General features: G+C 37.8%; 1 protein-coding gene across 2 annotated transcripts; it reads right to left on the bottom strand.

Annotated features, from left to right (window-relative positions):
- Window positions 1-4,996: 4,996 nt before the first annotated feature.
- Window positions 4,997-53,696, bottom strand: nadka (NAD kinase a). Of its 2 annotated transcripts, XM_077235491.1 has the most exons (13): window positions 53,460-53,695; window positions 49,060-49,238; window positions 47,164-47,247; window positions 44,196-44,325; window positions 43,665-43,770; window positions 42,763-42,848; window positions 38,621-38,723; window positions 37,803-37,942; window positions 14,161-14,260; window positions 12,025-12,096; window positions 9,183-9,340; window positions 8,480-8,562; window positions 4,997-6,714 (listed from the first exon to the last, which is right to left on the bottom strand). In XM_077235491.1, the coding sequence occupies exons 2-13, from the start codon at window positions 49,236-49,238 to the stop codon at window positions 6,567-6,569; spliced, it is 1,389 nt and encodes a 462-aa protein (XP_077091606.1). In that variant the 5' UTR covers window positions 53,460-53,695; the 3' UTR covers window positions 4,997-6,566. The 2 variants fall into 2 exon arrangements, with proteins under 2 accessions (XP_077091606.1, XP_077091607.1); XM_077235492.1 differs by lacking the exon at window positions 12,025-12,096 and having other exon boundaries at window positions 53,460-53,696.
- Window positions 53,697-65,557: the final 11,861 nt, after the last annotated feature.

The following is a 65,557-nucleotide window of genomic DNA, read 5'->3' as shown; positions in this document are numbered from 1 at the left end:
AGACAATAATGTCATCAAGAATAAAAAAACAGATCTTGCCTCTGAGATCTCCAAATACTGTCTCCATTAAACGTTGAAACGTGGCAGGAGCATTTCTAAGCCCAAAAGGCATTACCTTAAAATGAAATAGCCCATAAGAGCACACAAAGGCAGTTTTGTCTTGGCTTTCTGGGTCCATTTCAACTTGTCAATAGCCACTGTTTAAATCAAGAGTATTGAAAAAGGCATTGCCTGCTAAAGATTCTAGAATTTCCTGAATTGTGGGTAAAGGATAGGCATCACTGTAAGTAACAGCATTTAACTTTCTGTAATCAACACAGAATCGAAAGCCTCCTGACTTCTTTGGAACCAGGACTACTGGTGAAGCCCAAGCTGAAGAGGAGGGTTCGATCACTTCCGTAGCCAACATCTCGTCAATTATTTCCTTCATGATCTTCTGCTTAGTTGGCGAAACCCTGTAAGGTTTCTGCTTCACAGGCATATCATGGGTAAGAAAAATTTGTATGGTTCAGCAACTTGGTACGCCCCAGTTTTGTTGTACACACATCCACATTTTGTTGCAGCTGTTCCATGAATGTCAGTTTTTCATTTTCCTTCAACTGAGTGATTTTGACTGCCTGCAATATTACTTCCTCAGAAGGATTTGGAGACAATAGTTTTGGGCCTATAGTTGTAATTAAGGCAACTTGCCGTTCTGGTCCCCAATCATGCTGTTTTGGAAGGTCATCCTCAAAGGTAAATCTGTCTTTTTCATAGGGTTTGAACCAATAGGTATTGGTTGACACATCAATCTGTAACCCACTCAGGAACAGAAAATCAAGTCCCAGAACAGCAGAAAAGGCTAATATTTTATCAGACAACACTACGGTAGGCAACATCCAGTGACGACTGTGTAGCTGGAACTCCATCTCAGTCCACCCAAGTGGTTGCTTTGCTTCACCATCTGCCAAGTACAATGGTCCTTCTTTCCAAACGTTCAATTCTTCCTCAGGAATTTTTACATTTTTCCAAAGTTTTTCAGAAAGAATAGTAAAAGAAGATCCTGTATCCACAATAGCAGTTCCTTTCCACTGGCGTTAAGTTAAGGGAACAACTAGCTGGTGAGGACTTGAATTACCCGTGGCCAATACAGGGGTTCTATAAAATTTCTGTTTATCAGTTTTACGGTCTTTGGTTTTAAAATCTCTTTTCGGTGTTAAGGTACTTACAGTAGGTCGATTTTGAGGAACATGTGCATCCCTAGCAACAGCATTTGGACCTTTCAAAAATTCCTTATTCCTATGAGCATTAGGGTGCTGACAGGTAGCTGGTGAATGGTACCCTTTGCATTTCCAACAGAACAATTGTCGAGTTCTATCTTGTTCTGGTTTAGCTGAGATTTGCTGGTTCTGGATGTCTGGTTTGGAAGCTACCTTGCTGGTGAAACATTTACTCCGGGTAACAGTTTGTCTGTGTGTCCCCTTGAGCTCCTGTCAGGTAGCCCTGGCTGCATAGTCGACTGTAAAGGATACGATTTCTTTGTAACATCATGTACAATAGTCACAGGGGAAGGTTGAGAGGAAAATGATACTTGAAAGGTATTCACATGGGCATGCATGCTGGACTTCAATGAAGCCAAGTCCTGAGACACAGCATTCACTTGCTGAGTTTGAGCGTTAAATTCAGTCCGAAGATCTTCAATAGCTGTCCTAAGGGGCAGTATAATGGCGTCAATGTCCTTTAAAACCTGCTTGTGGAAACGTTCCAATCACCAATTGATGTTAGCAGAATTCTGAGTTTGATGATATTCCAATTGCTTAGTTATTTCTTTTTGCAAATCATTCTGCCCGTCAACATACAACAGTCTCAAATCTTGATTGATTGTTGTCAAGGTATTTATAAGCTCTCCTTTGATGTTTTGTTGTTCCTCTTTAATTTTTGTGAAGGTTTAAGCAAGGAGTTTCTGGAGTTTAGCTTGATTGGATACAATATTGGAGTCATCAAAATCCCGGACATAGACTTCTCTGTGTTGAGGAAGGTCCACAAAGCTTGGTAGTAAGGGAGGGGAAAGTGCAATATCATGACACAATTCCATATCAATTAAAGAACGGGTTGTAAGATTACTTGAAGTGGGTGGTGGGTCTCGAAGAGGACTAGATATCTGTGGTATATTCAATAAGGGAAAATTTCCTTCCCCTAAATCTGAAATTTCTGGAATTAACCCAGTGTCCAGTGCTGGAAATATATGGTCATCTTTCAATTGAGGAATAATATCCCTTCTGTCTGCCTACAAAACCAGAAACCAAAATATTATTCAATTTTAAAGAAAACTAGCCAAGAAATTCAAATACTCAATGGGGCTCATTTAACATGACAAAATCTTTCAACACAAACAAATCAGTTCATTCAAAAGTTAAATTCATTCAAATTCAGTTAATTCCTTTTCAACTCATTTAGAGTGCAAACCCCCAGTGTCACAAGTCCACAGTAACAGGTCTTGACTGAGTTTTCAATCCAGCATAGGTGCTGGTAAATGCACTTAGACCTTTAAGTCCATTCAGACCAGCACTGAGCAACCAGTCCACTGTGCAGTTCAAAAAGAGCTTTCTCAGCACTTTAAATAATACTTACAAAGTATCATGGTCAAAAGTCCCAACTGCAAACCCAACATGAAAATATAAGGAAAAAAAACAATACTTGTTTGGTTTTTGCCCAGTCAGTCAGTTGATGACCTGTCCCAGTCAGTCAGAGAAATGATCTGTCCTCCATTGCCGTTTGGACCATAGGTAGTTTCCATGAACATCCACCAACTTCCAAAAGATCCATAAATCCCAAGGCAAATCAATGAAATGTTCCTTTTACCTCACATGATGTTTAGGAGATATGCAGGGATTAACTTCCCACATCTTTCCACTGCACAAGGCATTGCTCAACTGCCATCTTCAAACTCTCTTAAGCCAGGTGCTCCACACAACATGTGACTCAGAACATCATGTGACTCAGAACATCATGTGACTCAGAACATCATGTGACTCAGAACATATCCGTCACAATAGTAGCACTGGCCGAGTACCAGGCGCTTATCAAAACGCAGCCATTTGAACTTCTAAAATTTTCGAAGTTCATGTTTTAGTTTATCTTCTGTTAGCAACGTTTGAAACAAGGCTTCATTCAATATTGCACTCACAACAAGACCGATTCCCATACCCACAGGCAGTGATACAGACGCAGTAAGGTATTCCAGTAATACGAGTGATTAAAATCGTCAATTAAACAACCAAAGTGGTCCAAAAACAATTCATACAAGTCACACTGGGCGCAGCCATCTTGGATTCCGTATCGGAATTCTTGCTCGGTGTCTTCACGGTTGTCCGACTTCCGAGCAGGGAAATCCGGAAAGCAGGCGTGTTGGTGCGTGTTGCTAGGCAACGTCTGTCTTCCTAGTCGGAACTCCAACACGGATAAATAATAGAACGCACCATAAGCCCTCACGATCTTCTACACTTTCATGGCGTATGATGCTGTGTCTGTCGGGAAGAAGTCTGCTGCGGATCCCGGCAAAAGTGCACATCGAGGGGGCTAAAGCCTGTTTTATGCTTCTGCGTCGAATCGACGGCGTACCCTCGCAGACCCCTCTGCGTCGCTGCGAAACCCTCCGCCATAGCTCGACGTGCACCTCCAAATAATTGTAACTACGCGTCGAGGCGACGCAGACAACAAGGGCTGTGATTGGTCAGATGCACCGCGATGCAACTCAGCCTGACGCAGAACCATAAAACGGCCACGACGCCGTAGCAGTGACGGCGTAGCTACGCCGTGGAGTTGACGCAGAAGCATAATGAGGCCTTAAGGGGATGCTCGTGAGCACACGTTTGATACCTAAAATGACAAATGGGACACCATACAGTCTCGTGGATTTCACGATCACTCAGTCATTAAGCCCATTAACATATGCTTCATATGCTATCGGAATTATCGAAAATACGAGTTTCCTAGTTAAAAAATTGTACATGGATGCGTCAGAATGACCTCTGAAGTCAAAATATGAATGCGATGAGCTCGTAATCATGACTTCAGAAGTGGGAAGTAGGACATTTCCGATCATTAAGTCCACAAGACTGTAAGTGTCACGGGTCTGGACTCAAATGCAGAACGAGTGATAACAGGTTTATTGACAAACAGTAGACAGATGTGGTGGGATAGGTGAATAGTCCAGACAATAGGCAGGATTGAGACACAATGACAGCCGTTGTAACTAGCCGAGCAGCAGCAGTTACAAGCACAAGATGACTGTAGGCTGGGGAGTAGTAATGGCAGAGCAGAATGAGAACTGAGAATAGTAGCAATAGCCAGACAGGATCTTCAAGCGCAACAGCAAGGCACTGAGGGATCTCAGGATCAACACCAGGCTTGCTCCAAAGCAAAGAGTGTAGGCAGCCAGGGACGCTCTGCTAGCAGGACAGGAACTAGAGACTCAGGAGACAAGACAGACAGGAGGACCGATGGCAGAACTAAAGCACTAAGAAACTTCTACACATAAAACACTAATGCCTTTGGTAATAAGAAACAAACTATGTAGCACATCTAACGAACTGCCAACACAAGAGGGAAAGAGCAGACATATAAAGGGAGCTAAGAACAAGAGGAACAGGTGAAAACACTCAGACAAGGAACAGGTGAACACACTCAGGTAAACGAGGACTCAAACAAGGGAGCAGAGAACACGAGAAACAGGTTACAACACTGAGACAAACGTGGACTCAACTAGACAAGAGGGCGTGGTACAGGGAAACAAGGAGGCAGGAACAGAGGAGCACATGACCAACACAAACAAAGACAGAGCCATATGTTCAAGCACAACATAGAGACATGAAACACAAAAGTCACACAACACAAAGCTGCCATGGCAGAACCCTGACAGTAAGTGCATGTGAAGTGTGCTATTTGGGACGAGGCCAAAGTAGGCAAACAAAGATAATGCATGACACAATTTTCTTTAATTGACCACTAAGAGAAAGCCAGTGATAAAGTGGAGTTTTATTGTCTTAGCTATGAATAGGTGAATTATGAAAAATAATTATTCATAAAATAGAATGAGTTTAATGGTGTCACAATAAAAGAGCAACAACAAAAAATATAAGTCTGTCTATTAACTACAATGCATTATTATTTCTCTAACTTTGTAAAAGAAGCAGTTATGTCCTAAGTTCATTAAAAATATATTATTGTCACGTACAAATTTGTTATGGCAAATACACATTTGGCAGCTATAAAACCAACCTTTGAAAACATAAAGAGACTAGAAGGAAAATAATTGTTTTTTGTTGTTTTTGCTATGAAAATGTTATTTTTAATAATAAAAAGTTCTGACAGTAAATAAAACCTGGCTTCTGACAGGATGTGGTATAACACAGAAGCAGAGGTAAGATATGATGTAAACAGAGTAAAAGGTCAATGATTAATTCGGAAGCTGTTACAAAATGTTTCATCTCATAAAAAGCTTACAATTCAATTTAATAGCCTATTGAAGAAAAATTGCAAACATCAACCTGAATGATTCTCAGGTCCCTTCATAAGTACTATGGTTATTGATTTGCTTCTGTCCATCTTTAAATACCTTCATAACAGAACTGGAAAAAACTGACTTTATGTAAAAAACACATCATTTTTTTGTAGTGTTTACTTTCCCTGTTGTAGTTTTTAAGAAACTCATTGTTGAATTCATAGTTAATCCGGCTGCTTATCGGCCTGTAAGACTACAACGGGACAAAATCCAGTGGAAAAAAGAAAAATAGCCAATGAATATTCAAGCTCAGATATGTAATATATCAATAACCAAGATGTATGATAAATTCTAAATATGTCATAAATACATTTCCCCCAAATTACAGACTTTGATGCAATGCTCTATAAGGCACAATATAATCTATTGAAATTCAGTTATTGCTTTAAAGGACCTTGTCAGCCAAAAACTGACAATACATGATACTTCAACCCAAAGTTATAATGGAATGAACAGATGTCAATTAGAAAGTAAATGTGCCAATAAAGTGTGGCCACGCATGATGGGGTCATATTTCACCCAAAAATTAAACAAGAAAACGAAATAAATGATGTCTTGATGATGATTTTTCAAATTTTGTGAAAATGATTTTTCACACTTTCCCCAACAATTCTCATTACCATAATGCAAAATAATTGAATTATCAAAAAAATGTAAAAAAAATAAAATTTAAAAATGAACCTCTGAAGTATTTATACATCATGGCTGTAGTAGTTGTACTGTCTTCCATTAATGCAAATTTAAATAAAACATTCATTGTTTTGCAGTAATTTTCTACTGTCATTCAATAATAATGGCTATTACAGTACTGACAATAATCAGAATAATCAGAATTACAGACTCAAAAAGTTTTGGGGCAAAATTGTCACAATGCAAAAAGTCTTAATGGTCCCAAAAATAGTGGTTTTTAAGCAAAATATAATTTGTAATAATGAGCCGAAATGGGAGCGGTTTGTTTTAATGAGATAGACTGTTAAAAGTCTGTTAAAAGTACGTGTGTTGAGTACTAATGTTGGGAATGTGTTCAGAACTCCTCCTCCTCAGAACTCAGATGACTCTGTTTCTTGCGGACGTTCCAGTGTAAGCATTGAGCCAGACTCTCGAACCAGTCGTTCACCGGATCACGGAAACAGATGGAAGGAACAGGGAAGCATGAAGACGTGATGGTGATACTAGATAGTAGAGGAAAATCATGCATCAGGTTTACAAGAAAGCACATGTCAGTCTGCTTTAACATGCATGCTTACATCATATCCTAACCAGACGTGATGCAAAAACATTGGCGTGACACATAAAAGGCATCTTTTCCATGCTAATCAGCATTGCTTGGTAGATTACACACAAATTGTAGTCGGTTACAGATTCCAAATTACATGACAGAAATTGTAGTTAGTATCGTAATCCATTTAAAGTCCCCCTTTAGTCAATTTTATTCCTTAAAACTCATCTTTGATCACCAAAATTATGTATTTAAATGGGTTTTTTTTGAACATTTTTTCTTCATGCCTTAAAATATCTTGAATGTAACTCGACTCCCTTGCCTCATTTAGTATACGCGGTTTCTATGAATATGGAAATGAGCCCCGCCTCCACCCACTCACTCACTCACTCACTCACTCAGCTCAGAGATCCACTCGTTGATTTCAAACCGTGTTTTTGAGACTGTCTTTGGTTCACTGCAGTTTTAAGGAGAAAATACTCAGCAATGCTGTCGACTTATGAATTTACACATGGTGTGTCTTAAAGCATATTAAAAACACCACATAGACACATAAACAACATTAAAAGCTGGATTTTCAGCTTAAGTCATTTTGCTTCTCAAGTAAATGTCTCTTGATTTAATTATTTGTCAACAACATGAAGTGCATTAAATATTACATTAGTTCAGACTGGGGTTTGTGATGGAAATGCAGGGCGTTCTTGAGTTTAATGAAAAATTATGAAGTAATAGAATCATAACAATTTAAAATAAAAAAGATTTAATAAAAAAGTTTTATTTGTATAAAACTCACATCATGTGACCATTAACTGATATCAGAGAACTGTGAAATTAATTTCATTATTTATTATTATTATTATTAACTTAATTTTATTATTGACCTTACTTATTAAAGTCCCCTTGTGGTGAAAATCCAGCTTTTAATGTTGTTTATATGTCTATGTGGTGTTTTTAATATGCTTTAAGACAAACCATGTGTAAATTCATAAGTCGACAGCATTGCTGAGTATTTTCTCCTTAAAACTGCAGTGAACCAAAGACAGTCTCAAAAACACGCTTTGAAATCGCTGGTGTTTCTGACGTCACAAACTACCTTGTAACCAATCAGATCAACGTGTGATCGTCAACGAGTGGATCTCTGAGCTGAGTGAGTGAGTGAGTGGAGGCGGGCTCATTTGCATATTCATAGAACCGCGTATACTATATGAGGCAAGGGTGTCGAGTTACATTCAAGATATATTAAGGCATGAAGCCTTTTTTCCAAGGAAAAACATTTATAAATGTAATTTTGGTGATCAAAGATGAGTTTTAAGGGATATAATGATTAACTACAGGGGGACTTGAACTCATAATCTCAGGGTGTACTTGAAGTGAATATATAAGGTCAAAGAGGTTCAGCTGAAAAAAAGTTGGTGAATTGCATACAGTGCATGTAAATATGAAATTACGTGAATTTGTAAATTTTAATGTGTTTGATGGACAAAAGCCTTCCAGAGAAAATAAAACATGGTTAAATAACTCACTGAGTGATAATTTAAATAATAATTATTGTGTTCGTCGGGAAGCGGATTAAATATGCAGTGTTGCAATGTTGCGAAACGCTTCTTAAAGTGAACTGATTTGTGTAGATCCTATTGTTCTGTAGACAATCTTTTGTGAGATGTGCCTGTTGACACCCCGTGTTGAAAGCATGAAATGTCGATGCTGAAGTGACGTACCTGTCCCCATATGCAATCTCCTGGCGTTTCCTTCCATCGAGAGACACCCAGGCCGTGTTTCTGGCATCACGGGTCAGCATAATCTGAAATCACATCAGGGTTCAGTGAAAGTCCTCAAAGCCCACGAGCAGAGGCTGTACGCCTTTACAATTACTTCAAATAAGCATAACAATGGGGCAATAATTGGTTCAAATAAAGAAATGAAAGCAAGTAGACATATGGTTTTATTGAACAATGCTTAAAATAAGTGAAAAAAATTAATCACAGATTTTTTCCGTGATTTAAATCACTTTGTAAAAATATATTATATAATGTAATAATTTCATAGTTAATCTCCAAATTAATATAGAGACATCATAAAGAAAGTATATTTAAAATGCTTGTTTAATGGCATCTTTTTATGAATGAAGGCCAGTATCACTGAGCTACACGATGTCTTGATGAAAATGATTTCCCCCCCAATTTTAAACAATAATGATAGCCATTCAACATTACATTCTCATTGAAGACGATCGATTTTTTTTAAATTTACATTTACTAGGCTTCAAAAAATATAACAACTTTTTTTAAGTGAACTTAAAACAATCCTCACATAAACCCATAATAAATGTCATATTTATGTGCCCTTCCAATCCTCACATAAACCCATAGTAATGTCATATTTCAGTGGTTTCCCGCCTCACAGGCAGTAAAGCTCGATCACCTTGAGCTGCACGCCGGCGGGCACTACGATGGGTCTGAAGGACAGCGAGTGAGGGCAGATGGGTGTGATCATGATGGCAGGGACGTTTGGGTGGATCATTGAAGCTCCTGCTGCGACTGCGTATGCGGTGCTCCCAGTGGGAGTCGACACGATCACACCTGAGACAGGGCAGAGAGAGGGCATGATGCTTTTATTTTCTTTAAAGACTGTGATGTTCAGAGATTATCCTTTCTAAACATTTAGACAAAACGCTTTCCTTGCATGTCCTCATTAGCATTTTGTCTTTTTCAGTAAAAATATCGAAACAGATGATGATGGTTTGGTATCTACCTTTTGTTTTCAAGTCCCCAAGCGCATTTACGTGCACGTTCTTAACCTGATTATGCTTAGGTGTGGTCATGTAAACGAGTCATAAACGGCTTAAAGTCTCCCTGTAGTCAATAATCTTATCCCTTAAAACTCTAGCCTGGTAATACCAAACTCTGCTACTTCGCTTTGCTTCAGAGACAGAGTCTGGAATGGCATCATTGAAAAGTGTTTTCTTTATCGCGGGGGGGCGCTTGACTGAAGTATAAAATCATTGGTTACCCGTAAGCCAATCACATTACGTTTGGTTATGATGTGTGTTATTCGCCAGCTCGGCCACATCGAACTTCCACTGTAAACACAAGTATGATGCGAAAACGAAACCATCGAGCGAAATACCGGAGTGCACATGGCTGACCGAGTTTTGCTGCTTCCTTAACCTGATCCTCCATGAGTGCAACCAAGGGGGGCACAATCACAACTATCGCCTTGCCAGCCTTTGGCCTCCCCAGTTTCTCGCTGACGATCAGTAATATTTGATAAATTAAAGTTTTACCAAAACCTGTCGGGAGTAGGGCCACGACATCATCTCCATTCAAAATGTTTACCTAACACTCTTCTCGTTCGGACTTCAGTTTGGAAATGCCAGGAATATTCTCCACAACAGAGCGAACTGCGTCCTGTGTCTCCATATCCGCGGCCGTTTTCGATTTCCCCAATCTTACACTCGGCGCTTAGCGTCTACGTCACGGCTCTCAGCCCGCCCTCTGCTCGTTGATTGGCCGGCTGTTTTCAGGCCGGAGGAAAACTGAGAGACATGTCGATGTTTCAGACCAAGTACAGAAGCGAAATGAAATTGAGCGGAAATACGAAGTCTGACGTAGTCAGGCTATTAAAACTCTGGTTTATAATGTAAATATTTCATCAACAATTGCTTGCAAAATAATCGACAGAGATTTAGATTTTGCATATGTCATTACCTGTGATAAAATCAAGTAACTTATTAAATAAATGAGTAGCTAAATAAACAAGCACGCTAAATCAATGAATCAATCAATGAAGCCATTCAACATTACAGTGCAATTGAAAGCTATTGATTTTTTAACATTTATTGGGCTTCAAAAATATATATTTTTTTAAAGTAAACTTAAAACAATCCTGAGATGAACCCATAATAAATGTCATATTTATGTGCCCTTCATGTCTAACAGGTAGGACATAGAGAAATTGAATAAGGTTATCAAACATTCTGCACTGCATACATAATAAATTAAATATAGATTAATCCTTATTAAAGCTACAAAAGTTATTAAGTCAAGAGCAGTGAGTAATTTTCTTTGTTCTTTGATTAACTTTACAGACAGACAGAATTAGTGGCTAATGTCACTTTAAGATCTGCTGATCTCACACGCGCCTCATTCTCTCACAACTCTTACGTTCATTTAAGACTTTATTTAACTCATTTAAGGCCGCTCTTATGAGGATACTCAACAAAACTGACAGTTTAGCGTAATTGTGTTATTGTTCGTTCAAATGTGACGGAGAACTCGATTCTGACCAAGACAGAAGTGACTTAAACTGCAGTTCATCGACTGGCCACTAGAGACCGAGTCAATCCCATAAACCCTCATGTTAAAATGCCCGACTTTACAGCAGAAAAAAATGTTTACAGTCTGGTGCAAAAAGTGGTTTTGGTCTGTATAGCTAATTTTGCCGTTTATGACAACTGTGAGGGGGGTGAATTTTATAACTCATCCGTTTAAATTATATTAAGCCTTAAAGTTCTGCATAATTATGGGCGTGGCCACTTGAGCGACAGGATGTCACTACTAGTGTTTGTCTGCTGTCTGGTAGCGTCACGTCACCTCAGCTAATCCGCCTCGCTGCACATTTTCGTATATCCGGGAGTGACGCTGCCAAGATGGCGACGACCGGCTCCGCCCACTTTGGGCTTCAAAAATGCTCTTCAGAAACATACGGGTGACGTCATGTACACTACGTCCATATTTTTTTACAGTCTATGATACTGGCGCGCGGCTTTCAGTGGGTCATATGCGTGTCATATAAAGAGGACATTCACAGGCAGCGCAACCTCTTTTGATTTGTTGCGCTTGAATACTTTAAAAGCATTTGCATGAATAGGAGAGTGGTCATATAATTTTATGCTAGCCAAAGGATGACAGAAAAAACGGATGCTGCATTAAATATTTTCAACGTGTTAAACCGGAAAAAATTAATCGCATGCGTTAACGCGAGTCAACATTGACAGCCCTACTTAAAATACATAATGCAATATACAATGTAAATGTAATCAACTTATGTATATAAAGCATTATAACAAATGCCTGCAGAGGGCGCCAGCGGAACGATTGTTGTTACGACTGATGGGAAGTTCGGATCATTTTACAGACTCGGATCTTTGAATCTCGTTCACCAAAATGAATGAATCTTTTTTCAAAGTCATTTTGTTAATTTCAGCACATTAATCACATTTCGAATAAGAAAACACTATAATATAGCCAAGGTGTTAATTCACCTGCACCTCCCGGTCCGAGTCGTTCGCCCTTTTGTTTTGTCCCGTCACATCCCCAGTCTGAAGCTATACAGTCTGCACCGGAAACAGAAATGATTAGTTCACCTCTCGAGTCTTCAGCTCCGAGTCGTTCGTTCTTTTGTCATGTGACCTCTTCCCGCTCAGTATCTTGCAACAAATACAACACTTTCTCCATCATACGGATAAAGTTTTAAGCATTAACCATCTCTTTATTACCATATTCAATGTTATGGAAAAGAACCATTACCATCAAGACAGAAATTCACAAATTTATAAATAAGAAATAAAAAAGCTACAGAAACGCATCACATAACTGTATTAATAAGTTAAGAAATAACTAAGAGCTTGTTTGTATGGAAGGTTGGGAGTTATAGTATCCAACACAACAATAGAACGAACGACTCAAAGACTCGAGAAGTGAACTAATCATTTCTGTTTCCGGTGCAGAACCTATAGGATGTTGCGCATCCGCGGTAAACACAAAATGAACGAGTCAACTCCGTGTTCTCGAGTCATATTAAAGATTCATTCAAAATCTTTAATATTTGGCCACTTCTGATACTTATGAAAGAAATACAACATGTGGACATCAAAACATGCAAAGTCAGAGCAAAGGTTTAAACTTTTATTTTGAAATTCGTTCGAAGTTCGAGATGAACAACAATTTAGAAACATACTGATGTATTCTCCTGTGTTGGCGTAGGTTTATAAATGATTCACCTTACAAATCTGATGAAATGGCGCATGTTGAGTTCCCAGATGAACATTATAAGCAACCCAAACTCACAGCATATGCAGAGATGGAGTTTGAAAACCGAACGGCTGAGGCGCATTTATTTAATTAATTATCATATACAGTAGTGATAATTTCTACTGGACGAAACAAAACATCTGTCAAAATAAAACCTGCCGTGTTAATGCAGACCTGCAGCATCATGGACGATATCAAGAAAACAAATCTGTTTTGGCTGCATACTTTTAGCTGCTTTAAAGATATGTTTTTAAAGTGCTTTTTTTTCATGTGTCCTTTTTACATATTACTAACGCGCTTTTTAAATAACAAAAAAAATACTCCGCCATGACTTCAGGGCAGGTTTCAGTTGGTCATTGGCTCAGTCTATTTCAGTTACTAAAAATAGCAAACACACACCTCGTTTTCAGACCAGCCGCCCATGGGTGCACAAATACATTTGCTATTTAAACAACGTTGTGCGGGACGTAAAAATGATAACTGTGTTGGGCTGAAACTAGCAAGAAAAACACGTGCGTCTTGCCTGGCGCTGGATTACTCCAGTGTGTGATAGGGCCCTTTGTTTTCCACCAGAGGACAGAAATCCTCCCTCTAAACTAAAGCATGGCATATTTTCCACATCTGCATGAATAAAAAAAAGGGAGAACATTTCTAGATCTGATTTAAAGTTAAATACTGCTTAAAAATAATCATTTTTAAAATAATAGGCTTCATGTGTTCATATTTTTTTTAGCTTAACGTTAATTACCTGACATTTTTCAAATATCTGAAAAGGTGGCATAGTGATGATGTGAGTAATAGTCTTTTTGACGCACATGAATTGAAGTCTGTGAAGTTTAACAGTGACTCGCTTTTTGTAAGGAAGAGACTTTATGCAAAAAGAATCTCTGACATTTACAGAAAACGTATTACTGTGTATCAAGCGCTGAGGAAAAGCTGAGATTCAGATATGCTAATGGATGTTTGGTTTCCACGTGTTCGACCAATCACAACAGACTGAGCCATCTGACCAATCAGAGCAGAGCAACTCTCAGAGAGGCGGAGTTTAGAGAGACTGAATCCTTGATCGAACCGTTTCAGACACTGTGAGAAAAGAGCTGATGCTGCAATGAATATTATCATGAGTGGTTTTTTTTTTTACCTTGGATGGATGTAAATCTATTGTAGGAGACTCCAAAACAAAACTAGGGACCTTAAAATACCATAATAGGGGAACTTTAAAAGTAAATTAATCCATTAAGGATGTAGGTATTTTTTTCAGAGGAAACACAGAAAGATAAAAAAAAAACCTGATTGTTTTTTCCAGATATAATAGATAGACTGTAACGACATGAGTAATTCACTGGATTACACTGGTGCACACTAACCGTCTCCCTGAACGGTGGTGATCAGGTGACCATCCAGAAACAAGTCCAAATTAGAGAGGTAGGACGATGGACCTCTGTCTACAACAACTTCATTCAGCACCTGATGGAGGAAGACAGATTTATTATTCACAGAAAACACACAAGAGCTTTACACATGAAAATATCTGAATGATATGAATAACTGCCCAAAAAGTAAACATTCTGATGTAAAGAATATAATTGTTCAAGTTGATTATATTAACATGATATCAGATTAAGGACCTATTATGCAAAAATCACTTTTACATGGTGTTTGAACATAAATGTGTCAGCTGTGTGTACACAACCAACCTATAATGGTAAAAATCCACCCACTCCTTTTATTATATTCTCCAACAATCATAAAACAGTGACTCAAAATGAGTCGTTCGCGTTTTCTATACATCGTAGTGACACAATGTAACAGAGCCCGCCCACGATCCTGTATCAATGAACACAGAACACGTTTTTCCATCTCACTTGTCCATTGCTTTTCTATGTAAACGTGCTTTAAAGGCTCCGCCCTCTTCCGGAAAGGGGGTGGGAGAAGCACCACACACACACACACACACACACACACACACACACACACACACACACACACACACACACACACACACACACACACACACACACACACACACACACACACACACACACACACACACACACACACACACACACACACACACAAAAACAAAACTTTTTCAAACAAAAAGTAGCATTTTTGGACATGGTATAATAGATGATCTTTGGAGCTAAAACTACACTTACACATTCTGGGGAAGCCTGAGACTTATATTCCATCTTGGCCATAATAGGTCCCCTTTAAAATCAATTAGTCATTTGGCTGCCTGAAAGACAAGTAACTACTGAGAAAGCCTTTTATTATTAAGTGTCATATACACCAGGCATTTCTTAGTGACATGGACATGGACATATACTGTAGCTGTTAATCTTAGGCCTTCTGACAGAGATATTCAACAAGTAAATATGCTAAATAACCTTTCAGTGCACGATACTATCAGTCCACACACACACACATCATTTCTGCATAAGAAAAGGAGAACTGCACAGAGCATACTACTGCATTGAATTTGTAACAAAAGTACTGCTTTTATTTGAATAAATGGTTTGACAGCATGCAGTGCTTTACTGTGCAATGTAAGCGTGCAAAATGTCTTGTTTGCAGTGCAGGCAGCGTGGCTGATTATTAAAGAAAGCAATCTTAATGTTTGTAATGTTACAAGACACCATCGAGGAGCACCACACCATGTTGTGTTACATGTAGGACAATAACAGCTTTTTGCACATATCATTTCTTCTTAGTTTTTTGTTATCAGTTATGTGCATTAGGGTATAATGTTAGATCTTATGTTCTTAAATTAATGTTTATTGCACTATTTTAGTGAAATGTTGCTGTTTTGTATTTGTGTGCATGCAAAGGGGTCATGACATGAGAAATCTTGTATATCTTTTGATAAATAAGAGGTCTTTGTACCATTAAAACATCCTGCAAGTTTCATAGCTTAAAAATCCCTCCTCATTATAAACAAAGCTTTTAAAGCTCCAAAAACGGCTCATTTTTATATTGCGGGATTTGTGATGTCACACGGGCAAACACATTTACATATGACTGCCTCGAGAGCAAGACATCGACAAATCCTTTTACATCATCGCGCCATAGAAGCCATTATAATGACTGACGCTGTCTACACCGATACAGTATACAGATGTGTGCTCAGATTATAATCACTGATGCTGTCTACACTGATACAGTATACAGATGTGTGCTCAGATTATAATCACTGATGCTGTCTACACTGATACAGTATACAGATGTGTGCTCAGATTATAATCACTGATGCTGTCTACACTGATACAGTATACAGATGTGTGTTCAGATTATAATGACTGATGCTGTCTACACCGATACAGTATACAGATGTGTGCTCAGATTATAATCACTGATGCTGTCTACACTGATACAGTATACAGATGTGTGTTTAGATTATAATCACTGATGCTGTCTACACTGATACAGTATACAGATGTGTGTTTAGATTATAATCACTGACGCTGTCTACACTGATACAGTATACAGATGTGTGTTTAGATTATAATCACTGATGCTGTCTACACCGATACAGTATACAGATGTGTGTTTAGATTATAATGACTGACGCTGTCTACACTGATACAGTATACAGATGTGTGCTCAGATTATAATCACTGATGCTGTCTACACTGATACAGTATACAGATGTGTGCTCAGATTATAATCACTGATGCTGTCTACACCGATACAGTATACAGATGTGTGCTCAGATTATAATCACTGATGCTGTCTACACCGATACAGTATACAGATGTGTGCTCAGATTATAATCACTGATGCTGTCTACACTGATACAGTATACAGATGTGTGTTCAGATTATAATGACTGACGCTGTCTACACTGATACAGTATACAGATGTGTGTTTAGATTATAATCACTGATGCTGTCTACACCGATACAGTATACAGATGTGTGTTTAGATTATAATCACTGATGCTGTCTACACTGATACAGTATACAGATGTGTGTTTAGATTATAATCACTGATGCTGTCTACACTGATACAGTATACAGATGTGTGTTTAGATTATAATCACTGATGCTGTCTACACTGATACAGTATACAGATGTGTGTTTAGATTATAATCACTGATGCTGTCTACACCGATACAGTATACAGATGTGTGTTTAGATTATAATGACTGATGCTGTCTACACTGATACAGTATACAGATGTGTGTTTAGATTATAATGACTGACGCTGTCTACACTGATACAGTATACAGATGTGTGTTTAGATTATAATCACTGATGCTGTCTACACTGATACAGTATACAGATGTGTGTTTAGCTTATAATGACTGATGCTGTCTACACCGATACAGTATACAGATGTGTGTTTAGATTATAATGACTGACGCTGTCTACACTGATACAGTATACAGATGTGTGTTTAGATTATAATCACTGATGCTGTCTACACCGATACAGTATACAGATGTGTGTTTAGATTATAATCACTGACGCTGTCTACACCGATACAGTATACAGATGTGTGTTTAGATTATAATGACTGACGCTGTCTACACTGATACAGTATACAGATGTGTGTTTAGATTATAATGACTGATGCTGTCTACACCGATACAGTATACAGATGTGTGTTTAGATTATAATCACTGATGCTGTCTACACCGATACAGTATACAGATGTGTGTTTAGATTATAATCACTGATGCTGTCTACACCGATACAGTATACAGATGTTTGTTTAGATTATAATCACTGACGCTGTCTACACTGATACAGTATACAGATGTGTGTTTAGATTATAATGACTGACGCTGTCTACACTGATACAGTATACAGATGTGTGTTTAGATTATAATCACTGATGCTGTCTACACTGATACAGTATACAGATGTGTGTTTAGATTATAATCACTGACGCTGTCTACACTGATACAGTATACAGATGTGTGTTTAGATTATAATCACTGATGCTGTCTACACCGATACAGTATACAGATGTGTGTTTAGATTATAATCACTGACGCTGTCTACACCGATACAGTATACAGATGTGTGTTTAGATTATAATGACTGACGCTGTCTACACTGATACAGTATACAGATGTGTGTTTAGATTATAATGACTGACGCTGTCTACACTGATACAGTATACAGATGTGTGTTTAGATTATAATGACTGACACTGATACACTAATACAGTATACAGATGTGTGCTCAGATTATAATGACTGATGCTGTCTACACCGATACAGTATACAGATGTGTGTTTAGATTATAATCACTGATGGTGTCTACACTGATACAGTATACAGATGTGTGCTCAGATTAAAATGACTGATGCTGTCTACACCGATACAGTATACAGATGTGTGTTTAGATTATAATCACTGATGCTGTCTACACCGATACAGTATACAGATGTGTGTTTAGATTATAATCACTGACGCTGTCTACACTGATACAGTATACAGATGTGTGTTCAGATTATAATCACTGATGCTGTCTACACTGATACAGTATACAGATGTGTGTTTAGATTATAATCACTGACGCTGTCTACACTGATACAGTATACAGATGTGTGCTCAGATTATAATGACTGACGCTGTCTACACTGATACAGTATACAGATGTGTGTTCAGATTATAATGATTGATGCTGATACACTGATACAGTATACAGATGTGTGTTTAGATTATAATCACTGACGCTGTCTACACTGATACAGTATACAGATGTGTGTTTAGATTATAATGACTGACGCTGTCTACACTGATACAGTATACAGATGTGTGTTTAGATTATAATGACTGACGCTGTCTACACTGATACAGTATACAGATGTGTGTTTAGATTATAATGACTGACGCTGTCTACACTGATACAGTATACAGATGTGTGTTTAGATTATAATCACTGACGCTGTCTACACTGATACAGTATACAGATGTGTGTTTAGATTATAATCACTGACGCTGTCTACACTGATACAGTATACAGATGTGTGTTTAGATTATAATCACTGACGCTGTCTACACTGATACAGTATACAGATGTGTGTTTAGATTATAATCACTGACGCTGTCTACACTGATACAGTATACAGATGTGTGTTTAGATTATAATGACTGACGCTGTCTACACTGATACAGTATACAGATGTGTGTTTAGATTATAATGACTGACGCTGTCTACACTGATACAGTATACAGATGTGTGTTTAGATTATAATCACTGACGCTGTCTACACTGATACAGTATACAGATGTGTGTTTAGATTATAATCACTGACGCTGTCTACACTGATACAGTATACAGATGTGTGTTTAGATTATAATGACTGACGCTGTCTACACTGATACAGTATACAGATGTGTGTTTAGATTATAATCACTGACGCTGTCTACACTGATACAGTATACAGATGTGTGTTTAGATTATAATCACTGACGCTGTCTACACTGATACAGTATACAGATGTGTGTTTAGATTATAATCACTGACGCTGTCTACACTGATACAGTATACAGATGTGTGTTTAGATTATAATGACTGACGCTGTCTACACTGATACAGTATACAGATGTGTGTTTAGATTATAATGACTGACGCTGTCTACACTGATACAGTATACAGATGTGTGTTTAGATTATAATCACTGACGCTGTCTACACTGATACAGTATACAGATGTGTGTTTAGATTATAATCACTGACGCTGTCTACACTGATACAGTATACAGATGTGTGTTTAGATTATAATGACTGACGCTGTCTACACTGATACAGTATACAGATGTGTGTTTAGATTATAATCACTGACGCTGTCTACACTGATACAGTATACAGATGTGTGTTTAGATTATAATGACTGACGCTGTCTACACTGATACAGTATACAGATGTGTGTTCAGATTATAATGACTGACGCTGTCTACACTGATACAGTATACAGATGTGTGTTCAGATTATAATGACTGATGCTGTCTACACCGATACAGTATACAGATGTGTGTTTAGATTATAATGACTGATGCTGTCTACACTGATACAGTATACAGATGTGTGTTTAGATTATAATGACTGATGCTGTCTACACCGATACAGTATACAGATGTGTGTTTAGATTATAATCACTGACGCTGTCTACACTGATACAGTATACAGATGTGTGTTTAGATTATAATCACTGACGCTGTCTACACTGATACAGTATACAGATGTGTGTTCAGATTATAATCACTGACGCTGTCTACACTGATACAGTATACAGATGTGTGTTTAGATTATAATCACTGATGCTGTCTACACTGATACAGTATACAGATGTGTGTTTAGATTATAATGACTGATGCTGTCTACACCGATACAGTATACAGATGTGTGTTTAGATTATAATCACTGATGCTGTCTACACTGATACAGTATACAGATGTGTGTTTAGATTATAATCACTGATGCGGTCTACACTGATACAGTATACAGATGTGTGTTTAGATTATAATGACTGATGCTGTCTACACTGATACAGTATACAGATGTGTGTTTAGATTATAATCACTGACGCTGTCTACACTGATACAGTATACAGATGTGTGTTTAGATTATAATGACTGATGCTGTCTACACTGATACAGTATACAGATGTGTGTTTAGATTATAATCACTGATGCTGTCTACACTGATACAGTATACAGATGTGTGTTTAGATTATAATGACTGACGCTGTCTACACTGATACAGTATACAGATGTGTGTTTAGATTATAATGACTGATGCTGTCTACACTGATACAGTATACAGATGTGTGTTTAGATTATAATGACTGATGCTGTCTACACTGATACAGTATACAGATGTGTGTTTAGATTATAATGACTGATGCTGTCTACACTGATACAGTATACAGATGTGTGTTTAGATTATAATGACTGACGCTGTCTACACTGATACAGTATACAGATGTGTGTTTAGATTATAATCACTGATGCTGTCTACACTGATACAGTATACAGATGTGTGTTTAGATTATAATCACTGATGCTGTCTACACTGATACAGTATACAGATGTGTGTTTAGATTATAATCACTGATGCTGTCTACACTGATACAGTATACAGATGTGTGTTTAGATTATAATGACTGACGCTGTCTACACTGATACAGTATACAGATGTGTGTTTAGATTATAATGACTGATGCTGTCTACACTGATACAGTATACAGATGTGTTTAGATTATAATGACTGATGCTGTCTACACTGATACAGTATACAGATGTGTGTTTAGATTATAATGACTGATGCTGTCTACACTGATACAGTATACAGATGTGTGTTTAGATTATAATGACTGACGCTGTCTACACTGATACAGTATACAGATGTGTGTTTAGATTATAATCACTGATGCTGTCTACACTGATACAGTATACAGATGTGTGTTTAGATTATAATGACTGACGCTGTCTACACTGATACAGTATACAGATGTGTGTTTAGATTATAATGACTGATGCTGTCTACACTGATACAGTATACAGATGTGTGTTTAGATTATAATCACTGACGCTGTCTACACTGATACAGTATACAGATGTGTGTTTAGATTATAATGACTAATGCTGTCTACACCGATACAGTATACAGATGTGTGTTTAGATTATAATCACTGATGCTGTCTACACCGATACAGTATACAGATGTGTGTTTAGATTATAATGACTGATGCTGTCTACACTGATACAGTATACAGATGTGTGCTCAGATTATAATGACTGACGCTGTCTACACTGATACAGTATACATATGTGTGCTCAGATTATAATCACTGATGCTGTCTACACTGATACAGTATACAGATGTGTGTTTAGATTATAATCACTGATGCTGTCTACACTGATACAGTATACAGATGTGTGTTTAGATTATAATGACTGATGCTGTCTACACTGATACAGTATACAGATGTGTGTTTAGATTATAATGACTGACGCTGTCTACACTGATACAGTATACAGATGAGTGTTTAGCTTATAATGACTGATGCTGTCTACACTGATACAGTATACAGATGTGTGTTTAGATTATAATCACTGATGCTGTCTACACTGATACAGTATACAGATGTGTGTTTAGATTATAATCACTGACGCTGTCTACACTGATACAGTATACAGATGTGTGCTCAGATTAAAATGACTGATGCTGTCTACACCGATACAGTATACAGATGTGTGTTTAGATTATAATCACTGATGCTGTCTACACCGATACAGTATACAGATGTGTGTTTAGATTATAATCACTGACGCTGTCTACACTGATACAGTATACAGATGTGTGTTCAGATTATAATCACTGATGCTGTCTACACTGATACAGTATACAGATGTGTGTTCAGATTATAATGATTGATGCTGATACACTGATACAGTATACAGATGTGTGTTTAGATTATAATCACTGACGCTGTCTACACTGATACAGTATACAGATGTGTGTTTAGATTATAATGACTGACGCTGTCTACACTGATACAGTATACAGATGTGTGTTTAGATTATAATGACTGACGCTGTCTACACTGATACAGTATACAGATGTGTGTTTAGATTATAATGACTGACGCTGTCTACACTGATACAGTATACAGATGTGTGTTTAGATTATAATCACTGACGCTGTCTACACTGATACAGTATACAGATGTGTGTTTAGATTATAATCACTGACGCTGTCTACACTGATACAGTATACAGATGTGTGTTTAGATTATAATGACTGACGCTGTCTACACTGATACAGTATACAGATGTGTGTTTAGATTATAATCACTGACGCTGTCTACACTGATACAGTATACAGATGTGTGTTTAGATTATAATCACTGACGCTGTCTACACTGATACAGTATACAGATGTGTGTTTAGATTATAATCACTGACGCTGTCTACACTGATACAGTATACAGATGTGTGTTTAGATTATAATGACTGACGCTGTCTACACTGATACAGTATACAGATGTGTGTTTAGATTATAATGACTGACGCTGTCTACACTGATACAGTATACAGATGTGTGTTTAGATTATAATCACTGACGCTGTCTACACTGATACAGTATACAGATGTGTGTTTAGATTATAATCACTGACGCTGTCTACACTGATACAGTATACAGATGTGTGTTTAGATTATAATGACTGACGCTGTCTACACTGATACAGTATACAGATGTGTGTTTAGATTATAATCACTGACGCTGTCTACACTGATACAGTATACAGATGTGTGTTTAGATTATAATGACTGACGCTGTCTACACTGATACAGTATACAGATGTGTGTTCAGATTATAATGACTGACGCTGTCTACACTGATACAGTATACAGATGTGTGTTCAGATTATAATGACTGATGCTGTCTACACCGATACAGTATACAGATGTGTGTTTAGATTATAATGACTGATGCTGTCTACACTGATACAGTATACAGATGTGTGTTTAGATTATAATGACTGATGCTGTCTACACCGATACAGTATACAGATGTGTGTTTAGATTATAATCACTGACGCTGTCTACACTGATACAGTATACAGATGTGTGTTTAGATTATAATCACTGACGCTGTCTACACTGATACAGTATACAGATGTGTGTTTAGATTATAATCACTGATGCTGTCTACACTGATACAGTATACAGATGTGTGTTTAGATTATAATGACTGATGCTGTCTACACCGATACAGTATACAGATGTGTGTTTAGATTATAATCACTGACGCTGTCTACACTGATACAGTATACAGATGTGTGTTTAGATTATAATCACTGACGCTGTCTACACTGATACAGTATACAGATGTGTGTTTAGATTATAATGACTGACGCTGTCTACACTGATACAGTATACAGATGTGTGTTCAGATTATAATGACTGACGCTGTCTACACTGATACAGTATACAGATGTGTGTTCAGATTATAATGACTGATGCTGTCTACACCGATACAGTATACAGATGTGTGTTTAGATTATAATGACTGATGCTGTCTACACTGATACAGTATACAGATGTGTGTTTAGATTATAATGACTGATGCTGTCTACACCGATACAGTATACAGATGTGTGTTTAGATTATAATCACTGACGCTGTCTACACTGATACAGTATACAGATGTGTGTTTAGATTATAATCACTGACGCTGTCTACACTGATACAGTATACAGATGTGTGTTTAGATTATAATCACTGATGCTGTCTACACTGATACAGTATACAGATGTGTGTTTAGATTATAATGACTGATGCTGTCTACACCGATACAGTATACAGATGTGTGTTTAGATTATAATCACTGATGCTGTCTACACTGATACAGTATACAGATGTGTGTTTAGATTATAATCACTGATGCGGTCTACACTGATACAGTATACAGATGTGTGTTTAGATTATAATGACTGATGCTGTCTACACTGATACAGTATACAGATGTGTGTTTAGATTATAATCACTGACGCTGTCTACACTGATACAGTATACAGATGTGTGTTTAGATTATAATGACTGATGCTGTCTACACTGATACAGTACACAGATGTGTGTTTAGATTATAATCACTGATGCTGTCTACACCGATACAGTATACAGATGTGTGTTTAGATTATAATCACTGATGCTGTCTACACTGATACAGTATACAGATGTGTGTTTAGATTATAATGACTGACGCTGTCTACACTGATACAGTATACAGATGTGTGTTTAGATTATAATGACTGATGCTGTCTACACTGATACAGTATACAGATGTGTGTTTAGATTATAATGACTGATGCTGTCTACACTGATACAGTATACAGATGTGTGTTTAGATTATAATGACTGATGCTGTCTACACTGATACAGTATACAGATGTGTGTTTAGATTATAATGACTGACGCTGTCTACACTGATACAGTATACAGATGTGTGTTTAGATTATAATCACTGATGCTGTCTACACTGATACAGTATACAGATGTGTGTTTAGATTATAATGACTGATGCTGTCTACACTGATACAGTATACAGATGTGTGTTTAGATTATAATCACTGACGCTGTCTACACTGATACAGTATACAGATGTGTGTTTAGATTATAATGACTAATGCTGTCTACACCGATACAGTATACAGATGTGTGTTTAGATTATAATCACTGATGCTGTCTACACCGATACAGTATACAGATGTGTGTTTAGATTATAATGACTGATGCTGTCTACACTGATACAGTATACAGATGTGTGCTCAGATTATAATGACTGACGCTGTCTACACTGATACAGTATACATATGTGTGCTCAGATTATAATCACTGATGCTGTCTACACTGATACAGTATACAGATGTGTGTTTAGATTATAATCACTGATGCTGTCTACACTGATACAGTATACAGATGTGTGTTTAGATTATAATGACTGATGCTGTCTACACTGATACAGTATACAGATGTGTGTTTAGATTATAATGACTGACGCTGTCTACACTGATACAGTATACAGATGAGTGTTTAGCTTATAATGACTGATGCTGTCTACACTGATACAGTATACAGATGTGTGTTTAGATTATAATCACTGATGCTGTCTACACTGATACAGTATACAGATGTGTGTTTAGATTATAATCACTGATGCTGTCTACACTGATACAGTATACAGATGTGTGTTTAGATTATAATCACTGACGCTGTCTACACTGATACAGTATACAGATGTGTGCTCAGATTAAAATGACTGATGCTGTCTACACCGATACAGTATACAGATGTGTGTTTAGATTATAATCACTGATGCTGTCTACACCGATACAGTATACAGATGTGTGTTTAGATTATAATCACTGACGCTGTCTACACTGATACAGTATACAGATGTGTGTTCAGATTATAATCACTGATGCTGTCTACACTGATACAGTATACAGATGTGTGTTCAGATTATAATGATTGATGCTGATACACTGATACAGTATACAGATGTGTGTTTAGATTATAATCACTGACGCTGTCTACACTGATACAGTATACAGATGTGTGTTTAGATTATAATGACTGACGCTGTCTACACTGATACAGTATACAGATGTGTGTTTAGATTATAATGACTGACGCTGTCTACACTGATACAGTATACAGATGTGTGTTTAGATTATAATGACTGACGCTGTCTACACTGATACAGTATACAGATGTGTGTTTAGATTATAATCACTGACGCTGTCTACACTGATACAGTATACAGATGTGTGTTTAGATTATAATCACTGACGCTGTCTACACTGATACAGTATACAGATGTGTGTTTAGATTATAATGACTGACGCTGTCTACACTGATACAGTATACAGATGTGTGTTTAGATTATAATCACTGACGCTGTCTACACTGATACAGTATACAGATGTGTGTTTAGATTATAATCACTGACGCTGTCTACACTGATACAGTATACAGATGTGTGTTTAGATTATAATCACTGACGCTGTCTACACTGATACAGTATACAGATGTGTGTTTAGATTATAATGACTGACGCTGTCTACACTGATACAGTATACAGATGTGTGTTTAGATTATAATGACTGACGCTGTCTACACTGATACAGTATACAGATGTGTGTTTAGATTATAATCACTGACGCTGTCTACACTGATACAGTATACAGATGTGTGTTTAGATTATAATCACTGACGCTGTCTACACTGATACAGTATACAGATGTGTGTTTAGATTATAATGACTGACGCTGTCTACACTGATACAGTATACAGATGTGTGTTTAGATTATAATCACTGACGCTGTCTACACTGATACAGTATACAGATGTGTGTTTAGATTATAATGACTGACGCTGTCTACACTGATACAGTATACAGATGTGTGTTCAGATTATAATGACTGACGCTGTCTACACTGATACAGTATACAGATGTGTGTTCAGATTATAATGACTGATGCTGTCTACACCGATACAGTATACAGATGTGTGTTTAGATTATAATGACTGATGCTGTCTACACTGATACAGTATACAGATGTGTGTTTAGATTATAATGACTGATGCTGTCTACACCGATACAGTATACAGATGTGTGTTTAGATTATAATCACTGACGCTGTCTACACTGATACAGTATACAGATGTGTGTTTAGATTATAATCACTGACGCTGTCTACACTGATACAGTATACAGATGTGTGTTTAGATTATAATCACTGATGCTGTCTACACTGATACAGTATACAGATGTGTGTTTAGATTATAATGACTGATGCTGTCTACACCGATACAGTATACAGATGTGTGTTTAGATTATAATCACTGACGCTGTCTACACTGATACAGTATACAGATGTGTGTTTAGATTATAATCACTGACGCTGTCTACACTGATACAGTATACAGATGTGTGTTTAGATTATAATGACTGACGCTGTCTACACTGATACAGTATACAGATGTGTGTTCAGATTATAATGACTGACGCTGTCTACACTGATACAGTATACAGATGTGTGTTCAGATTATAATGACTGATGCTGTCTACACCGATACAGTATACAGATGTGTGTTTAGATTATAATGACTGATGCTGTCTACACTGATACAGTATACAGATGTGTGTTTAGATTATAATGACTGATGCTGTCTACACCGATACAGTATACAGATGTGTGTTTAGATTATAATCACTGACGCTGTCTACACTGATACAGTATACAGATGTGTGTTTAGATTATAATCACTGACGCTGTCTACACTGATACAGTATACAGATGTGTGTTTAGATTATAATCACTGATGCTGTCTACACTGATACAGTATACAGATGTGTGTTTAGATTATAATGACTGATGCTGTCTACACCGATACAGTATACAGATGTGTGTTTAGATTATAATCACTGATGCTGTCTACACTGATACAGTATACAGATGTGTGTTTAGATTATAATCACTGATGCGGTCTACACTGATACAGTATACAGATGTGTGTTTAGATTATAATGACTGATGCTGTCTACACTGATACAGTATACAGATGTGTGTTTAGATTATAATCACTGACGCTGTCTACACTGATACAGTATACAGATGTGTGTTTAGATTATAATGACTGATGCTGTCTACACTGATACAGTACACAGATGTGTGTTTAGATTATAATCACTGATGCTGTCTACACCGATACAGTATACAGATGTGTGTTTAGATTATAATCACTGATGCTGTCTACACTGATACAGTATACAGATGTGTGTTTAGATTATAATGACTGACGCTGTCTACACTGATACAGTATACAGATGTGTGTTTAGATTATAATGACTGATGCTGTCTACACTGATACAGTATACAGATGTGTGTTTAGATTATAATGACTGATGCTGTCTACACTGATACAGTATACAGATGTGTGTTTAGATTATAATGACTGATGCTGTCTACACTGATACAGTATACAGATGTGTGTTTAGATTATAATGACTGACGCTGTCTACACTGATACAGTATACAGATGTGTGTTTAGATTATAATCACTGATGCTGTCTACACTGATACAGTATACAGATGTGTGTTTAGATTATAATGACTGATGCTGTCTACACTGATACAGTATACAGATGTGTGTTTAGATTATAATCACTGACGCTGTCTACACTGATACAGTATACAGATGTGTGTTTAGATTATAATCACTGATGCTGTCTACACTGATACAGTATACAGATGTGTGTTTAGATTATAATGACTGATGCTGTCTACACTGATACAGTATACAGATGTGTGCTCAGATTATAATCACTGATGCTGTCTACACTGATACAGTATACAGATGTGTGTTTAGATTATAATCACTGATGCTGTCTACACTGATACAGTATACAGATGTGTGTTTAGATTATAATGACTGATGCTGTCTACACTGATACAGTATACAGATGTGTGCTCAGATTATAATGATTGACGCTGTCTACACTGATACAGTATACAGATGTGTGTTTAGATTATAATGACTGACGCTGTCTACACTGATACAGTATACAGATGTGTGTTTAGATTATAATCACTGATGCTGTCTACACCGATACAGTATACAGATGTGTGTTTAGATTATAATCACTGATGCTGTCTACACTGATACAGTATACAGATGTGTGTTTAGATTATAATGACTGATGCTGTCTACACTGATACAGTATACAGATGTGTGTTCAGATTATAATGATTGATGCTGATACACTGATACAGTATACAGATGTGTGTTTAGATTATAATCACTGATGCTGTCTACACTGATACAGTATACAGATGTGTGTTTAGATTATAATGACTGATGCTGTCTACACTGATACAGTATACAGATGTGTGTTCAGATTATAATGACTGATGCTGTCTACACTGATACAGTATACAGATGTGTGTTTAGATTATAATGACTGATGCGGTCTACACTGATACAGTATACAGATGTGTGTTTAGATTATAATGACTGACGCTGTCTACACTGATACAGTATACAGATGTGTGTTTAGATTATAATGACTGACGCTGTCTACACTGATACAGTATACAGATGTGTGTTTAGATTATAATGACTGACGCTGTCTACACTGATACAGTATACAGATGTGTGTTTAGATTATAATGACTGACGCTGTCTACACTGATACAGTATACAGATGTGTGTTCAGATTATAATGACTGATGCTGTCTACACTGATACAGTATACAGATGTGTGTTTAGATTATAATCACTGACGCTGTCTACACCGATACAGTATACAGATGTGTGTTTAGATTATAATCACTGACGCTGTCTACACTGATACAGTATACAGATGTGTGTTTAGATTATAATCACTGATGCTGTCTACACTGATACAGTATACAGATGTGTGTTTAGATTATAATGACTGATGCTGTCTACACCGATACAGTATACAGATGTGTGTTTAGATTATAATCACTGATGCTGTCTACACTGATACAGTATACAGATGTGTGTTTAGATTATAATGACTGACGCTGTCTACACTGATACAGTATACAGATGTGTGTTTAGATTATAATGACTGATGCTGTCTACACTGATACAGTATACAGATGTGTGTTTAGATTATAATCACTGACGCTGTCTACACCGATACAGTATACAGATGTGTGTTTAGATTATAATGACTGACGCTGTCTACACTGATACAGTATACAGATGTGTGTTTAGATTATAATCACTGACGCTGTCTACACTGATACAGTATACAGATGTGTGTTTAGATTATAATCACTGATGCTGTCTACACTGATACAGTATACAGATGTGTGTTTAGATTATAATGACTGATGCTGTCTACACCGATACAGTATACAGAAGTGTGTTTAGATTATAATCACTGATGCTGTCTACACTGATACAGTATACAGATGTGTGTTTAGATTATAATCACTGATGCTGTCTACACTGATACAGTATACAGATGTGTGTTTAGATTATAATGACTGATGCTGTCTACACCGATACAGTATACAGATGTGTGTTTAGATTATAATCACTGATGCTGTCTACACTGATACAGTATACAGATGTGTGTTTAGATTATAATGACTGACGCTGTCTACACTGATACAGTATACAGATGTGTGTTTAGATTATAATCACTGACGCTGTCTACACTGATACAGTATACAGATGTGTGTTTAGATTATAATCACTGATGCTGTCTACACTGATACAGTATACAGATGTGTGTTTAGATTATAATCACTGACGCTGTCTACACCGATACAGTATACAGATGTGTGTTTAGATTATAATCACTGATGCTGTCTACACTGATACAGTATACAGATGTGTGTTTAGATTATAATCACTGATGCTGTCTACACCGATACAGTATACAGATGTGTGTTTAGATTATAATGACTGACGCTGTCTACACTGATACAGTATACAGATGTGTGTTTAGATTATAATCACTGACGCTGTCTACACTGATACAGTATACAGATGTGTGTTTAGATTATAATCACTGATGCTGTCTACACTGATACAGTATACAGATGTGTGTTTAGATTATAATGACTGATGCTGTCTACACTGATACAGTATACAGAAGTGTGTTTAGATTATAATCACTGACGCTGTCTACACTGATACAGTATACAGATGTGTGTTTAGATTATAATGACTGACGCTGTCTACACTGATACAGTATACAGATGTGTGTTTAGATTATAATCACTGATGCTGTCTACACTGATACAGTATACAGATGTGTGTTTAGATTATAATGACTGATGCTGTCTACACCGATACAGTATACAGATGTGTGTTTAGATTATAATCACTGATGCTGTCTACACTGATACAGTATACAGATGTGTGTTTAGATTATAATGACTGACGCTGTCTACACTGATACAGTATACAGATGTGTGTTTAGATTATAATCACTGACGCTGTCTACACTGATACAGTATACAGATGTGTGTTTAGATTATAATGACTGATGCTGTCTACACTGATACAGTATACAGATGTGTGTTTAGATTATAATCACTGACGCTGTTTACACTGATACAGTATACAGATGTGTGTTTAGATTATAATCACTGATGCTGTCTACACTGATACAGTATACAGATGTGTGTTTAGATTATAATCACTGATGCTGTCTACACCGATACAGTATACAGATGTGTGTTTAGATTATAATGACTGACGCTGTCTACACTGATACAGTATACAGATGTGTGTTCAGATTATAATGATTGATGCTGATACACTGATACAGTATACAGATGTGTGTTTAGATTATAATCACTGATGTTGTCTACACTGATACAGTATACAGATGTGTGTTTAGATTATAATGACTGACGCTGTCTACACTGATACAGTATACAGATGTGTGTTTAGATTATAATGACTGACGCTGTCTACACTGACACAGTATACAGATGTGTGTTCAGATTATAATCACTGATGCTGTCTACACTGATACAGTATATAGATGTGTGTTTAGATTATAATCACTGATGCTGTCTACACTGATACAGTATATAGATGTGTGCTCAGATTATAATCACTGATGTTGTCTACACTGATACAGTATACAGATGTGTGTTTAGATTATAATGACTGACGCTGTCTACACTGATACAGTATACAGATGTGTGTTCAGATTATAATCACTGATGCTGTCTACACTGATACAGTATACAGATGTGTGTTTAGATTATAATCACTGATGCTGTCTACACTGATACAGTATATAGATGTGTGTTTAGATTATAATCACTGATGCTGTCTACACTGATACAGTATATAGATGTGTGTTTAGATTATAATCACTGATGCTGTCTACACTGATACAGTATACAGATGTGTGTTTAGATTATAATCACTGATGCTGTCTACACTGATACAGTATACAGATGTGTGTTTAGATTATAATGACTGACGCTGTCTACACTGATACAGTATACAGATGTGTGTTTAGATTATAATCACTGACGCTGTCTACACTGATACAGTATACAGATGTGTGTTTAGATTATAATCACTGATGCTGTCTACACTGATACAGTATACAGATGTGTGTTTAGATTATAATCACTGACGCTGTCTACACTGATACAGTATACAGATGTGTGTTTAGATTATAATCACTGATGCTGTCTACACTGATACAGTATACAGATGTGTGTTTAGATTATAATCACTGATGCTGTCTACACCGATACAGTATACAGATGTGTGTTTAGATTATAATCACTGATGCTGTCTACACTGATACAGTATACAGATGTGTGTTTAGATTATAATGACTGACGCTGTCTACACTGATACAGTATACAGATGTGTGTTCAGATTATAATGATTGATGCTGATACACTGATACAGTATACAGATGTGTGTTTAGATTATAATCACTGATGTTGTCTACACTGATACAGTATACAGATGTGTGTTTAGATTATAATGACTGACGCTGTCTACACTGATACAGTATACAGATGTGTGTTCAGATTATAATCACTGATGCTGTCTACACTGATACAGTATATAGATGTGTGTTTAGATTATAATCACTGATGCTGTCTACACTGATACAGTATATAGATGTGTGTTTAGATTATAATCACTGATGCTGTCTACACTGATACAGTATACAGATGTGTGTTTAGATTATAATGACTGATGCTGTCTACACCGATACAGTATACAGATGTGTGTTTAGATTATAATCACTGATGCTGTCTACACTGATACAGTATACAGATGTGTGTTTAGATTATAATGACTGATGCTGTCTACACTGATACAGTATACAGATGTGTGTTCAGATTATAATGACTGACGTTATCTACACTGATACAGTATACAGATGTGTGTTCAGATTATAATGACTGACGTTGTCTACACTGATACAGTATACAGATGTGTGTTTAGATTATAATCACTGATAATGTCTACACCGATACAGTATACAGATGTGTGTTTAGATTATAATGACTGACGCTGTCTACACTGATACAGTATACAGATGTGTGTTTAGATTATAATCACTGATGCTGTCTACACTGATACAGTATACAGATGTGTGTTTAGATTATAATGACTGATGCTGTCTACACTGATACAGTATACAGATGTGTGTTTAGATTATAATCACTGATGCTGTCTACACTGATACAGTATACAGATGTGTGTTTAGATTATAATGACTGACGCTGTCTACACTGATACAGTATACAGATGTGTGTTTAGATTATAATCACTGATGCTGTCTACACTGATACAGTATACAGATGTGTGTTTAGATTATAATGACTGATGCTGTCTACACTGATACAGTATACAGATGTGTGTTTAGATTATAATCACTGATGCTGTCTACACCGATACAGTATACAGATGTGTGTTTAGATTATAATGACTGATGCTGTCTACACCGATACAGTATACAGATGTGTGTTTAGATTATAATGACTGACGCTGTCTACACTGATACAGTATACAGCTGTGTGTTTAGATTATAATGACTGACGCTGTCTACACTGATACAGTATACAGATGTGTGTTTAGATTATAATGACTGACGCTGTCTACACTGATACAGTATACAGATGTGTGTTTAGATTATAATCACTGACGCTGTCTACACTGATACAGTATACAGATGTGTGTTTAGATTATAATGACTGACGCTGTCTACACTGATACAGTATACAGATGTGTGTTTAGATTATAATCACTGATGCTGTCTACACTGATACAGTATACAGATGTGTGCTCAGATTATAATGACTGACGCTGTCTACACCGATACAGTATACAGATGTGTGTTTAGATTATAATGACTGATGCTGTCTACACTGATACAGTATACAGATGTGTGTTTAGATTATAATGACTGATGCTGTCTACACTGATACAGTATACAGATGTGTGTTTAGATTATAATGACTGATGCTGTCTACACTGATACAGTATACAGATGTGTGTTTAGATTATAATCACTGATGCTGTCTACACCGATACAGTATACAGATGTGTGTTTAGATTATAATGACTGATGCTGTCTACACCGATACAGTATACAGATGTGTGTTTAGATTATAATGACTGACGCTGTCTACACTGATACAGTATACAGATGTGTGTTTAGATTATAATGACTGACGCTGTCTACACTGATACAGTATACAGATGTGTGTTTAGATTATAATCACTGATGCTGTCTACACCGATACAGTATACAGATGTGTGTTTAGATTATAATGACTGATGCTGTCTACACTGATACAGTATACAGATGTGTGTTTAGATTATAATCACTGATGCTTTCTACACTGATACAGTATACAGATGTGTGTTTAGATTATAATGACTGATGCTGTCTACACCGATACAGTATACAGATGTGTGTTTAGATTATAATGACTGACGCTGTCTACACTGATACAGTATACAGCTGTGTGTTTAGATTATAATGACTGACGCTGTCTACACTGATACAGTATACAGATGTGTGTTTAGATTATAATCACTGACGCTGTCTACACTGATACAGTATACAGATGTGTGTTTAGATTATAATCACTGACGCTGTCTACACTGATACAGTATACAGATGTGTGTTCAGATTATAATGACTGACGCTGTCTACACTGATACAGTATACAGATGTGTGTTTAGATTATAATGACTGACGCTGTCTACACTGATACAGTATACAGATGTGTGTTTAGATTATAATCACTGACGCTGTCTACACTGATACAGTATACAGATGTGTGTTTAGATTATAATCACTGACGCTGTCTACACTGATACAGTATACAGATGTGTGTTCAGATTATAATGACTGACGCTGTCTACACTGATACAGTATACAGATGTGTGTTTAGATTATAATCACTGACGCTGTCTACACTGATACAGTATACAGATGTGTGTTTAGATTATAATCACTGACGCTGTCTACACTGATACAGTATACAGATGTGTGTTTAGATTATAATGACTGACGCTGTCTACACCGATACAGTATACAGATGTGTGTTTAGATTATAATGACTGACGCTGTCTACACTGATACAGTATACAGATGTGTGTTTAGATTATAATCACTGATGCTGTCTACACTGATACAGTATACAGATGTGTGCTCAGATTATAATGACTGACGCTGTCTACACCGATACAGTATACAGATGTGTGTTTAGATTATAATGACTGACGCTGTCTACACTGATACAGTATACAGATGTGTGCTCAGATTATAATGACTGACGCTGTCTACACCGATACAGTATACAGATGTGTGTTTAGATTATAATGACTGACGCTGTCTACACTGATACAGTATACAGATGTGTGTTTAGATTATAATCACTGACGCTGTCTACACTGATACAGTATACAGATGTGTGTTCAGATTATAATCACTGATGCTGTCTACACCGATACAGTATACAGATGTGTGTTCAGATTATAATGACTGACGCTGTCTACACTGATACAGTATACAGATGTGTGTTCAGATTATAATCACTGATGCTGTCTACACCGATACAGTATACAGATGTGTGTTCAGATTATAATGACTGACGCTGTCTACACTGATACAGTATACAGATGTGCGTTTAGATTATAATCACTGACGCTGTCTACACTGATACAGTATACAGATGTGTGTTTAGATTATAATCACTGATGCTGTCTACACTGATACAGTATACAGATGTGTGCTCAGATTATAATGACTGACGCTGTCTACACTGATACAGTATACAGATGTGTGCTCAGATTATAATGACTGACGCTGTCTACACTGATACAGTATACAGATGTTAGTTCTGCTTCCGACGAACTCCACGTGCTTGAGTCTGTCAACAACAGGACAAATGGAAGAGTGAAAGAACGTTCACTTTGAGCGTACAGTTTAAAGGTCCCCTATTATGCCCCTTTTCACAAGATGTAAAATAAGTCTCTGATGTCCCCAGAGTGTGTATGTGAAGTTTTAGCTCAAAATACCCAACAGATAATTTTTTACAGCATGTTTAAATTGTCATTTTTTAGTGCTCAGAAAAACGCGCTGTTTTAGTGTGTGCCCTTTAAATGTAAATGAGCACGGCACAGGGGGCGGAGCTTCAAGAGCTCGTGCTCAGTTTCAAGACAATTTCATCTCTCAGAATGCTGATAATAATATCAGAAACTCTCAGTAACGGTGTTCATTTCGACCCGGAGTCGGACAATATTGCCTACAGAGTCAAGAGTGCCGTATAGAGATGCAACAGGTATAGTTTAGTAGTTTATTACGGTTATAACGTATTTATCATCTGCTTGTATGTATCCACTATTAATAGCCTACAAGTCTGCTGTTTCGCACCAGGTCCGAATGATGATCAAACATATACTGATGAGTTTAATAAAGTTTATTGTACATAACACAAAAGATGAAGCGTCAGTTTTACTTCAGAAACTCACTGTAAGAGCTGAGTAAACAGTAAGATATAAGACGTGCGCAAGTACATAAACAAATTTCAGGTAGAGTTGAGGGAGCATTTTCTTTAAAAACAAAATAATTCCACCTCGTCTTCAGCGGCTGCCTCAGATTTCGGGAGTAAATAGAGAGAGCTATGTGGATTAATACATCCAGCCACACAACACCTACAACGCTGGGAGACATTCTCGTCAGTGCAGCAGCTGTGAACTCGATCAGGGCGGGTCTATGTTAGAACGGCAGTGTCTGTCAACACTCGTGGGCGGGGCCTGTACTTAGTGACGTCACTAAAACAGCATTCTGAAAACAGGTCGTTGGGAGACACTGCTGAGGATTTATGGGGATTAATAAAAAAGGAGTGAGTGGATTTTTATCACTATTGGGTGGTTGTGTACACACACTGCCAACACACATTTATGTCCAAACAGCATGCAAAAGTGAATTTTGCATAATATTGGACCTTTAAAAAGCTTGTTTACGTATCTGTACAGAATTCAGAAGGATCTCAGCGACAGAAACAAGTGGATGTTTATTTTAATGGCATCTCGGATGACATCGAGGATTAGATGTTTGTTCGGATCATATTAATTTGTCAGCGAGGCACAGTGTAATGGAGAGTTCGCAAAGAATCTTTTGTTGAAAGAAGAAGCAGTGACTGTATTGGATCAGACAGCAGCTGCACCATAAACAGCAAATAAATTATTTTATAATGCTTTGTCTGTAATGATTGTTTTATATGGATAATGTTTTAGCAATAGTGATAGGGCGTTGATACTGTTTCCTATGCAATGACATTAGCCAATAAAAACGGATCATTTCAGCCAGAGGGTCAGAATGAGGGTTGAAAATAATAGTTTTCCTCATATTTATGTTTTTGGTGCAAAAAAAACAAACCCCAAAGCTTTATTAACATTATAATATTATAACAGGAAATTTGGCACTCACTTGATACTGCATAGTTTTGTGTTTGGGTTCAGTGTCTCCGTTAGTGATGATTAAACTCGATTCCTCCACAGGTCCCTCCTTCCTGCACTCTTTCACTACCTTCACTTCCAGACGACTGCGTAAAATAATCGCAGCATTTCCTACAAACACAGCAAGAAAACACTGCATAAATCTTCTAAACATACAACCATTCCATTTCTACACTGCATGAAAACAATGCTGTCAGCTCTCTAGGTAGGCAGCAAACTAGATTTTGAAACATAGCTATGGTTTTCATGAAAAGAGGGACGGTGTGAACCCAAACAAGTCATAATAAAGAATTTGATCAGTTACACTTTATTTCAATAGTCCACTTTAGACATTCTACAAACTAACAGTAGCTTTGCAACTACATGTCAACTGACACTCATTAGAGTATTAGTAGACAGTTAGGGTTCGGGTTAGTAGTTGCAAAGTTACTTATAGTCAGTAGAATGTCTAAAGTGGACCATCGAAATAAAGTGTAACCATTTGATTTTACAGGCTGAACTTCTTAAATCACTCTAAAATCTATTGGATTGAACTGATGTCTAATGTTGGTCCCAGGTAAAGCAGTTTTTATAAAGCAATTTACCTCACTACAGTGACACAAGAGCAATAGCATTCCTATAAATCGATACTTGAAGCACATTACAGCTGCAGAAGTGTAAAGATTATTGAAAGAAACCAGATGGAAAAGTCCAATATTTCAGACCCTTTTGACAACCTGGAACCTGAGAAAAGTGTCACAACTATAAACTGTGAAAAACCAGTTGTCCTCTTACTGTCTAATGACTTACCTTCTATAACCTGGTTGACCTGAGATTGGTATGTTTCGAAGTTAAATGGTGTAAGAAATCCCAGAGAACCCAAATGGAAGGCCATGACAGGAGGCACACTCTCCTACAAACACATACACATTTATATTTAGGCTTTTAAAGGGTGTTCACAGTGACAGCAATCTGCAGAAACAAAGCTACAAGAAGTCACTCAATTTAAAATTGAGTTTCCAATCTCTGGCAACATAAACAACACAAGGTGAGCATGTACAATGCACTGAAAAAAAAGATTACTTTTATGCAAATGAGCAATGACCAGGGGTGCAAAATACATTAAAAAAAATAATAATTACCAAGGTTATTATTACAGATGCCATGATTAACAAAGAGTGACAATTCAATTTACTTAAACTCCTGATGTGTTTGAGATTTATATTTACAATGAGTGAGTGTTTGCAGAAAAACACTCACTCACTCACTCACTCACTCAATCACTCAACCACTCACTCAACCACTCACTCACCCAACCAACCCCTCACCCAACCAACCCCTCACCCAACCAACCACTCACCCAACCAACCACTCACCCAACCAACCACTCACCCAACCAACCCAACCAACCACTCACTCACCCAACCAACTACTCACCCAACCAACCACTCACTCACCCAACCAACCAACCACTCACCCAACCAACCAACCACTCACACACTCACCCAACCACTCACTCACTCACCCAACCAACCACTCACCCAAGCAACCACTCACCCAAGCAACCACTCACCCAAGCAACCACTCACTCACTCAACCAACCAACCACTCACCCAACCAACCACTCACCCAACCAACCACTAACCCAAACAACCACTCACCCAACCAACCACTCACCCAACCAACCACTCACTCACCCAACCCAACCAACCACTCACTCACTCACCCAACCAACCAACCACTCACCCAACCAACCACTCACTCACCCAACCAACCAACCACTCACCCAACCAACCAACCACTCACCCAACCAACCAACCACTCACACACTCACCCAACCACTCACTCACTCACCCAAGCAACCACTCACCCAAGCAACCACTCACCCAAGCAACCACTCACCCAACCAACCACTCACTCACTCACTCACCCAACCAACCACTCACCCAACCAACCACTCACCCAACCAACCACTCACCCAACCAACCAACCACTCACCCAACCAACCAACCACTCACCCAACCAACCAACCACTCACCCAACCAACCAACCACTCACCCAACCAACCACTCACCCAACCAACCACTCACTCAACCAACCAACCACTCACCCAACCAACCACTCACTCACTCACTCACTCAACCACTCACTCACTCAACCAACCACTCACTCAACCAACCACTCACTCAACCAACCACTCACTCAACCAACCACTCACTCACTCAACCACTCACTCACTCACTCACTCACTCAACCAACCACTCACTCAACCAACCAACTACTCACTCAACCAACCACTCACTCAACCAACCACTCACTCACTCACTCACTCACTCAACCAACCACTCACTCAACCAACCAACCACTCACTCAACCAACCACTCACTCAACCAACCACTCACTCAACCAACCACTCACTCAACCAACCACTCACTCAACCAACCACTCACTCACTCACTCACTCACTCAACCAACCACTCACTCAACCAACCAACCACTCACTCAACCAACCACTCACTCAACCAACCACTCACTCAACCAACCACTCACTCAACCAACCACTCACTCAACCAACCACTCACTCAACCAACCACTCACTCAACCAACCACTCACTCAACCAACCACTCACCCAACCACTCACTCACCCACTCAACTACTCACTCACTTACCCAACCAACCCAACCAACCAACCAACCACTCACTCACCCACCCACCCAACCAACCAACCAACCACTCACTCACTCACTCAACCACTCACTCAACCACTCACTCAACCACTCACTCAACCACTCACTCAACCACTCACTCAACCACTTAACCAACCACTCACTCACTCAACCACTCACTCAACCACTCACTCAACCACTCACTCAACCACTCACTCAACCACTCACTCAACCACTCACTCAACCACTCACTCAACCACTCACTCAACCACTCACTCAACCACTTAACCAACCACTCACTCACTCAACCACTCACTCAACCACTCACTCAACCACTCACTCAACCACTCACTCAACCACTCACTCAACCACTCAACCACTCCCTCAACCAACCAACCAGTCACTCACCCAACAAACCACTCACTCACCCAACAAACCACTCACTCACCCAACCAACCACTCACTCACCCAACCAACCAACCACTCACACTCACCCAACCAACCACTCATCACTCACCCAACCAACCACTCACTCACTCACCCAACCACTCACTCACCCAACCAATCCAACCAACCACTCACTCACTCACCCAACCAACCACTCACTCACTCACCCAACCACTCACTCACTCACCCAACCCACCACTCACTCACCCAACCGAACAACCCAACCAACCACTCACTCACTCACTCACCCACCCAACCAACCACTCACCCAACCACTCACTCACTCACCCAACCAACCACTCACTCACCCACCCAACCAACCACTCACTCACTCACCCAACCAACCACTCACCCACTCACCCAACCAACCACTCACTCACCCACCCAACCACTCACTCACCCACCCACTCACTCACTCACTCACTCACCCAACCACTCACTCACCCAACCAACCACTCACCCAACCAACCACTCACTCACCCACTCAACAAACCTAACCCACTCACTCACTCACCCAACCAACCAACCAACCAACCAACCACTCACTCACTCACTCACTCACTCACCCAACCACTCACTCACCCAACCAACCCAACCAACCACTCACTCAACCACTCACTCACTCACCCAACCCACCACTCACTCACCCAACCGAACAACCCAACCAACCACTCACTCACCCACCCAACCAACCAACCACTCACTCACTCACTCACTCACTCACCCACCCAACTAACCACTCACTCACTCACCCAACCAACCACTCACTCACTCACCCAACCAACCACTCACTCACCCAACCAACCACTCACTCACCCAACCAACCACTCACTCACTCACCCACCCAACCACTCACTCACTCACCCAACCAACCACTCACCCAACCACTCACCAAACCAACCACTCACTCACCCACCCAACCACTCACTCACCCACCCAACCACTCACTCACTCACTCACTCACCCAACCAACCACTCACTCACCCAACCAACCACTCACTCACTCACCCAACCAACCACTCACTCACTCACCCAACCAACCACTCACTCACCCAATCAACCACTCACTCACTCACTCAACCAACCAACCAACCAACCACTCACTCACCCACTCAACAAACCTAACCCACTCACTCACTCACCCAACCAACCAACCAACCAACCAACCAACCACTCACTCACTCACTCACCCAACCACTCACTCACCCAACCAACCCAACCAACCACTCACTCACTCACCCAACCACTCACTCACTCACCCAACCCACCACTCACTCACCCAACCGAACAACCCAACCAACCACTCACTCACCCACCCAACCAACCAACCCCTCACTCACTCATTCACTCACTCACTCACCCACCCAACTAACCACTCACTCACTCACCCAACCAACCACTCACTCACTCACCCAACCAACCACTCACTCACTCACCCAACCAACCAACCACTCACTCACCCACCCAACCACTCACTCACCCACCCAACCACTCACTCACTCACTCACTAACCCAACCAACCACTCACTCACCCAACCAACCACTCACTCACTCACCCAACCAACCACTCACTCACCCAACCAACCAACCACTCACTCACTCAACCAACCAACCAACCAACCAACCACTCACTCACTCACTCACACAACCACTCACTCACCCACCGAACCAACCACCCAACCAACCACTCACTCACTCACCCGACCGACTGACCGACGGACCCACCGCCCGCCCGCCCGCCTTTATCAACATTTGGGAAGTTTACATTTATTTTGTCAGTACACTTAAATTCCCATTATTCTGTCAATATTATATCAGTTAAGAAAATATTTTCAAACCTGGAAAAGAGAGGAAGCATACAGCAAAGTCCCATCTCCACCCAAGCAAATGATGAAGTCGACACAATTGGAAATATCATCATAATCTATGAAACATGTCAACAGGTCACATGTAAATTTTACACATTATATCTTTACTCAGGAACACTTCTGTTTTCAAGTCCTAAGCAGATTTTATAATCACTGCAGTGGTTTCCCTTAAATATTGGAGAACAGTCGTCAACTAAATGTAGCTGCCTATTTCTGTCAATTCAAGGTCGATTATACAGTAATTTAATTACTTTGAATTAACTGTTTAAAGTCCCCCTGTGGTGAAAATCAAGTTTCTAATGTTGTTTATATGTCTATGTGGTGTTTTTAATATGCTTTAAGACAAACCATGTGTAAATTCATAAGTCGACAGCATTGCTGAGTATTTTCTCCTTAAAACTGCAGTGAATCAAAGACAGTCTCAAAAACACAGTTTGAAATCGCTGGTGTTTCTGACGTCACAAACTACCTTGTAACCGATCAGATCAACGTGTGATCGTCAACGAGTGGATCTCTGAGTTGAGTGAGTGAGTGGAGGCGGGACTCATTTGCATATGCATAGAACCGCGAATACTAAATGAGGCAAGGGTGTCGAGTTACATTCAAGATATTTTAAGGAAAAAAACATTTAAATATGTAATTTTGGTGATCAAATATGAGTTTTAAAGGATAAAATTATTGACTACAGAGGGACTTTAATTGTAACAGTTTCAAAGTAGCACATTATGTGGTTGTGTAAAAGTCATGGAAACTGACAACTCACAAAGTATTATTACAAATACAACAAATTATGTATTAATCAATGCACACTGAAGCGCACACACAAACAAATTACACGAGGGATAACAAAGTACTTTTGAATAAATCCTCACCTTCTCTAAAAGTGCAAAAGTTCTTCTTGACGGAGATAAAGCTCTCATTTGCTATGGCTGGATCTTCAATGACTTTTCTCTCCACATAAACAAGCATATTTTTTTGCTAGAATCCATTGATGCAGAGAACAAACACAACGACAGAAAAGAGCAAATAAAAACAGGTGTCAGGAAACATTATGCTTTGATTTTACTCAACTGATTTGAATTTTAAAAAAAAACACTTGCAATCAGTGACATACCAAAGATGCTCATTTAAACTTGCCAAAAATTCACAAATAGGTGTGGCCTTTAGGAATGTGCATATTACACAGTATTGCTGGCTAGTACACCGGTTCATTCAGTATAATGGTCTCAATTTCGGTTTCTGCATCTATTCAATGGCCACAAAGATCGCAATATTGTGAGGGAACCTCTATTAACTGCAGATCATCATCAGCACTGCTTTCCATTGAACTATCTTTTCCCTTTGATGCACACTCTCAATGGCCACATCTGCATTTCCTGCATTTATTTATTCTGTCTTCTCACCTGTGTCAGAAAAACGCAGAGTTCTTTGAAAGGCTGTAGCAGACTGGCATCTCTGATTTTCTTTATAATAAGGACACTTTTGGGTGGCTTGTTCCATGTCAACCTCTGACTGGCTGGATCTTGTATATGCCTGAATGAATAGATATGAACAACACACTTTTGTCAACATAGTAGGAGTGTAACGATACCCTCGTGTCACGATTCGATACATATCACGATACTGAACTCACGATACGATATTATTGCGATACTCCCAAGACATTTGGTAAAAGGTAAACAAAAAATGCACTGTTGATTAAAATTATACATTTGGTTTTACATTATGTGTGTAAGTGAATAGGCTTGGACTTGGTGCTGGAAACCCAATGCACAGGACAATAGAGACACCAGAATAACCATATTCATGATTCTGAAGCTGAAAATACTGAATTATTTTAGACGAATATACTTGCACTCTGTCACTGACTAGATATATTTAAAATAATGTTGGCCACTATTTACTGGTAACATCAGATATTTGGCATTATCAGGAGCCACAAATATTCCCCCATTGCATTAATATATAATTTATATATGGTAGTTTAATGGAGGACTGACACTAAAACTCTGTAAACTTGATATTTTTCCTCGCAGTAATATTCTTTTGGCTGAATTATACAGAATACATATTGTCACCATACGCGATACATATTGTTGCATTTTTGTATTGCAATATCTTGTGACACAATATATTGTTACACCCCTAGAATATATTAGGGGTGTTGTTGCATTTAACATTTGAAGTTCAAAGGCTGATGAAAGAATAACTAAACATGTTATGGATTAAAGAGGGCAATTTTTTTTACATGCAACTGATCATTATGCTGTAAAACACACACAACATACTATAAAAACGGACTTCCTTGTAAGTCCAAGATGAGAACTCATTGAAACCAGGCTGACTCATTTACTTCCTTGTCTTTTTATAACGTAATAGAGATCAGAAGAGGGAGTAACAACAGCTACATCATCGCATTGTAAGTGCAGTAATAAGGGCAGACAGGAGAATTACTCAATCTAAATCACTGCAGTTAAAAATGACATTAAGGATCCTAAGGGATTAGAAGAGCGGCTGTTTATTTTCAATGATGCAAATGTCTAAGTAGAGCATTATTTGTTCTGTAACTGTTCATTTATCTGTGGATTATTTGGTAAACAAGCCACAATTTGGCACAGGCTTTGCAAACAGACTTTTACAGAAAGATGGTCCTGATAGTAATGCCGCAACATGTAAGAAACAATGTTAATTCTAATGTGCAATCTGTGATAAGAGATTTTTGATACGCAAAGATTCGTGCACAGTCAGATGTCTTAGTGATGCTTAAACAGAATTAAATGATTATGTGACTATGACCTGGTTTCACACACAAGCCTTAGATAGATTAAGTCAGGATTAGGCCTTAGTTAAATAAGGATATTTAAGTAGCTTTTATAAACGTGCCTTAGAAAAAACATTACTGTTGTGCATATGTCAATGCAAGTTGCTTTCAGTTAAGATAGCTCAAACATGTCGTTTAGGCTGAGAATAGAGGTTAGCAAAAACTGTTTTGTTTTTTTGAGCACAAAAAGTATTCTCGTCGCTTGATAAACTTAAGATGGAGCCACTGTAGTCACTTGAACCATTTTAACGATGTCTTTAATAACTTTTCAGGGCTGGCAAGTGTTAATTTGTGTTCAGAAGATGAACGAAGGTCTTACGGGGTTGAACAACATGAGGGAGAGTAAATACTGACAGAATTTAAATTTTTTGGTGAACTATCCCTTTAAAAACAATAGAGGTTATGCGCGTGGCGTCACCGTCGGCTGGAGTGACTGCGGTTACACACACTGAGTGGCAGAAACACTGAGCGACAACATTGGTTTTCAGCGTGAATGCCGCGACAAACACACAAACACATCTAAAACGGGAAAGAGCTTTGAGATTGACTGTACTAACTAGATTTGACAAGAAATCTGAGGTATATTTTTACAGACTGCTGAAAGCTACAGAACAGAGGAGCAAATGAATCCTGCAATTCACAGAAACAACTGGATCCAGACAGAGAAAGCTGGATTTGCAGTTTTCATTTTATGTCAATATGCTAAATTTAGAGATAAAACCTTTATATTATATTGTTATATATTGTATTGACAACTCATCAATTAAATATTTACCATGGTATATTCTGCATAATTGGATGTTTTTAAATAAACACTGACAAAAAACTATACAAGTTTCAGGGCTGGACGATATGATGATGTATATAACATTGATGTCAGTGATCACCCAGATTTAGACTTATATTGTATTTATAAAAAACATTCACAGGCAAATTTGCTTTATGTATTTCCCCGGTGTCGAAATCAGGCACATATAAATGTCAGGAAATATGACTCCTGCTGCATGTTAATATCTGGATCACTGGATCTCTGGTAAGTTGTAAGGAACACAATATCGAGTTTCAGTTTAAACTGATAATCGTTTGTTTTACTGTTTTCGCAGTTTCCCCTATTAAATCCAGTCATGCAGCAGCTCTTCGGCCACTCAGTCCGGCTGAAGGAGTGTGTGGTGGGAAAGTGACATCAATGCATAACCTCTATATGCTTAAGCCTTGTCTGTGAAACTGGTCATAAATCAAGCCAGTTACTAAACCATCAAAACTGCTCCTCTTAGTAGAAATGAAAATCATCTGTTACGAAAAGCACTTCCGTTCAGTGAAGCTTTCGCCAAAACCTCCATTATAATCAATGATGCAGTTTACACTTCACAACGAATGTCTTATTTACATTGTGCTCGTTATGATCATTGCATTCGTGCTCATAATAGATATGACTGTGCTGGGCTACAGTCTCAATGCTGCAACTTTTTATGCTTACTATACTCAACACTCTTCACATATATATAATCTTGGCATCTGCTGTAAAAAGCAACTGTAGTAAAATGACTCACATGACAGCTTTAGGGTTCTTCAGAATGCAGGCTTTGGGCCCAAATGTGGTGACAGGGCTTGGTCCATGAAGTGACTGTGTCCTCCTTTAAAAGAACAGAAAGATGACAAACATGACTATGGACCTCTAAGTTTAAGTATGTAATATAGCTGCAGGCAGCGATAACGGGCCCAAGCACTAAGGTGCCATCACAAATTGGTGGCTCGAGAAAAACAATGCAGAGTGAAAACTTGCATTTAAATGAAAGAGGACTATGTCTGTATCAGTGGCGACTGCTGGTCTTTCAAAGAGGTCTTCACACATCATAAAAATTGTCCATTTATTTATAACCTAGCCTACTGTATGAAGGAATGAATGAACAAACAATCTAAAAAAAAGATATTAAACTCGACGGAGGAAATGTGGGAATTAGGTCAAACTGAAACAAGGAATGTGGTGTATAATTGTGTAAAATGTGTGATGAAAATTGACTAGCTAGCAATTTCATATTGGTACCAAGAAATAGGTTGCAGCAGTTTGTCTTTCGACTACACTTGTTAAATCCGCGATGGGACTGAGCTCGAACAGCTTCGGTGCAGTGACTTTTTATAGTACAATATCGCTGTCAATCAAAAGGAGATCGACCAGACCGTCCAATCATCACGAAGAAGCCGGCGTCCAGCCCGCAGATTTATCCAATGACCGTCTAGTTTCGGAGCAATGAAAAAACTGTTCAAAGCCCAATTGAAGTCAATGGACGCTCGGCTTCAACAGGGAAATGCACTGTGACGCTCCGGGAATGACTGAGAAGGAAATCGAGTCAGCTGACCTGCTATTTGAAGCTGATTCTGAACGAACTCGTCTTCGAGATGAACGCGTTCTAACGCATTTTTAGCCAATAAAATGTTAACACAATAGTACATATTTGACCATTAATGTTTTGAGATTATAGGGGAAGCCGAACTTCCCTTAAAGTCTTAAAGAAATCGCCACTGGTCTATATCTGTTGTTCTGTAAAATAAAATAAAATAAAAATAAAGATAATGATAATATATACAATATTCCCCGAGTATATACTAGTCATGAACTAGCACACTTTTAAAATGGTGCATTAAACTTTTGAAGACTGCAGTGGTATATATGGTGGGAAAGTAAAAAAAAAAGCAATCTTCCCCATTACATTCAATATCACAGTACTGAACTAGTACAACATTTTGTAAAGCAGAAGTGTTGCAAGTGTGGAAAGACTGATGTAGTTGTGTAAACTATGTGGTAAGAGAAGGCAATTGTGTGTTGGATGAAACTATATATACACAATTGGTGAGATCAGGCTATTGATCAGCTACTTATCAGGAAACTACACTGAGAGAAACTGACAGTGACAATGAAATACACTGTTTCACTGTCATAGCTATAAGTTGTGTATTTCGGAAAGCTTTATACTGTAGACTATCCATACAGTTCTACCATGTCCTTGGCTTTTAAATAATTTTGCCTAAAGTAACTTGCAGTTGAATCTTTTCCAATAAAACAGCACTAACACCTTCTCAACTGAAATATATACTAACACACAAGATTAAAGACACTTCGAGACTAAAGGCCTTCAATATAATTCCAGCGAAATTGAAGAATGAATTGGTGTGATGTCAAATCCACCCACTCCTTTTTTTTTATAATCCCCATAAATCTTAAACAACAAACGATTCCAGATGACTGGTGATTATCTGCAATATATGACATTATGGCTGTGTGACATTCTCCAGATTTGTTGTTTCCGGAGTATCCGAAGCACGAGCTGTAAAGGCTCCACTTCTGTTTTAGGGTGCAAATTTGACAAGCTATAATAAACGCTCTGTGGGGTATTTTTGCATAATAGTTCCCCTTTAAGTCTGTACCCTGACAGACTGTATTGTTTTACCTGAACTTAGCTGAGCAATGTGCTGATGGCATAGACATACTCCTGGTTTTAGTCCTGTTCCGGAACACTTTCCCACGGAAAGGCTCCTCACTGCTATCACAGGCTGAGCAACACTTGGGAAAAGGCTCTGAGCTCGCATCTGACTTTAGTTTCCATTTAGACTCGCTAGAATTCTCCATCTGGATGCCAAAGTTGGAACAAAAAGACAAAATATGAGTGTCAGTTCACAAATACACTGCATACACACAGAAAGACACAGTCTGCCAAGTTTCTCCCAAACATACACACACTAACATGCAACATGCCGCATCAGGAAAGAAATAAACAACTTAACAGAGAGCAACAATGTTCCACTTCTTGAAATGGTCTATAGTCTGTATACCTGCAAGCATGTTGAAACTGTCACTAAGCAAATTCTTAAAGGTGCAGTGTGTGATTTTTAGTGGCATCTAAAATCTAAAAACTATGCATATTCTGGCATAGTCCTAAAATGGTTCAGGTCATACTTGGTAGGGAGAGGTTATTATGTGAGTATTGGAGATCATAAGTCTGAATGGACACCCATGACATGCGGAGTCCCTCAAGGCTCAATTCTTGCGCCACTCCTATTCAACCTGTACATGCTCCCAATGAGCCAAATAATGAGAAATTACCAAATTGCTTACCACAGATATGCAGACGATACACAGCTCTACTTATCCCTATCGCCTAACGATTACAGCCCCATTAACTCTCTGTTCCAATGCATTGATGAAGTAAACAATTGGATGTGCCAAAACTTTCTTCAGTTAAACAAAGACAAAACTGAAGTCATTGCGTTTGGAAACAAAGATGAAGTTCTCAAATCAAGTAAGGAATCTCGGTGTGTCTCTAGAGTCAGACCTTAGTTTCAGTAGTCATGTCAAAGAAATAACTAAATCAGCATAATATCACCTGAAAAATATTGCAAGAATTAGATGCTTTGTTTCCAGTCAAGACTTCATCACCAGTAGGGTGGATTATTGTAATGGACTCCTCACTGGCCTTCCCAAAAACACCATAAGACAGTTGCAGCTCATACAGAACTCTGAGCAAAACCAGAATATATGAACACATCACACCAGTCCTCAGGTCTTTACACTGGCTACCAGTTACATATAGGATTGATTTTAAAGTATTATTACTGGTATATCAATCATTCAATGGCCTAGGACCTCAACACATTGCAGATATGCTCAGTGAATATAAACCCAACAGATCACTCAGATCATTAGGATCACATCAGCTAGAAATACCAAGGGTGTTTTAATTATTCAGATTTTCTTTGATTATTTTAATTTCTTCTATGTAAAGCACTTTGAATTACCATTGTGTACGAAATATGCTATATAAATAAACTTGCCTTGCCTTGCATCTAGTGGTGAGGTTACGAATTGCAACCAACAAAAGTTACGGTGCAAGTATACAAATACACTTCAGCAATGAGGTTTCTTTACAAGGATAAATTAAGACATTATGTTTACTTAATTATTCAGTAAACTATATGTAACTGCGAATATTATTGTTACTTGTTCATCATTGTGTCAGTGTTTTATTCGCTGAACTACACTTGCTTCCTTGCACGAAGAGCAACATATTAACGAAACGCGTTTGTCCGTTTAGGGCCACTGTAGAAACATGTCGGCGCATTTCAATGATCGGGAACCCGCGGTGTGTGTAGACAGAAACTGCTCATTCTAAGGTAATACAAATATAACGGTTCATTATGCAAGGTCTTTATACACCACTGAAAACATAGTTATGGATCTTATATTGCATTTCTGTCAATAGATCCTCAGAAATATTACACAATGCACCTTTAAAGTCAAAAAGTCAAATATTTTGCACTCTTTGTGTTATTTTATGCAAGTATGCTTTTTTTTTTTTAGCTGGGAACACTTGCAGATTCAGGAATCTTTCACACTGGACACGTTTGCTGTGGTCAGAGTTCGAGCACAATGGTCCCCGATTAAAACTTGATACTATCGAACCCTGGTGCATTTGTGTTCATCTTACAGTACGTCATCGTAAACCTGCACGGCACATGATAGAAAACATACTCTGTTTTCTATTAAAGGTGGGATATGTGATTCTCTTTTTTGTCCATTTTTTTCAAAATAACTTGAAATCCTATTCCTAACCCACTTACAGACACTGAGTTAGAAGCACTGAGCGTTGGAGGAAAGAAGGTTGGACCATTTGAATTGTCTATTTTCAAAATCTGCCGGTCGTTTTCCAAATCACATACCCCACCTTTAATTTGGTGTTTTTAAGCACAGCAGAGTGAACATCACTTGAGTTTACTGTATGTGAGTCGACTCTTTTTAGGACTTTTTTTCTTTTGTCAAATCAACTTAGATAATGAATGCGTTTCACATAACATAATATTTTGAGTTTCTGTTAATTAAACCAATCAACTTCATTGTATTAACTAAAAATTTTCATTTCAATAAACTAAATTTTAAGGCAACCAGGTAACTTACTTTAAGTTAAGCCAACAATCCTTTTTTACAGTGAAGTCCTCCTGAAAATTCGTATTTATGAAGTGGAAAGTCGTGTTTACGCCATCAGGTGCATTCAAGTAACTTTCGTCGAAGCAAGATGGCGGTGTACCTTCTCTTAATTAACTACGCCAAAATACAGCAATGATTTTAAACTTTATTTCTAAAAAAATTAAGAACAAAGAACGTGCATCAAAGTTTATCGTTACATATTATATTACAATGGTACTATATTTTGTGCAGGGAATTAGCTGATTTTATTGTAAATAAAAAAGCCAGGCAATGTCACTGCTAAATATCTAAGTATTGTGATATTCCATTACGTTTCTCACTGACACGCCCACAACTCGTAAAGATCGAGGCTTAAAGAAAATCCTGAGCTTCCCACTTACATCTAACTTGTACAGTGTTTCGACATGACTTGAACACACCAACATTCATGCAAATCGCGCCACAGTTTCAAACTCAGACCACCTCCTACAGGTGGTCTCGGGTTTGCATGACAGCTTTCACATTTTCTTATTTGTTCGTAAGACATTCCTCTTTAAACACAATAAGTATCAGCTGTTTGAAAAGTTACCCACATTTGGTTTTCGACCGTTTAAAATGGGTAAAATTCAACAATTTGAACATGGAGCCACACTGAGATCTCCATATCTATAAGACTGAACCATATAGGGCCTTTTAAATGAAAATTAAAAAAGAAAAGTATATTAAGAATGCGATATCTGTAATATTATTACAGGCACACAAACTTTGGAAAAACAATATTTATGGCACTCTGACAGGTATAAAGTTTAAACCATGCAATTATGTTGATAATTAAAAACGAGATAGGCCTACATTTCTATCTTCAACATTATTAGTTCTTCATATATTCCTCTTTAAAAGAAAAGGGCATCAGCTGTATGTGACCCAGATATGGTTTTTGAGCACTTAAAATGTGTAGTCCTACAATTTACCAATTTACTCATAGAGCCACATTGAGATCCCCATACCTCTGGAAATTAACCAAATTGAGCCTTAAAAAGATAGAAAAGATACCAAAAGAAAAGTTTGTTAAGAGTAACAATCTAAAAGTATATTAAGAGATCTTAAATAATTTCTGAGTTACAGGCATGCAAACTTCGGGTAAAACACAAGAAGTGCTTTTTCCTCATTTTTGAATGGTCACTGTTATGCAACAAAGATTGCTTAAGTCAGCAGATTTTACTAATAGACCTACCATTCTCTGTGTATAAATAAGGTAATGCTGCTGTCATCTTTCTTAAAGGGACAGTTCAGCCATAAATCAAAATTCTGTCATTATTTACTCACCCTTAAGTTTTTCCAAACCTGTTTGAATTTCTTTTTTTTCTGCTGAGCACAAATGAAGATGGACAGAAGAATGCTGGTAACCAGTTTAGACACCCATTGACTTAAAAATACCAGTTAATTATGGCAGAATTTTCATTTTTGGGTGAACCGTCCCTTTAAGTAAATTTTGCCCACTGTAATTTGGAAAATTGAAATAATAATTCATTTATGATTTTTTTTTTCACCAAAATAATGATCAAAAATTTAAGCTGGTGAACTCTGGCTCTGGTTGAGTTGACACGGATTGACCCAATAGACTGAGCCTTCGTTATACTATTACACAAAGCCTGGAAGTTTACACACTGATTGTTCTTTTGTGGAATATCTTGTTTCTAAGCTTGTCTAGACAGCATTTTTGTCGTGATCCGTCTCAAAAACATAGACAACACCTGCGATGATCACAATCATACACGAGCCACAATACGCTATCGTTAAACGATTCAGTTTGACAGAAGAAGAATGAAATAAAAGCATTTAAGCACAGGTATAATGATTTAGCCGCTAATGAGAGCAACAGTACTGTACCTAACACAGGCTTGATCCCGATCCTTAAAAAAAAAAAAAAAAAAAACAGCTGATGTTTAGCCCTCTATAGGCTAGCAATACAGCAGGAGTTATCCCCTGTTACTCTGGATGTAGAATATTAATACTTCCATCGCTATATGTCTCTAGACGGATAAAATGCTAACAGGTTTCAACAGTCTCTCTTCAGCTGTCATATATACACGAGCGAACACTTCCTCGAGATGACATCAAACCTCTGCGCCCATTGGCTCATTCTGAGGGGCGGGGCTTGGCTAATTAATATTCATTACTTAAAGCGTCTTTCACAAAGCACAAAGATTAAAAATATTTTTTTTGAATTATGTGATTCCCCCACGTTTGAGATGCTAAACCAAAATCGTTGTTTTTTAATTGCTTGAATAAAATAAAAAACGTATTAATTAAACGATGTATCATACACACACACACACAGGCACACACACACAAAGACTCTGCAGAGCCAGTGGTTGTTCTGTAGGAAAATGTCAGTGTCTTGAATTTGTTATATGATGTTTTATGATTAGAGGAGGGCAGTGACATGTGTATCTTCGGCTCGATAAATACACTCTTGCTGCAGCATCTGGATCAGTTGCAGAGGTTTGACAGTGATGCTGGAAGGCCTGACAAGAGACCATTACAACAGTCCAGTCTGGATAGAACAAGCGCTTGGACAAGGAGCTGTGTAGCTCTGATATAGGGCCTGATCTTTCTAATGTTGTAGGCAAACCTGCAGAACCGGGCAGTTCTAGCAATGTGGTCCGTGAAGTTTAACCTGTCGGTCCAAGGTTCCTGTCGGTCCTAGATGGAGTCATGGTTTATGAACCCAGCTGAAGGGAGAAGTTGTGATGAAGTGTTAAGTTAGCTGGGACCCAGAGGTGTAAAGTCCAGGGGTCAGAAAGTAAAAGTCCTGCAATATGTTTATTCCTCCCATGAACTCAGCCATGTACTGTATCTCCTAGCTGAAAAATTGTGCTAATTAGCAAATCCAGGTGATTGGAACAAAATACTGAGGAGAACTTTTACTGTTTTTTAATTTTTTATCAGGGACCATGTACAGTTTCAAACATAAAAGTTACCATTTGATGCATTGTACCAGAGTTAGCCTCAGGCTAATTTACATCTGCAGTCTCCTGGCAGGGTACAATAAACAACAACAACAAAAAACATACAAATAACACTCCCCCACCCCCTACACACACATACACCAAACACATTTTGTCAACACCACATCAGTGTCAGTGGGTACAGATTTGAGTGGTCTTCAGAAAAGATTTCAGTTGTGATTTAAAACTCTTAATGGAATTGCAGCTCTTTATGTCATCTGTTATTGCATTCCACTGTGTAGTGGCTTTAAAAGAAAAAGCAGATTGTATAAAGATTGAACGGCAAAAAGGTATGTTACAGTCAAAAAATAGAAGCTATTCTGGTAGATTTTACAGAAATTGCAGAGCGATTGCAAACAAAAGCCAGTAAACATGCAAGGGCCAGGCCGTGTAGAATCTTATACACCAGAGTCAAATTTGTAAAGTGTCTAAAAATTTTTAAACTCAATAAATTGTGTTTCTCTAGGGTCTTGCAATGCTGGTACCGAAAAGCCTTTCTATCAAGGATCTTTATAGCTTGCTTATATAATGATTCTAATGGAGAGAGTCTAATGGCAGAGTCACTGGCCTGTCCACAACAGGTGATACAGTATGAAATATGTGAAACAATTAAAGCATGCATACAAATTTGGCTACATCCATAGGAAGGGACGATCTAACCTGTCTACAGTTTGCCAAGTTATATTTTATAGTTTTTGTCATTTTCTTGATGTGTTTTTTGAATTTAAGATTCAAATCTAAAATGATACCAAGGTATTTAGATCTGAACCTGGACTTTACACCTCAGCTGGGTCCACAAGCAGTTCGGTCTTTACAAGGTTTAGTTGAAGGTTGTTTAGTTGAAGAAATGTCTGTCAGGCAGGCCGAGATGCGAGCAGCTCCCGTCGGATCATCTGGCTGGAATAAGAGGTAGAGTTGTGTGTTGTCAGCATAGCAGTGATATGAAAGACCATGTTTCTGAATCACAGACATGTAGATTGAGAAGAGAAGCGGTCCCATCACTGAGTCAAGTCAAGTCATCCTCATTTATATAGCGCTTTTAACAATGTAGATTGTTTCAAAGCAGCTTTACAGAGATAAAGATATAATTTAAGGTAACAGAGATTGGTTTGGTTTTATAGTGGTTCTTGAAAAATGTTTTTTCCAGCTAAAGTTAGTTTTGATTGATTCACTTCCATCTAAATGATAGTTTGTTATTAAATTAGGGGCCGCTAAGACGACACCGTTCTCTCTAAACAGACTTTAAACGTGAACCTGTGATAGACGCTGATGGCGTTCACATGCGCATTAAGAATTGATTCTATAGTTATGTGCGTTTGAATATATGTGCGCAGGTTTATAATTCCTTACAAACCATGCCTAAACAAACTACTTGTCTATAAATTTTGATGCAGAATTTTTATTTGATCTTATCACTTTGGGTAGGTACGCGAACCGAAAAATTCCACAACGCTTTATCTGTAGAGTGGTATAGTGATCCTCCATAAGGAGAGGCTAGTTGGCACTTCAGCACTGCATTGTCATCAGGTCCAGGCGAAAGTCCTTCGTCAGATCTGGAAACGGCCTGGATCCGGCAGGCTGCGGGAAAACCTCGGGATAAACAAAGACACTAAAATTAGCGTAGATGCCATTCTTCTTATGATGTAACGAGTACATCAGGATTTGAGGGAATTGTTCCCAGTTCCGGCTGACCTAATCTAAGCAGCCTAATATTGAATTATAGAAGGCTATATAGTGTTATGTGTATGCTAGGTCAAAGAGATGTGTTTTTAGTCTAGCTTTGAACTGACAGACTGTGTCTGCTTCCCGGACAATGTTAGGAAGATTGTTCCAAAGTTTTGGTGCTAAATAGGAAAAGGATCTACCGCCAGCAGTCGATTTAGATATTCTAGGTATTATCAACTGGCCGGAGTTTTGAGATCGCAATAGACGTGAAGGACTATAATGCGTTAAGAGCTCGCTCAAGTACTGCGGAGCTAAACCATTTAGTGCTTTGTAAGTAATCAGCAATATTTTAAAATTTATACGATGTTTAATAGGGAGCCAATGCAGTGTTGACAGAACCGGGCTAATATGGTCGTACTTCCTGGTTCTGGTAAGAACTCTAGCGGCTGCGTTTTGAACTAGCTGTAGTTTGTTTATTAAGCGTGCAGGGCAACCACCCAGTAGAGCATTACAATAATCTAGCCTTGATGTCATGAACGCATGAACTAGTTGTTCCGCATTTGTCAATGAGAGCATATGACGTAATTTAGATATATTTTTAAGATGGAAAAATGCGGTTTTACAGACACTAGACACATGACTTTCAAATGAAAGATTGGTATCAAAGAGCACACCCAGGTTCCTAACTGACGGCGAAGACTTAACAGAGCAGCCATCAAGTGTTAGACGGTATTCTAGGTTATTACGTGTGGAAGTTTTTTTTCCAATAATTAGAATCTCTGTTTTTTCAGAATTTAGTAGTAGGAAATTACTAGTCATCCAATTTTTAATATCAACTATGCATTCCGATAATTTTGTGAATTGGTGAGTTTCGTTAGGTTTGGAAGAAATATAGAGCTGAGTATCATCAGCAAAACAGTGAAAGCTAATTCCATGTTTCCTAATGATATCTCCTAAAGGTAGCATGTAGAGAGTGAACAGCAACGGGCCTAGTACTGAGCCTTGAGCCCTGAGCCCTGAGGCACTCCGGTAATGAGATGTTGCGACATAGACACCCCATCCCTCCAAGACACCCTGAAGGACAGACTGAGAGGTAAGACTTGTTCATGAGATGCCTTTCATCTTGAAGGTTGACAGGAGGATCTGGTGGTTAACTGTGTCAGACCCAGCAGACAGATCCAGCAAGATGAGAACTGAGGATTTGAAAGCTGTCTAAGAGCTTCGATAACTGAGATTACAAGCCACAGTTGAGTGGCTGCATTTATTGTTGGCACTGAAAAATATTCAATATGGACCTGAAGAAACATTGTGAAAAAATTGTGAAATTAATATATGGCTGTGTTTAAAAAGAAAATTGGAGAGTATTTACAAATACTGTGTAATTATGTTAAAATGGAGGATAATACTGTTTTTGTAATTTGGTGACTTCAGATACGAAACAGCTTTAATACTTTCAAAGTAAAGCGGAGTGACAACTGCTTTCAGAAGTTAATTTTAAATGCTTTATTATTTATGCCTTTATGTTTCATGTTTTTATTTTTAAACTGTTTTGAAATTCAATATTTATTCCCCCACAAATCTTACTTTCCCAGCAGTCACAGGGTATTTTCAATTTTGTGAAAATACAGAGGGGAAGATCTGCTGGCTTTACATGGAGGTAGTGGAGCCACAGGGTGAGTGTTTTTTTAATGATTTATTTATACATTTTAAGATACATTACAAAACAGTGGGAGACAAAAAGACACTAAAATATGTAACAGTGAACAGATACACTGAAGTCCCACAAGGAAACAAAAACAAAAAACAACAACGACAACAAACAAAACACAACACAAAACAAAAAAAAACACAAAAAAAACCTTGCAAGAGCAATCCAATACAATCCTGCATACAGTAAACCCAATTATATATCGACCAGGCGATACAGAAGTATATCATCTAGGCTGGTGATTGGTGGTGATTGGTGGGCTTTGGGTCCGGGAATGGGGTCCAAAACCAAACGCAGAGAGCAGGGTCAAGCTGGAGAGATTGGACATGTTCACGAAGGGGTTGCCAAAGCTTGACAAAAATAGTGCTAGGTTGGAGAAAAGAGTACCTAATTTTCTCTAATTTCATGAAATAAAGAACATCTCTAACCCAGCGAGTGTGAGATGGAGGGTGAGGGCTCTTCCAATTCAGCAGAATTAACCGTCTAGCCAAAAGAGTTAAAAAGCTACAAAGTCTGAGAAACTAGGCGGCATAGAATGGCCAGGCTAGAAAACCCCAAATAAACCAATGATTGAAGAAAGTGGTATTTCCACAGAGGTTATGGCTGACAATAAGACAAACATTAGCCTGCAAAAGGAAGACAGGGCAGGACAGAACATATGAATTAAAGTGGCAGAACCAATGACACCGGTCACACTCCGGGTCAATGGAGGAGTTAATACGAGCTATCCTGGTTTTGGACCAGTGTGCTCTATGAACCACCTTGCACTGTATGAGTCTGTGACGTGCGCAAAGAGAGGAGGAGTAAACTCTGTTCAAGACTGCTTTCCATGTCTCCTCGTTGATGTCAGTACCGATGTCTTGGGACCAGACAATGCGTAGGTTATCAGAGGACAATTGCAAATTAACAATTATATTCACCAATTTACAAATTTAGTACAAGGATCCACACTCAGAATGATGTCCAAATCTGAAGGGGGAGGGGCATTTGGAAAGTTAACCATTTTTTTATGTACAAAGTCTCAAATTTGTAAATATCTGAAAAAATGTCTTATGGGAATATTAAACTGGGAGGTCAACTGATCAAAAGAGACAAAAACATTATCAATATAAAAGTCTGCAATAGAAACCAATCCAAGGTGTCTCCAGGATGCATACGCACAATCCAAAATGACTGGGTGAAACGAAGGGTTAAAATGTTCTGGGGATAACAAGAGGGTATGAAGACCAAAATGCCGCATAAAATTGGGTCCAGATTTTAAGCCTGTTTTTTTACAATTATATTATTTGAATATAAACGGGGACATATGGGAGGTCAGGATGTGGAATTGACGACGTTGCTTGAATGGAACCAGTAAAGGGTGGAGCGTGTGTTCCCTGCCCAATATTACATTAAAAAAATAGGAAGAGCCAGGCCACCCAATTGTTTTGTCTTCTGCAGAATGCCTTTCCTGAGCTTTGGAGGTTTTTTATTCCAGAGAAACTTAGAAATAGAGCTATCAAGTGCAACAAAAAAGGACTTTGGAATAAAAATAGGAATACACTGAAATAAATATAAAAATTTAGGGAACACACTCATCTTAGTACTATTAACCCTACCAATCAGGGATATAGGAAGGAGAGACCAACGATTAAAATCCTGTGCAAGACGATTAAGCAACGGGACAAAATTAAGCAACTAACCCAAATATCTTAAACTCTGGGAGGAATTTTAGAAAAGGCAGGGATGCTAATGGATAATCCAAGGCAGCCGCACAGGGTGAGTGTTGTGTGTTTGATTTTGTGTGATGAAAAGATGAATCCATGCTTGAACTCAAAATTCAGCATTGGCTGTGCTGTGGTCAGCTGATCATATGTGATCATTTATACATTTACTCCTTCATATTGTAGTGTTGTGTAACTGTCTTCAGATGGAAAATTCTCAATTCTCTGCTTGACTGTAATAGTTGTGTTGTGGTATTTACAGTACTTCCACCACCTTCAATGCCTTCATCGAAAACAGGTTTTCAAACCAAAACTGTACCTTCATATCTAATCAGTAAATATCGTAAACATATATTGATATATTTAAGTTTTCTGTGTGTCTACAGTTGGAATTAAAGAGTGTACATACCCCTTTTAAAACGGTTGTTTTTTGTGTTGTAAAAAATGTCTTTTGCACCTTTAATGTAAAGATTTCAACTTAAAGTCCCCCTGTAGTTGATCATTTTATCCTTTAAAACTCATCTTTGATCACGTTTTTTCTTGAAAAAATCTTCCTGCCTTCAAATATGGGTCTTTGTATGTAACTCAACACCCTTGACTCATTTAGTATTCGCGGTTCTATGAATATGCAGATGAGCCCCGCCTCCACTCACTCACTCAGCTCAGAGATCCACTCGTTGACGATCACACGTTGATCTGATTGGTTACAAGGTAGTTTGTGACGTCAGAAACACCAGCGATTTCAAACCGTGTTTTTGAGACTGTCTTTGGTTAACTGCAGTTTTAAGGAGAAAATACTCAGCAATGCTGTCGACTCATGAATTTACACATGGTTTGTCTTAAAGCATATTAAAAACACCACATAGACATATAAACAACATTAAAAGCTAGATTTTCAACACAGGCTTTAAGCAATGCCATTTAAAACCAAAGTGACACATTTCAGAAAAAAGAGATAAGAATAAAAACTTAAAACAACCAACTGCATAATGTGCACACCCTTTAATAACTGGATGTCTGACTGTTCAGAATGAACTAGTCATCAAGTCATCATAATAGTACACACCTGTTTTCACATGAAGTGACTCTGATCAACTCTAATAAATCTCAACTGGTCTTGTAAGATTTTTCTGACATCATCTTGGTTGTTGTTACTGCAAGAGCCACAAAGAGTTTACAAAGCATTGTTGGGATCTCTTTGCTGAAAGGTATCGCTCAGGTGAGGGTTACAAAACATTCCCCAGGCATTAGACAGACATTTATCAACCAGTGGAGAAAGTGTGATGCAACAAGGGCAATATCAAGAACAGGGTGTCCCTCCAAAATTGATGAAAAGACAAAGAGAAAACTGGCCAGGTGTGCTGTCAAGAGGCCGACAGCAACATTAGAATTAGCGGCGGCTTTTTCTGGCTTTTTCATACACACACACATAGAGTACACACAAGGAGAGTACATACAACTATCTCTCGTATTCTCCGTCAATCTGGGCTTTAGGGCAGGGAGGCAAGCCTTTTCTGACCAAGAAAAAAACATCCAAATCTAAAAACAAACATTACCAGTCAAATGTTTTTGGACACCTCATGTTTTTCATAAATATTACAAAATTATGCAAATATTGCACTGGAAATAAGTAATATATTTTTACTACAGCACAACAAAACATTTTTGATGAGTGATCTGCTATTTGAAATTAAATAACACGAACATCATAACTCTTAAACGTTTCCAATGATGGCCTAAATGTAGTTTGTAAATGACTGCAGTGCTTTCTTGTATACAGGTATAATGCTATAAGAGTAAAGTGTCTCAGTCACAGTTGACTGACTGTGCTGTCCAGCTGAATTGAATTAGGGCTTAATGGTTTGTCAAATAGTGGGTGTGTATACCCTTTTCGGTCTATGGTTTTACCCCAAATTAGGGTCATATTTGCATATTTTTATAACATTCAGTGGCAACCATGGGAGGCAATTGTGAACTAACAAGAGAAAATAGGCAAGCTACTGTTACATGGAAGAATGAAGGCATTTCCTGCCGAAAAATTGCCCAGAAACTCAAAATACCAGTGAGTACTACTCACCATTAAGAAACATGCAGGAACAGGGAAGAATGGTGACCGGAAAAGCACAGAACAAGGTCAAAAGGCTTCTTTGGGCAAAGGAACACAAAAATTGGACGGTTGCTGACTGGAGTGATGTCTTGTGTCTGAAGAATCAAAGTTTGATATTTTTGGTTCTAATTGTTATTATCATGTACATCTTGTGTACATCTTATGTGCAGAACTGGTGAGACGACGATACCAGACTATGAGAAACTTTTGGAAAACTCCTAAAAACGCTAAATTTACCTTTACGGCGCATGCGTAAAACCTCACAAAAGCTCACTGATGATACAGATGGAAAAATAAATAATAAATGTATCGCACAATTCTTCTGGCAGGATCATTTTATTTAGCTAAATATCTCATCATTCACTGAAGTGTCCAGGTCGCTCTCACTCACCATTATATGTTAGGTCTGAAACGCAACCGCTCTCATGTTTTACCGCAGGACAGCAAATGCGAGTGAATTTTCTGTCATCTTTACAGGACTGTAATATGAAGAGTGTGCAAAGTAAATATTTTAGCAACTGTGTGAAAGTAAATAGCATATAACAGGCACAATACCGGTATAAACATGAATGTCTATTGGAACGATATGTCACATGACTAAACTTACGTCATCGTTTTCAAATACCTCCGTTTTGACAGTCCACACTAGAATGCGAAAACGGCATTTCCATACAGGATTTGCATGCATCAAACATATGAAATTATGTACACAGAAAAAAGAAAAGCACAATCATAAGATTAAATCATATTTTTGAATAAAGCATCATAATGCATCAATTTTTGCGTGGTAAAAAGTGATCAAATAAAAGTTAAATTCAGCAAGAAAAAGCGGAAGGCATAGAGGAGAATTAAGCCATGCATTTTTGTTTGTGAATGAATAATTTTGCGTACAAGATATAAGAAATCAACAGCATATTCAAGGGACAATAGCTTTGGGTTTTCATAAAGTGTGGGACACATTGCGTAAAACAGCATTAAACAAAAAAATTATTGGTTATACTAAAATAACAAAATAAATGGGCAGCTGTTTCTTCAACAAAACCACAAAATTAGCAAATTTAATCAATATCAGAATATTTACAAATGGTTGAGTTAACAGGGAAGATTTTATGAAGGGTTTTATAATGACCTTTTTGGATATACAAAATGCATTTGGCAAAAGCCAGGCCTTTCTCCCATTTACATTTATTGCAAAGGAGCCCCAATAGAATTGAGAAGTAACCCAATCTTTCTCTTCATCTGAATTTTGTTTTTGTCCACCTGGAATTGATTTTTTTTTTTTTTTTGGTTGTAGTTGTTTTTGTTTTTGTTTTATTATCCAACGGACTTTAGTAGTATACAATATATAGTTTACATAATTTACATATTAATACACACAAAAAAAGAATAAAAAAATAAAATAAAACAAAAAACAAACTAACATGCCAGAGTGTACAAAATGATTAATTAATCAAAGAACTGTATATTCATTAAAGATATGACAAGTCTTGCTTGCTTTCTTATTGACAATGTTTTCCAGTGCAATAATCATTAGTCTCTTGAAGACAATGAATGAAAATGAAAATGAATGAAATTTGGCTTGGATCCTGACCAAATTTCTTCTTGTGTGTATGAAATTTTCCCAAAATAATAACAAATTGTACAATAAAGGTTTTATTATTATTATTCATATAAATTCAAATGTCCTTTTAGACTTTGTGAGTTCAGAAATATCAGTCTACTGTCAGTCCAGGTTATAGTGTGTGAACATCAAATGTCCAGCAGAGGGCTTCCTGTCAACGAGCAAAACACTTTTCCTTGGTTAACATATATTTGTGCAGATATGAATGTTTGTGTTTGCCGTACTTGTAGTTACTGAAGTTGCTGAGGTAAATGCAATCCAATGAATGTCTTTGAACACAGTTGCTGTGTCTGAAACCAAAGGCAGCAGAATTGTTTCAAGCATTTTATACAGTATATATATATATATATATATATATATATATAAATATATAAACACACACACACACACACACACACATGTATATATATAATATACATATATAAAATCTAAAAGCAGTTCTCTGTTGAAAGGTAATCATATATGGGAAAAGTAGGATAGTAAGTTTCAATTACTCCATCAGAGGTAGTTTTTGTTCTTAAAATCTACTAATCGTTAATGTAACAATGTCTTGCGTAAATGATAAATCACGTTTGAGATTTGTGCTAGCTACTGTATACAGTAAAGGCCACCAGGACACCATACAGACTTTATCAAAGAATTTGCTGAGTTTTTATCAGAGTTAGTACTGGCTGCAGATAAAGTCCTAATTGTTGGTGATTTTAATATACATGTATGTAGATAACGAAAAAGATGCATTGGGATTGGCATTTACAGTAAAGACATTCTTAACTCTATTGGAGTTGGACAACACGTGTCAGGACCTACTCATTGTCGTAATCATACTCTAGATCTAATATTATCACATGGAATCAATGTTGATGCTGTTGAAATACTGCAGCAGAGCGATGACATCTCACATCATTATCTAATCTCGTGTAAACTTCATTTAGTCAAGGCTGCAAAGCCGACTCCGTGTTACAAGTATGTTAGACCTATCACTTCTGCCACTTAAGATTGCTTTATAATCTTCCTGATCAGTTTCATCATTTCAGCATCACAGATAGCTTAGAAGAACTCGATATTGCGACAGAAACTTTTAAATCTCTGTTTTCCACCACTTTATGCCGGGCGTACACCAAAGGATTTTCACAGTCCCAGACTAAAGACCGGCAGTCTTTAGGAATCTTACTGGAGTCTCGGCGCACTCCCGTCGTCTCGATCGTTAAATGTGAGGTGATAATCTGCAGTCGGCGACCCGATTCATGCCAGTCTTTCTCTAGTCTTTGATATCAAACATGTTTGATATTATCGCAAGTCTTTAGTCTGAGACTAAAAACTGTGAACCCAAGTCTTTAGATGTGAGCTGATAATCTTATAAAGTCTTTTCTAAATCTTTTCAAAGTCTTTAGGTGTACAGAAAGCATTAGACACAGTTGCTCTTTTGCGCTTAAAAAAAGTTAAAGAAAATAGTCAAACACCGTGGTACAACGAGCACACTCAGGCCCTTAAGAGAGCAGCCAGAAAAATGGAGCAAAACTGGAAGAAAACAAAACTAGAGGTATTTCGCATTTCATGGAAGAAGAGCTCGATTGCATACAGAAGGCTTTAAAAGCTGCTAGATCTGCTTATTTTTCAACCCTATTAGAAGAAAATAAACTTAACCCTATAGGTATTTATTTGAAACAGAGGCTAAACTAATGAAAAATAAAGATGTTTCCAAGCAGCACAGCAGTAATGACTTTTTAAAAAGTTTTTTAAGTAAACTTTTTTACTTACAAGATTGATAATATCAGGGAGAAAATGATAACTATGCAGCCGTCTACTACTCTATCGCATCAGACAGTGCATTGTAGTCTCACTGACGAATAATTAGATTCATTCATTGCTATAGGAGAGGAAGAATTTTCTAAACTTGTTAAATCATCTAAATCGACATCATGTATGTTAGACCCTTTACCGACTAAACTATTGAAAGAGATGCTTCCAGAGGTCATAGATCCTCTTCTTAATATCATTAATTCATCTTTATCATTAGGATACGTACCAAAAACTTTTAAGCTGTCTATGATTAAACTGCTTGTTAAAAAAAACGCAACTTGATCCTACAGAATTAGTCAATTACAGGCCGATCTCGAATCTACCTTTTGTGTCAAAGATACTAGAAAAGGCAGTATCCTCACAACTATATTCC

The sequence above is a fragment of the Siphateles boraxobius genome, unplaced genomic scaffold, assembly GCF_051911475.1.
Source record: "Siphateles boraxobius isolate OS27281-9 unplaced genomic scaffold, OSU_SipBor_1 195, whole genome shotgun sequence".
Taxonomy (NCBI): Eukaryota; Metazoa; Chordata; class Actinopteri; order Cypriniformes; family Leuciscidae; genus Siphateles; species Siphateles boraxobius.
The sequence above is the reverse complement of the archived record's forward strand: the minus strand, read 5'-3'. Positions and strand labels throughout refer to the sequence as shown.

Excerpts from the sequence above, each read along its gene's own strand:
- nadka (XM_077235491.1), bottom strand. The coding sequence starts at position 49,238 with ATGGAGAATTCTAGCGAGTCTAAATGGAAACTAAAGTCAGATGCGAGC. Across the intron at positions 37,943-38,620 it reads GGTCAACCAGGTTATAGAAG|GAAATGCTGCGATTATTTTA; the intron begins GTAAGTCATTAG and ends CTGTGTTTGTAG. Across the intron at positions 9,341-12,024 it reads ACTCGGACCGGGAGGTGCAG|GTGTGATCGTGTCGACTCCC; the intron begins GTGAATTAACAC and ends GCCCTGTCTCAG.